Below are 62,739 nucleotides of genomic sequence, written 5' to 3'. Positions count from 1 at the left end.
CAGGAGAGGAGAGCGCAGAGCTATCGAGGAGGAGGAGGAGGAGGAGGAGGAGGACGCAGAGGAGCAAAGCGGGGATTTTTTTTTGTGTGTGTAACTCTCCCAGGGGTGGCAGACAGATCACAGAGCCACTGATCGACCAGACAGACAGACAGGTGGACAGACCGACAGACAGGTGTGGAGACAATCTGCATTGTCTCATTATAGCACCTTTGATAAATACATTGCATATGGATATTGATAAATTGAGGATGTGTACGTGACTTCTAGCCTAATCCCCTAAATTATTATCATTCCTATCCAAAATTTAAAAAAAAAACTTTTTCTTTCTTTTTTTCTTTTTTACCTCTTATTGTTAAAACCTTCACATGCCTAAAATCCAACATCTAAAAAAAACTTACCCTATATAACCCTTGTCCCCAAAATCCCTTAGCCTAAATATAAATAAATATATAAAGCACAGCAGACTGGAGGTAAAAATTACAGACTCACTCACACACACTCACACACTCAGTTTGTTTTCCTCGGCATCACTAAAAATAACTTGGCTCAGTCAGACACAATCATCTGGATGAGTAATAGCAGGAAAGTTGACTTGAACGTGGAAATACCCAGTCAAAACACTGGCGTGATAATATCTCGGCTGTTTGGATGTCTTATTTATAAGATTAGATATAAGATTAAACCAGCCTTCATATATATAGCCTATATATTTTTTATTATTATTTATATATATTTTTTGTAATATTATATATTTATTTTATTATAGGGACATAATTGAAAGCTTAAAGTAATGCGATTACATTTCGCAGAGTAACGGATTACATATTCGAGCCCACGCGCCGCTGCAGGCAGGTAGACAGGCAGCAGCGTCCCCAGCCGACCCGACTGTCTGAGCCCTGAGCCCCACCCACCCGTGAATCCACCCACTCACCCACTCTCTCTCTCTCTCTCACACACTCTCTCTCTCTCCACTCACCGCGGGTGTCTTCTTCTCCCTCGGGTGCTGCTGCTGCTGCTGTGGAAGCGACCGACCAGCGACTTGTTTCTATTCACTCCCCCTCCTCCCTCCCTTTCCCTCTCCCCTTTTCCTTTTTCTTTTTCTTCTTTTCCTTTTCCTGTCCGGCGACGCAGCTCGGACCTGTCCCCCGTTGAAAGCACGCACGCAAGCCGCCGGTTCGATCCCGCTGCGTGTGTCTCTATGTGTGTCTTTCTCTCTGTGTCTAGACTCCGGGCAGGTGAGCCCTCCGGGGCCTCCAGGCTGCGTACAGTGAATACTAAACAGGATGAGACTGCATTCAGGCTCACACGGCACTGCGCTCCCGCTCCCGCTCTCCTCTCCTCTCCTCTCCTCTCTCTCCCCTGTCATGCCAAATACTATTAACTCTATAATTCTCCTGTGTCAGATGTATAGCGCCACGCTCTCTGGGCGTTTATAGTCACAGCGCCCCCATCCAGATGTTGCAGCCCGGCAACGTGTGCAATAATCATACAGTCATGGAGACAGATTATTATTCTCCTAGTCCTGCCTGTGCCTGCACTCACTCTTCACACTCACCACTCATGTCTTATTATGTCTATGGATGGAAGTTATTGATAAATAACACAAAAACTGGTGTTAGATATTCTGATAGAAGTGTTGGAAAAACGTATTGATTTTTAATATTGTGCATTAAGGTGATATATGTGAGTGAACAAGTGTTTCACATCAATCAACCAACCAACCAAAGGCTATGTTTTTCTATTTGGATTTTTCATGTTTTATTTTTCAGATAACTTCAATTCATGCCTGTAAACAAACAGAGAAAGTTATTTTTGCTGTCGTCAGTTCTTGATGTGGGCTGACTGTGGAATAAATATGTATAAATCAACACATTTGCCTCTTAAATGTGCTGGAATATAGAGTTATAAAGTTATTTCAAGTTTATAAAACATGACTAAATCGGGACTTGGACCTCCAGTTGCACCATTATTTGTGCTATAGGATTTGGGGTAATGTATGTGAGACCATGTGTTGCATAGTGTTACTACAGAATAGCCTCTTTTTTATTTTATTTTACATATTATTTGGATTTTTTTGTGTTTTATTTTCCAGGTAACTTCAATTCAAGCCATTTTATTTTGCCCGTAAACAGAGAAATCAGTTTATAAAACTAATTTCCAAGTTATTTTGTTGTTCTTGATGTTAAGCAGGTAAAAGCTGACTGAATACCTCTTAAATTAGAGTTATAAAGTTATTTAAAGTGTAGGCCTATAAAACATGACTAAATCAGGACTTGGACCTCCTGTTGCACCGCTATTTGTGCTGATGTATTCATGAGACATGTTGCATATCAATGAAGCAACCATGTGACTTTTACTAGCCTGTTTTTCTGTGATTTGGATTTTCATGTTTTATTTTTCAAGTAACTTCAATTCAATTCAGATGTTTGCCCATAAACAGAGAAATCAGTTTATAAACTAACTTCTAAGTTTTTTTTGTTGTTGCTGTCAGCTCTTAGTGTTAAGCAGAAGTAGCCTACTACCAAAAGTAAAGTTTGACTGTGGATTAATCATCACATTTGCCTCTTAAATTGAGTTATGAAGTTATTTAAAGTGTATGAAACATGAGTAAACCAAGACTTGCACCACTGTGCCCACTATTTGTGCTATTATTTGCTATTAAATCAAGTATGAAACAGTAAACAAACATCTTAAAACAGGTCAGGGGCCTAAAGTTCAGGTGCAGCAGCTCTCTGCTTTTAAGCCCTATCATGTCATCTGATGATGCTTAATGGTGGATAATCCCTGGGAATAGTTATTTAACACACACACACACACACACACACACACACACACACACACACACACACACACACACACACACACACACACACACACACACACACACACACACACACACACAATAAGCCTGTAGCTCTCAGGGCTGTGCTTATAATAAATGATGTCTCCTTTTTTATTTTATTTTATTTTTATCTCAAAACTAATAATAGAAATAAACATGGAGGAGAAAAAACACTAAATATTGCAAATGTTGTGTTTATTTTGCAGAATTTGCATGAACAAAACAAAACAAAAGTGTGTCCTCTCTACTGAGAACTCCCTGCAAGATAAAGACGAAGATCACACACTTCATGCAGTCAATCTGTATTGTCCTTAAACAGCATCACATTCCTGCCATAACGACCTAAATTCACTTTACTGTACCACCGCGCTGCATTCATGACCTTATTTTATTTTCTAAAAGGCATTTCCCCAGCTCCTGACACATTATAGGGGTCAAGAGATATCCTGGTTTAATCCAAACAGCTATGTTTAGCCTCTTCATTATAATGCATTACTACTAAAAAACTCGGTGCACCACGGTGAGATTAAATTAGATTATTCATGAAAGCGGTAACTGATGTGTTTTCCAGCCTCAGCCTCGTCCTCACATGTTCGCTGCTGCTGCTGCTGCTGCGGGGGAAAGTAGGCCAGCGGGCGGCTGACTGATCGACCCTCTCTCCCTCTCTTGTCCTTACATTACACCGTTACCCTGACATCACACGGCCGCGGCGGAGGGAGGAGGAGGAACAGGACGCAACAGTTTACGCGTTTTCCGTATCCGTCTTTTCTGTGCCGCGCAGGCTTCCGTAGCGACGCTTTTTAAAACAATATGGCGGCCCCCATGTGCTAACGTGAGAAGAAGAAGTAGAAGCTACAACTGGGGAAAAACCGGGGAGCAACGAGCGGAACAGATAGAAAACATACACGTATCTGCGTCTGTAACACTTTATCGGGTATTTTTCTGATAAAGTCGAAGAGCAGCGACCGTTACGTACAAGTGTCACAGGTAAAAATCAATAATAATGCCGCGAAACGCTGCTAGTTTAGCCTAGCTGTAGCTACCTAGCTCACATGCTAACAACTGTGCTGATGTGGTTTGTGCAGCAGAGGGCAGATTTTAAGAGACTTTTACCTCAATTTAATTCATAAACACCAAATAATACTGCACTCTAATGGCTGCCTATTTAATTAATTTGAGAGATACAGAGCCAAAGGTGCAGGAGGTAATTAAAAGGTGTTAGCTCAGATTATCTGTAGCTATAATTCCCTGGGTTCATCTTTGCTTCTAAAAAGGCTAATCAATTAACTGATTAGTCTTTGAACTGAGGACTAGTTGCACAACATTTTTTGTGTCTGTATCTTTCAGTATTTGCAGTTATTTCCCCCTGTTGTTGAACTGGATAAGTTGGGTTTTTTTCCCATCTGTTCATCAGACCAAACAAGCAACTGAACACAACACTAATGTGATAAATAAGGAAGCTGCCAACTGTTTTCTGATGTTATACATACAAAATAAAATAAAATAATGGATCAAATCAGTAAGGAGCTTTTGAATCAAGAAGTTGTGAAAGAAAACAGCATTGTCATTGTGGTGTGTCTGTTTTGGAGCTCAGTGAAAGTGCAGATATTTAGATCTTCGATAGATTTAGATATTCTGTCCACTTTAAAAGCACTTTTTTTTTTGTCAATGATGGTTTCAATTTGATTGATCCCATTGTCCATATTACAAACACAGGACCAAGGTTGAGTGAGAAACATGAGTATAATAATCCTAATGCACCTCTATGTTTTCATATCCTGACAATCCCTCCTTCAAATATTAGTCAAATATTAGAAAATGTTATGGTATGATGCGAATCAGTTTAAATAACAAAATCTACATGATTGAGGACATGCCTTTTTTTGATATTGTAATACCTCAGTATGATCGAGTTTTATTATTTTATCTATATAAAGGTTTTTTCATATTTGTGAATGAATTGCTGTTATGACACCGTCTGTAATAAACAATATATACATGGTTGAACATCTTTTTTTTCTCCCCACTGTTGGTGAGATTCAGCTTCTTTGCTTTTTTTTTTGCATCAGTAATGTGTTTTTTATTTGTATTTTCCTTCCAGACTCATCTTCTTTATGCTGGTGCGACCAGCTCGCCTGTTCTCCCTCATCGCCTCCACTCACCTTCATCGTTCCCGCTCCTCTTCCTCTTCCTCTTCCTCTGCTGCTGCTGCTGTTGTTTCCAGCAGGGGGCTGAGATCTATGGAGCCCCTAAAAGCCTCTCAACACAACTCAGAGGTTCCCACCGCCACCGCCACCGCCACCGCCACCACCAACCCTGCACCGACGTCCACGACTCCCACAGACGCAGCAGCAGCAGGAGGTGATGAGGAGAAGAAGCCTGTCGGCCTCCTGCCCGGGGAGACGGTGGTGAAGGAGGGCAAGGCGGCCATCTTGTTTCCCAGCGCCAATGAAGTGTTTTACAACCCGGTGCAGGAGTTTAACAGAGATCTGACGTGAGTTTAAACCGGTTTTACACCAAAAACACACAGTTTACTCTGATTGATTCAATAGAAGAGAGCAGATTTGGGAAGATTCACTGTAGAGAGACAATAATAAAAGTCATGGTGCAGTCAGTCAGCGTGATGCTCTCTGAGGATCTGCTGTGTCACATCACACATCCCTGCAAAAGCACAACAGTGTTTTAAATGTGCAGCTTTAAATTAACACTTCTGCTCCACACTGATAAAACAGGGAGGACGGTGAAAGCTAAATATAGTGCGACAGAATCACAAGCAGAGACGACGGAGGTTGTGTAGTTGTTTGTGTACTTAAATGAGCACAGGTGTTGGTTATTCATGAACTTCACTTTTTAGATGCCACATTGTGTAATTTCAGTTTTTTGCTGCAATAATTTTATTTAAATTTAACATAATGAAATGCAGCTCTTACTAATTAAAGATATTGTATACTATTGACAACATTTAATTTATCCGTTCATCGGTCGGTTCATGATGTTTTTTGTTTGGCTTAACTAACAAACAAAGGACTACACACAATTCTTCAAATTTATTATTATATTTTATAGTGTTTTTCTCTGGATATAAAGAGACTGTTGTGTCACAGTGAATATTGACGTGTGGACAAGATAAACGGATATTTACCAGAGACGTTATTTGTCACGTCATGCGCCGCATAGTAACCAATTGTTCTAACATGTAACATGTTCTACAACAGCGTTTATGCGATAGATATTTTAATACCTGAACTTGCGTGGACGGGAATAAAAACTCAGTGTATATATATATTTTTTAAAACGTTTTCGTGTGAATAGGGCCTGAGTTTTTACTGTTAAATATTTCTGTCCACACAAGTTCGGGTATTAAAATATCTATGTCCACACACGAATACACATAAACGCTGTCGTAGCCCTGCTGACCAAAGCGAGAGTGGTGAGATGGCAAATTGGTTACTATAGTAACCTAATAAATAGCTGCGATGTGCGACGTGACAAATATAGAACGTCTCCGGTAAATATCCGTTTATCTTGTCCACACGTCAAAATAAATAAAGCGTTTTTTTTAAAATCTCTGTTTTAAGCCGTTTTCAATACGTTTTGCGTGTGTACGGATGAAAAAATTTGCGTTTATCAAAAAACCGTTATTGTGTGGATAGGGCCTGAGTTTATTAGTTTTTGAGATGTTCTGCTGAATAGGAAACACTTCACACCTCATTGTCGTATTTTTCTGCACACACACTCCTTCCTCCTGATATAAATTGCAGGATCATTGTCGTGCTCCACTCGGTTACAGTCTGTGTCACTCTATAACAAGAGTCATTACGACTCTGTAAAAAACATAATAATAACTAGAGGAATCACTAGTTGTGTTCAGAGGAGAATAAATATCTTTATGTTTTCCATCCTGCTCTGAAACCTTCAGTCCATGTTTATATGTATGAGCCATGCGTTTTCCTCCTTCCCTCTCCAGATGTGCAGTCATCACTGAGTATGCCAGAGAAGTGCTGGCTCAGCGGGGGGTGAAGGTGGTGGTGCCGGGGGAGAAGGAGCGGGTGGTGGTGTCTCTGGCGGAGGAGACGACGAACGATGCCGATGTGCAGATGGAGGAGAAGAACGGAGCGGAGGAGCCAGCTGTGACGGCAGTGGTGGGGGAGAAGTGTGAGGTACGTGTCGGACTCGTACATGGGATCAATTTTTTACAGTGTAACGGCCGTGGAGCAGATTTTATTGTCCTGTTTATCTGGGCCAGAAAAATCCCCATGAATTCAAGACGAAAATTTAAAAAATCAATTTAAAAATACAGTTGTACAGCTCATCCTATTTATATATGTGTAAAATTATACGTAGCTGTGTCAATTTTTTGTAATGAAAATGAAATATTGTTGTCAGCACTGTCAGAAAATAATGGAAAAGCACAATATAAATGATACTAGAACAACATTATGTTTCTATATTTATTGGTTTGCACATATAATACAAATAATACACATGCAAACAATAAGGGATGTGATAGAAGTCATTAAAATTGAAAAGAGAAAACAAAAAAAGGAAGGTGAAACAGGAAAAAAAGGGGACAAAAATAGAAACCAGCCTGAAAGCACATCAATGTATATACACAAGTGCACAAAGCATCCAGATAATTTCACACTCTGCTCGTCTCGAGTGTTAGAAAGAGGTCACTGGAGCATTTTATGGAGCTGTGGAGGATGCTGGGCTGAAATAATGTCATTAATGGTCAGTGAACGCACCAGAGAGAAAAGTTTCTGCTGGTGTCTGGGACTGGGATGGTTTAACCGTCAGATGATTACTGGTCAAACAGGAAAATGGCCAGTTTGTAACAACACTCTGCAGATTTAAAGGTCCCATATTATATAAAGTTACATCATCTTTGATTATTGATCAGCTCTAGGTTCTATATTAATACTGTGAAAGTATCAAAGCCTCAGTCCACAGAGGCACACAGCCTGTATTCAGAAACTGAGCCTTAAAACCAGTGGTCAGGACTTCCTGTCACTTTGCGATGTCACAACAGATCAGTTGCCCCGCCCCCCTCACCACCTGCTCCACCGTCCTTCCCAACAACTAACTTGCAGGATTTGGTTTCTCTGAGTGTTTTATTCTGAAATCTGCTCTATTTCTTTTATTGGATCACTCAGAAACAAAACAAGTCAGCCAATCAGAAGAGAGGCTCAGAGCTCCTCTCTTCTGATTGGCTGAAACCGAGCTGTTGATACTAATGCTCCAGAGAGAAGCTGAGAGACGGGTTTTGGTTCTTAAAACCATAAATTTATCTTCTTATGGATCAAACCTTCAAAATAAAAGCAGGAGAAGTGTAAAATAAACTACAATAATCAATATTTAACAATATATATTTCATAATGCTGCTCTGAAAATAACAAATTAGCTTTATCAGCTTTATTTTGTCCATGTGCGTTTCCTTTGTTCCAGCTCGGTCTCCGTGTCCTCGAGGGTTTGGCGGCATCCGGTTTGCGCTCGGTGCGTTTCGCCCTGGAGGTCCCGGGCCTGCGGAGCGTCACCGCCAACGACTTCTCGGCCAAGGCGGCGGCGCTGATCGCCAGGAACGCCGAGTACAACGGTGTGGGCCACCTGCTGCAGGCCAGCTGCAGGGACGCCAGGTACGCTGCCAGTAGGGTTGTTTGTGGCGATTTTAGTCTTGTCTTTGTGCCAAACTGTCATTTTTTAGTTTTTATTAGTTTTAGTCATGTTCATGCTCTTTTTTGTTTAGTCAAGTTTTAGTCAACGAAAACTGACGACATTTTAGTCAATGATTTTAATCTCTTTCTAGTAATGTAATTCTATTTAACCCAGTCAATATAGTATAATTACCTAGTATAGTCACTATAGACGAAACTAGGGCTGGGATGATATGCTTTCCTCCCGATTTGATCTACGATTTTTTTGGATGCGGATTCGATTTAAATTGTGATTCTACGATATTGCAGATTTTCTCGATTTTTAGTCTGCATTTTTAACACCTTTTCAAAACCTGGACTCTCTGTATGTAGAAAGGGCAAACAAATGCACATTGCACAATATAAAAAAAAAAAAATCCAAAAAAAATGATGGATTTTTGAAAATAAAAATTGTCAAAAAAAATATTGCGATACTTATGTGAATCAATTTTTTTCTCCCACCCCTAGACGAAACCAAATATTTCTTTTAGTCAAACCAATTTCACAATTCAAACATGGTTATCTTATTTTTATATTATTGTTACCTTATAGACTCAAGTATACATCCATTACAGACATGGAAGATGTTCTGCTAGTAAATTTCATTTCTATAGCACTTTTCACAGAAAGGGTTCACAAAGTGCTTCACAGTAAAATCAGCAGAATACATAGTATAAAACAAAGACACACAGTTGAAAACAGGTACATAAAAGGATAAAAAGAGATTAAAAAAACAGACATAAAAGCCCCTAAAAAAAGTTTTTATTTTAAAGAGTTTTTATTTTGTAAACCACATTTAGTCTCGTTTTTATTCGTCAACAATATTGCATTATATATTTTATTATAGTTATCGTCACATGGCCACTATTTACGTTGCGTCTCGTCTCGTTTTCGTCACGTGATAAAGGTTCTTAGACGATGATATTTCATCAGAATTTTCGTTGACGAAAGCAACACTAGCTGCGAGGAAAATGCTCATTCACTGCCGCTGACGTTTCATTTTCCGCTTGGCCGTATGTCCCCGTCTCGTAGTCGTCCACGGCTCCTCGTCTTCATTCATCTCCAGTCTTCACCTCTGACCTCCTGTTCTGTTCATTCTTCCGCTCTCTTCCGTCTCTTCGCCTCCTTTCGTTTATAAACTCTTGTGCTTTTTCTTTCACCCGTCTCTTTTTTTCTCCTGAGTTAATCCGCTCTTCTTCTTCGGTAACCGTCCTTGACCCATTGTCTCGTTTCGGCTCCTCCGTCTTGAGTTTCTTTTCACCTCTTTCTTCTTCTGTTTTCTGCAGCATGCTGATGTACGAGATGCGAGGGAAGAAGGAGCGCTACGACGTCATCGACCTGGATCCCTACGGGAGCCCCGCCTCCTTCCTGGACGCCGCCGTGCAGGCCGTCAGCGAAGGAGGTGAGTGGCTGGAGCCTCTGTGTCAATCACCTGTTTTCCTGTTACTAAGCAATTTTTTTTTTATTGTGTCAGTGCGGTTTTAGAAGTAGGTCACATATTATTCATGAAATGATTCTTGTTTGGTTTTTTTTTTGTCCTGTTTGAGTTCAGGACAGAACAAAGACTGAGCTTTAATTTGAAAACCCCTCCTCCTCCCGTTCAACCGAGCTGTGAAAAGACTTTTTTTCCCCCTTTTATTTATTTATTTATTTTTAAGTATTTCTTCTTGTCTTCTTTTGTCCTCTGTCTCCATGTTTCCCTCTTTCTCTCTTCTTCCTTTCTTTCTCTCTCTCTCAGGTCTGTTGTGTATAACATGTACAGACATGGCGGTGATGGCAGGAAACAGCGGAGAGACCTGCTACAGCAAATACGGCTCAGTCTCCATCAAAGCCAAATACTGTCACGAGATGGTGAGGACACACACACACACACACGCACGCACACACACACACACACACACACACACACACACACACACACACACACACACACACACACACACACACACGTAAAATTTCACATACACTACACGCACCGACATGTCCCTCTGTATGCACTGATAAGGTCTTAATCCTGTGTGCGTGTGTGTGTGTGTGTTTGATTCCGTTGTGTTGTCATGGAGTCTGGCCTGAGGCTACATGTTGGTGTGTGTGTGAGAGAGTGATGACATTTAGCTGCCTTTTCTTCATCTGTTCATTTCTGCATTAAAAAAAAAAAAAAAGATACTTCGTGTTTCCTGTGACTCCTTCACAGTAAAAGCCTCTTTGTTGTTTTGCCAGAGTTAAGACTTTTACTTTGAAGCAGCAGCAATTTTAATTTACAATAAAAACACAAAGTAAACAGAGACCGAAGTGTAAACATATTCAAGACATTATGATTGTAACTCCAGAAAAGGGTCAGAGGTCAGGAACATCTTTAAGATAAAATGTAATACATTTTCTGACTCCCGAGTGGTAGGAACAAAAAAAAGAAGAAAGAAACTGTAATCACATGGGCAGATTCAGTGTGATGCTCATTTGTATTTGTATTTTTCAGTTAAAAAATGTATTAAATTGATTTTGTTTTTGCTTTAAAAAAAAAAAAAAGCCGCTTGTACCAAATGAATGTGTCCCTTTAAGTTTAGAGAATATGATTTGTTGTCCAAGACGTCTCCGTAGCACTAACATAACACAAAATTGCAGCTCGTCGATGTCGTTGCACTTGACCATATTTGTGATTTCAATTAAATTGCAAGTAATTAATGTAGCTTTAGTTTGAGGGATAAACTTATAATTTACAGTTCACACTGTAAATCAATGCTGATATTGGTTATTGATTGAAAGTTTTTCCATTTTTAGTTGAGTTTTCTTTCACTCCTGTCTTTGTTGTTGTTAATTTTAAAAGGTTTAAATATTTCTGCTTTTATCCTCACTGACAACACACGGTCATATTAACTAGAGTGAAAATTAAAGTTCACCATGTTTTTCTTCTTCTTACATAATAGTCCAATGTTCGTGGAAACTCAAGATGTTAGTCGGTTATCATCAATCATATATATATATATATATATATTTAATTTCACTCACTTTCTCACAGAAATGTTGTAATATTCTTCAATTTGACAGATTAATTTAAGTTCAGAGGATGTGATTTAAGCTTCAGCAGCAGCAGAGAGAGGATTTCATGATTTCACGCTACAAAGACCGGAGCAGTTAAATAAACCTCCTTTTTATTTATTTAATTTTCTTTTTTTCTTTTTTTTTGACGTGCATGCTGAGCTTTCTTCAATTTTGCTTTTCTCACATGTAACATAGTTTCAGTTTATCGTCATTTAGCTTTGCAGATGGTGCAAGTAGGTGAAACTCTCTCTCTCTGTCTCTCCGGCTCGTTTCCCTTCAGGCTCTTCGTATCATCCTCCACAGTCTGGACCAGAGGGCGGGCGTTTACCAGAGATACATCCAGCCCCTGCTGTCCGTCAGCGTCGACTTCTACATTCGAGTCTTTGTGCGCGTCTTCACGGGACAGGCCAAAGTGAAAAACTCAGTCAGGTGCACACACACACACACACACATAAATAAATATATATACAAATAAATACAAAAGCATGTACTGTCTTCTGTCAAAGGCTGATATATGATGAAACATGAATGATGCTGAAACTGGGTCACCGCAGCAACAAATACTAAAAGTAAAAGCAGCGGCAGTGAGAAGGAAAAAAAAGAGAAATTAGGAAAAAATAGGATTTATATGAATGTTTATTATGTCAGTAAACACAAAGAGAGTTATAACAGCATGTGCTCGCCACACGCCTGCAGGTTAAACACACATGTTGTACTGTATGTGTCTGACATTGATTTCCTCTCCTGTGCTGCAGTAAACAGGCTCTGGTCTACAACTGTGTCGGCTGTGGCTCGTTCCACTTACAGAGAATGGGCCGGAGAACGACCAACGGGAAAAAGTAAGACTCAAGCTCGGTGTACAGTACAGCTTCACGTGTTGAGGGTTAAATGAAATAAGTTTGCTTTTAAAATGTCACTGGAAAACAACTGAACAAACAGATTTAGTGAGGAGGAAAGTGTTTGTGTGGTGAAGTTCAATATTGTGTCATTTCAGTATGAAATATTCTGCTGCTACTGGACCACCGGTCGGACCAGAGTGTGAACACTGTGGACAGAGACATCAGGTTAAACACACACACTGTAACTCACACTCACATTCTCATATGTTATATATTTATAGGTAAATGTAAATATTTTAAAGCTCCATACAGTATAAAGGTAGATGTCCATGTGTAGTGTGATTATGATGAGTGTTTTATACTTAAATCTGCTCTATTTTTATTGGATCACTCAGAATACAATCAGCCAATTACAGGGATGCAAACAGCGCGCCGAAAAGCGAAACTCGCTTTTTTCATGACCAATTAGGTGACTTGTGTGAATCATTCAGATCCGAAGAGTTTTTGTTTTGAGGGGGGGGGGGGTCTCAGCGTCTCAGCTGGGGTCAGTAAAATGTTTTTCTAACAGGCTGACAGTGACAATCACGTGAAACTGAGGCGTACTCATTCATGGTTTCTGATCATACTGATAACTGCCGACCTCCAATGTTGACGCGCGACGTGCACGCTCGTTACCCAAAGCTGTGCGTAGCCGCGTGCAGTCGGTACGTACATTATTGTGTCAGGCAGGTGTCTCCCACGGAGCTCTGCCCCGTTTCAGAGGTGAAGGAGAGACGTCGCCTCCGCGATGTAGAATGTGTTCAATTAAAGTGAAACTAACACATTATATAGGCTATGTCCATTACACACTTTTAGGCCTTAAAATGTCTTAAATTTGTTGAATTATTGTGTTCAAGTCTTTTAGACGGGTCTTAAATTTTCTTATGCCCACCATGGGCGAGCATTTCACTCGCATTTGCCCCTAAAAAAAAAGACATGTGTGAACCGGGAAAATCACAAAAAAGAAAGAGCACAACCTGCAATTGGTCCAAAACTACATATCCCACAATTCTCTGCTCTCAACAATAACAGTAGTTAGTGTAAGTAAGAGAGAGTGGAGCTGTAGGTGAAAAGAGGAAACAACGCACGTCTGGTCCTGTTCTATGTTGTTCGTTCACACCGTCACCGTTTATTCGTTACGTCCGCGGTGTAAAAGGCCGTGACGCAAAGACGCGATTAGGCGCGAGACGCGGTATACGCGACTTTTTTTTTTTTGCGACGCAATACACGCGATTCTTTTATGGCGACGGGACCCTCGCGTCTTCGTCTATTTCATCGTGTTTGGTGGGAAGACCCACAGGGGCTTCCCACACAAACACGAGGAACGCTTTTTTCTCGCGCGAGCTTTTACGCGCAACCAAACGCGAGATACGCGAGAAATGCGATTTATCGCTCGTTTTCACTCGTTTCAAAAAAAAATTCACGAGCCCGCCAACAACTTTTTTTTTTTTTTCAAAGGAGGTTCAACTGGACTTAGTTATTTGTCTAGGAAGACGTTTCACCTCTCATCCATGAGGCTTCATCAGTTCAGCATCTGACCAGGCTGGGACTGGACCAACTAACTGGTGTGGAGACTCAGTATAAGTCCAGTTGCTTTCGATTTAACCTCCTTTGAAATACTATGACCTGGACAAATGAGAATATGCACAGGCCTACAACAACATTTCTGCTCTCACCAACCATGGTTGAGGTCACAACGCTGCTGTAGCTGCTCTGGAAGTCCGAGACACTGAGGCCAAACGCCGCCGTCGCTTCTGATCCATGACGGCGAGTTCCGGGCTGATGAGCTACAGAGACTTTAGAGTCACAGAGGAGCAGCGCGTCGCTGTGTCGGACTGTTTGTTTGGATTTAATGAAGAAGCTGCACAGAGTCAGGTGAGCAGAAGCTGCCCCCCCCCCCTCTCACCGTGGAGCCGCTGCTGCCACCACCGACCCCTAGAATAAAACACCACCGACCCATAGAATGAAACACCACTGAGCCGTGGACGGTCGCTGCGTGGATAAAATGCTGACGACCAAAACAGCCGCCACCAGGTCACTGACTGGAGAGTTTTAAAGTCGGCACATGAACGCAGCTCAGACCGGCCGGTGCCTCAGCGCGGTGATCAGCAGGACGCTATACCCAGTACCGGCCAGCTCAGTACAGAGGGGGGGGACGATAACGTGACGCACAGTATACTGTTATGAGACACATTATGCATCCCAACTGTCTTTTTTTTAGAGGATTTTTTTTTTTACCAAGAATGCGCCCAAAAAAATCATGATCCAGGGGCCAAAATTCGAAACAAATATATATTTTTAAAATCATAATTCTCATTATTCTCCTGATGTCGGTTTAATGTAAACAGATTGCGCTGTTATGCGTCATGTGACAGCGGGGCAGAGCTGCAGCTGCTGTGCTGTGATGGACCTGATCAGACTGGTGGTGGTCCACAGTCAATCAGTCCCAGATCCTCCACCGTCACCAGATCCCCCGAAAGCCAAGTCACGGTGCGGCCGCTCTGCTGCTGCTCACCTCAGTGTGTGCGACAACTCATTCATGGTTGTCTCTGATTACACTGATAACAGCCTTCCTATTCACCTCCAATGTAGACGCGACGTGCGCGCTCGTTACCCAAAGCGGCGCGTATCCGCGTGCATTCGGTGCGACGGCGCCGCCGTTTTCCCCCCCGTGCATGTCCGTTGCTGTGTCAGGCAGGTGTCTCCCACGGAGCTCTGCCCCGTTTCAGAGGTGAAGGAGAGACGCGATGTAGAATGTGTTCAATTAAAGTGAAACTAACACATTATATAGGCCTATATGTCCATTACACACTGAATGGGATGTTAAATCCCATGTCTTTATTTCTTCTGTTTATTTTAATAGTATATGACTAACATTCAGTGAAGACCTAAAAATCAGTATCTCCAAAATTGAAATATTGCAATGGTTTTTATTTTTTTAAAGCATTTTTAATCTAGAAATGTTGGCCTTCTGAAAACTGTCCATCTATATGCACTCAATACTTGGTTGGGGTTGAACTACTGGAAATTGACTTTTCTGTGATATTGTTAATGGTGACGCCAGACAATTCCTCTCTTTTTTGGTCCTGACCTGTTTGCATCCCTGCAATTAGAAGAGAGAGTCAGAATTCTGATTGGCTGACACTGACTTGTTACTCCAGAGAGAAGCTGAGAGAGGAAATCTAGGTCCTTAAACCATAGATGTGTCTTCTTCTGGACCAACACCTCAAATAAAACACAGGAAACATAAAATATTGGACATTTTAAATTTCCTTAAATGGATCCTAACAACATAAAAAAATCCAGGTCTCTTAGGATGTCTTTTAAATCTTGTGTTATAGTAATATCGATCAAATATATGAACCCAACACCTGAACTGAACCGTGTGTCCGTCTCTTCTGTAGCTGGGTGGTCCCGCCTGGGCGGAGCGGATCCACGACGTGGAGTTTGTCCAGAGGGTTTTGTCTGCGGTGTCGGGGAACTCGTCTAGATTTGGAACAGCCAAACGCATCGAGGGCATGCTCAGCATGGTGACAGAGGTACTGACTCAGCTTTTTATACACACTCTCATGAAGGGACCTGATGTTATGTTTTGGCACCGTCATTACTTTACATTGTGTGGAAAATATTATTTGTCTGTTTTTTTAGTTTAAAGGAGCTATTTGTAAGTTTTGCTACTTAGCTAACATTAGCATTTACTGCTGTTTACTTACCAGTCATGCATTTTACTGCTCTTGTTGTTTTTTCCAGCAGTATAGATGCTTTCTAATAAAGCTGGGTTTTTAATTGCTGTTTCGATTGTCACGTAATCGCGCGCTTGCGTATTTATCAAACTTTTTTTTTACTGCTTCTACTCTCAAACGTCTTTTACTGACTTATTCTCCCTTTTTTCGGCCGTGAAGATGCTTTTTAAAAAAAAATAACGCTGGGTTTTAAAAATGCCGCTCATGTCGGGGCTTTCTCTTGGCGCCACATCCCACTCTGAGTTTGACCAATCAGCACAGAGTAAATCTCAAGCAAAAGTTCATGTAAATGGTCCTTCGAGGGGAAGTTCCTGTAAATGGTCCTTCGAGGGGAAGTTCCTGTAAATGGTCCTTCGAGGGGAAGTTCCTGCAGTGGAGACGCGCCTAGTGCTGGACGAAACTGCTAAGCTAGGCTAGGCTACAGCTGGTTAGCATGCTAACTTAAGTAGCAGAAGTGAAGAAAAACAAAGTTCATTTCCACCGCTGAACTAATTCCAGCATTTCATCAAGACTGATAAGAATTAGTTTGCATGTTAACTAGCTAAAGCCCAGCCTAGCGGGACTGTCATTTTCCGATACCGAGTCACTGCAGCGTCCCTGAAGAAACAGCCTCTCAAAATACATATAATAACCTCTTTGAAACTGCTTTATTAAAAAAAAATTAACAACCTGATAACGACCTTCGTCACCTGTGATCTCAGGAGCTGGAGGACGTTCCTCTTTATTACACCGTGGACAGTCTGAGCAGCACGATACACTGCAACACACCGCCGCTGCTGCAGTTCAGGTAAACGTATACACACACAATGCAAAAAACTGAGACGCACATGGACACAGGTCTGTTCTGTGTTTCTGTTTTGTGTTTGTTGGAATCACTGGTTAAATTAAACAGCAGCACAGATGAAGAAGAAAAAAAAAACTCAGTGTGAGAGAAATAAAGACATTTTTCCAATAAATAAACAACATGAGTGAGCGAACGCAGATGAAACAGCAACAGGGATGACGCAACGTGTTTAAAGCTGCACTCGTATCAACAGTGGATCAAATGTGTAAAGTTGTTGTTTGTGTTGATACGAGTTGTAATGTTAGTCGCACCTTTTACCCAGTCTTGGACACGAGGACTTGTTGTTGACGTCATTATTCGTGCAGCGTTTCACTACCTGCACATCTGTACACATGTTGTTTTTGTTGTTGCAATAGTAACTGAGTAACATCTGGAAATACTTTGACAAAAACCCACAGTGTAAAATGTGCAGCTTTAAACTCACATATCATAGAAATAATAGTCTCATGTTTCACCACCTGCTCTTAAAGCACCAGGAGGATTTAAGTTTCTTACTCATTTTAACAAGACACATTTATTTCTATCTTTGTATTTATGAGTGAGGCTGTTGATTGAGTTCATACAACGGATACAGCTGTGACGTTTGACATAACAACAATGCCTGTCAAAGTTGGCTGTTTATTTATATAACTGTGAATGTATAAGACAGTGATGTCCCTGGACACTGTCTGACTGGAGCCAAGCTGCTGGACACAAACCGCCTGTATTTCTTTTTTAAACTATAAAAAACATATTTAAATGTGATTCATGAGTAATTAAGTACCTGGTTATGAGGTAATGAGAGTAACTGAATATTTACTCAAAATGTCCATTCCTGGTCTGAAGGTTTTTTAAGTGTTACTTTACTGCATGTGTAAAGAAGAAGTTTTGTACTTCTTCATCTAAATAAGAAAAATTTAATCAAAGGTACCATCCCGGGCGGCTCATTTTGTGGCAAAAATATATAAATCTGAGTATATCGGTTAGGTATTACACAGTAATTGATGACATCAGTGATTTGACATATCAATGATGAAATTTGGTCATCTGTGTAAGGAGTAGGGGCTAAAATTTGGCCGACCAATCAAATTGGTCTCAGACAACTTTGGTAGGATGGCCCGTCTGTCAGTCAACATGCACGCTGTTCTGTTCATGCGCTCTAGTATGCAAGCACTTTGATTGTAGCTACACTTTTTGACAGCACATCACAGCCAGCCAGCCCGCAGTTAGAAAGCCAGGCATTCCTCATGGCACAGCCGAAGGACCAGTCGGTTTTCTGACCTCCAACTGCACCTCCTAGTCAACCACCACCCAAAAAACCTAAAACTTTTATTGAAAGTATGAAAGACCGTCAGAAGTTACTTTTCTCCCCCGGGATGACGACGGAGGTTGGCCCCGGCAGATCAGCTCAGTAGAGTGGCTGCTGCTGCTGTGTTGACTGCCGATTTTATTCTCGTTATGTTATGACTTTTTTTCTCGTAGGAAATGTACGACTTTATTCTCGTTAATTTACGACTTTATTCTCGAAGTCTGTGTGTTTTTTTGTTTGTTTTTTCTCTCAATGTGGCCCTAATACTCCGTCGTACATTCATGAGTGATCAAGTACCTGGTTATGAGGTAATGAGAGTAACTGAATATTGAATATTACTGAAAATGTCCATTCCTGGTCTGAAGGTTTTTTTTAAGTATTACTGCATGTGTAAAGAAGAAGTTTTGTACTTCTTCATCTAAATAAGAAACATTTAATGATGCTCCATACAGACTTTTTTTTTTAACTCGCCTGAATGCTTACATTTGTTTTGTTTTTTAATTTGTATAATTAGTTAATTTGCAGCTGTAGACTTTGGTCATTTTTTCCTAATAAGCTCTTGTTACCAGGATTAGGGTTTGTTTTCAGGTTTCTACCTTTGATTTCATTTATGAATTTATAAAAATGTTTTTATTCCCTAGAGAAGTTTTGTTTAACTTTGGGAGATATTTGTTTCTGGTTTTTAAATATTTTGGGGGAGCTTTTGCCTTTAATTGACAGGAAATGGGGAGACGGAGAGAGAGGGAATGACACGCAGCAAAGGGCCACTGGGGGGAATCGAACAGTGGCCGCTGCAGTGAGGACCCAGTGAGCTGTACGACGCCCCAAGATATGTGTTCTTTAATCTTCTTCGTCTTCTCCGTCTCCGTCCAGATCTGCTCTGCTCCACGCCGGACACAGAGTGTCTCTGTCTCACGCCTGTAAGAACGCCATCAAGACGGACGCTCCTCCTGCAGTATTATGGGACATCATGAGATGTTGGGTAAACGCCACCGTAATGAAAACGACACCAGAGCTTGTTTCGTAGTGACTCTTTTTAAACGTCGTCTTCACTCATGTGTTCTGATTGGTCGGCTGCTGCAGGAGAAGTCCAACCCCGTGAAGAAGGAGAAACTGTCCCAGACCAGCCCGGCCTTCAAGATCCTCTCCACCGAGCCCAGGTCAGACCCCATCCACACAGACCCGACTTTTTTTTTTTTTAGACTTTTATTTATTTGCACATAAAAAATAAAACAAAACATTTACTTATCTCTCTTACTAGTAAGAAAGATATGAAAAATAAATGTGCAGGTGAGGTCTGAAACCTGAAAGGCTTATAACATGACCTCACCTTGATCTAACACATAATTGAAGCACAGTCAAGAAATAATAATCGCATACCTTGTGCAAGGTAGAGATTGAAAATGAAATTAGAAAAGAAAGGAAGGAAAAAGATGAAAAAAAACAGGGAATATGTTGGGAGTAAAAATAAAAGTAGTAGTGATGATAACAGCACTAAATAAATAAATAAACAAAAAAAGAGATGAGAAAAGAAAGCGAGACAAAAGAAGAGAACAGATGAATTAAGTTCAAGTAAACACTAAAAAGGGAAAAGAAAAGAAAAACAAAAAACAAAAACATGGGGCACTAGGGAAGCAGAATTAAAAGTCAAGCCATGTTTTGATGTTCAGTTAATTTTAACAGTAGTTTCTTTTTAAATATTGCCAAGGAGGAGGAACTATCGGCTAATTGACTATGTTCATTTCATAACAGAATTCCTCTGTATTTGATGGTGTACTGCCCTCTGGTGGTATTACAACGGGGGCGGTGTAGGTGACCTGCTTGTCTTGTAGCGTGCGAGTGGAAACTTGAATTTGTGCGAAAGTATTGTTGAAATTGATTTGGTAATACGTGACTTTGGTGCGTTGCTTTGTAAATGAAGATACTGATTTGCAAGATATTAATATCAAATATGGTTGAGATTTTCAATTTGGCAAACAGTGGGGAGGATGGAGCTCTGAAATTTGAGTTTGTGGCGGTTCTAACGAAGCGTTTCTGAAGTAGATGGAGCTTATGGAGATTGGTAGGATAGGTGTTAGCCCAGACAAGATTGCAGTATGTTAGATATGGATATATTAAACTGTAGTATAATGTAAGTAAGGTGGATCTGTTGAGGAATGAACTGATTTTTCTAATGATTCCTACAGATTTTGATACTTTTTTTGCAACACAATCAATTTGTTCTTTCCAGTTACATTGTTCATCCACTGTGACACCTAGAAAGCGAGCAGAGGATACTCTATTGATTTCAATTCCCTCGATTAAGAGCTTTGCTTCTTTCGGATCACACTTTTTTCTACCTGAAAATAGGATAAAATTCGTTTTTTTAATATTTATGGATAGTTTATTCAATTTGAACCATTTGGAAAAGGCTAGGAGGCCAGTGTTGGCCTCATTTATTAGAGTTTTAAAGTGCTTGCTGGAAAGAACAAAGTTTGTATCATCCGCAAATAAGATGGGAAAAATGGTATTTGATACTGATGCTAGGTCATTGATATAAAGTAAAAATAGTAAAGGGCCAAGTACTGAGCCTTGGGCCACACCACATGTCAACGTAGCAATGTTGGACTTACAATTGTTTACATATACATATTGTTGTCTGTCAGTAATATAACTTTTTAACCATAGGAAGACATTACCCTGAAAACCATATCTGTGTAGCTTTGACAATAGTATGGCGTGGTTGACCGTATCAAAAGCTTTTGACAGGTCAAGGAAGATTCCTATAGCATATTCATTGTTATCCAATGCTGTAGAAATCTTATCAACAAGATCTAATAGAGCCATGTATGCAGAGTGATTTTTACGGAAGCCATATTGATGGTTGTATAGTATATTATTTGTATTTATATGGTGCAAAATCCTTTTGTAGACTAATTTTTCAAGGATTTTTGACAAACAGGGTAATATTGAAATTGGGCGATAGTTAGTGAATGTACTTGGGTCGTCTGACTTGAAAACAGGGATGACTTTTGCTACTTTGAGATCATTCGGTACTACACCTGTTTCTAAAGATAAGGATAATATAAATGTTAATGGATTTATAATAATGGTTTTGATCTCTTTCACAAGAGTTGTTCTAACTTCATCATGTCCTGCAGCAGTTGGTTTCATCTTGTCAATTAAATCTTGGATCTCGCTGCTCTTAGGACGATCAAAATGCTCAAAAGGGGGAAAACAACCATCAATATGGTCCAGGGGGCTACCACCTGGGTTTTTAATTTTTTAGCAAGAGAGGCACCTACATTTACAAAGAAATCATTGAACTTACAGGCAATCTCAAGTGGATCAGTAAATGTTTTCCCGCTGTCAGAGAAGTATGTTGGAAATTTTGCCATAGATTTCTTTTTGTGCAATAATTGATTTATGATTGACCAGGTTGCTTTGATGTTATTTGAGGACTCCTTAAATTTTTCAGCAAAGTATTTCTTTTTTGCTGATCTAAGTAGATGAGTAAATTTGTTTTTATAAGCTTTGTAATTCATTTGATTAAGGGGTGTAGGATTCTTTAGGAATTTTTTGTAGAGTTTATTTTTTTCCTTTGAGGACTTATGCAGCCCTGGGGTGAACCATGGCTTGTGAGAGTCCTGTCGTAAGGCCTTTTTAGCAGTGATTAGGGGAAAACATTTATTGAAGGCAGTGTTAAAGGACTCCATAAAAGTTTGGTAAGCACTATTGGAGTTGGTCTGAGCATACACATTGTCCCAGGAAAGATCACTAAGAGATTGTTTGAAACTGGCTATATTTCTTTCATTAAATTTACGGTAGGTTACTTTAGTATCAGGATGAGCGTCCTTATATTCATCAAACACTGTAAATTGAAAAATAGGAAAATGATCAGAGATGTCAGAATAGAATATTCCTGATTGCAAAACTTTGTTTAGAGAATTTGTTAATATATTGTCTATTAGTGTAGCAGATCTGTCAGTCACTCTAGTGGGTTTATGTATGATAGGGTAAAAATAATTAGAGTACAGATTATTTAGAAAGTCTTGAGTTGGAGAGTGGGTTTCGCTTTTGAATAGGTTGATATTATAATCGCCAAGGATATAGCACATTTTGCCCTCTTTCGTTATTCGATCTAGGGCACTTGCCATGTAGTTGTTAAAGTTGTTTATGTCAGAATCCGGAGGACGATATATACAACCAATGATAATCTTACGTCCATTTTTGGGCAGGGTTAATTCAATAAAAATAGACTCAGCGCCCTCAGAGTTTACTGACAGGTCTGCTCTCTGTACATAGTCATAGTCGTTACGGATATATAATACTACACCACCACCTGTTTTGTGTCTTCTTGTAGAGTGTAGCGAGTTATATAAAGGGAGCTCATAAAGGTTAATTGTGTCTTCTGAAAGCCAAGTTTCTGTTAGTGCAATAACTGAAAAGTTATAATTAATTGAGGATAGTAATTGGGATAGGTGGTCATAGTTTTTTGGGAGACTACGAATGTTGAGATGGAAGGCAGAGAATAGGTAGTGGTCAGATGGAAAACATTTAGTCAGGTGTTCAAATTGCTTCTCATTATAATATCTGCAGGGTTCCTTCATACCTTGGATACTGTTTGCATCAGGATCAACATCACTTAGATTGGTCTTAGTCACCACATCGAGATCAAATGGGTTGAATATCATATTCTCAAAAGTAATATCATTAGTAACATTGGGTATGTTGTTGTGTGAGAGACAACTACTGACATCCTCATAGTCAGAAAATGGAAATAGAGCTATACAATTTTCACAGGTCCATGATACCCAGAGTTTAGAGTTCAGCTTGGAGACCAGTGAGCATTTTGAGTGATAATTTAATTTGCATAAACCACAGGTAACGGGTTGAGATTTTACATTATTTTGGCATTTGGGACAAATTCTGTTTACACTTGTGCCAGTTGGCATGATTAAAAAGGAACATCAGAGGAGTTGAATTAGGTGGTCTTGCCACCTCTGTAGTCGTGGGCATCATCACTTAGGTGTGGAGGTAGCAGGGGTAGTGGCGGCTGCAGGACTGACAGGGCTGGTGGGGTTGTAGACAGGCTGGCCTTTCCTTCGCGGTGGGTGGGTCACCAGCTGGTCATATTTCAAGTAGGCAATGAGTCCCCTGTCCCGAGCAGCGTACATCTCCGGGAGAAGCGCTTTCCTCCGCTCGCGTACTTGGGCAGAAAAGTCCTCATTTATATGAATGTCAGTACCTTTTAATTTTTTCGCATTCTCCAGAACCGTGGCTCTGTCCTTGTAGTTGAGAAACTTGACTATAATGGGTCGATGCCCTTTGCCGTTGGTGTCGGGCTTTCCTGTCCGGTGCGCTCTTTCAATGGCCATGGCGTTGGCGTCCAGTTTGAGGCTGGTGGAGATGACGGAGCGCACCTTATTCTCCGAGCTGGCCCAGGTTTCCTTTGGGGATTCCTCGATACCAGAGAAGATCAGGTTGTTGCGTCTGGACTGGTTTTCTAGGTAGTCAGTTGATCTGTCAAGAATCTTAATACTGTCACAGACCACTCTCAGATTTTTTTCTAGACGCTCACTATCTTCTGTGAGTTTGGAAATGTTGTTTTTTGATATGTCTATTTCATGTTGAGAAAATTGGAGGCTGTTTTTGAGCTCATGCAAGTTATTATTTGCTGTGTCCAAACGCTCGTTGTTAGAGTCCATCAGAGCCCTCACTAACTTGGTGAATATATCTGCTTGCTTCTGCATTAAGTCTTCATAGTAGGCTTTCTGTTGAGCGAGTTGTTTTTCCAGAAGCTTATTTTGTTCAGCTTTGTGTTGAGCTATGCTCTGGTTGACAAGTTTGCGCACTGCTTCCAGAGTGACAGGCTCCGTCCCCGGCTCTTGTCCTTTACCAGCCATAGTAGTTCACCGGCTGATGCGTCAGATGACGATGACGAGGTCGACCAATCACGGCGCCGAGCAGCAAAAACAACACCAGAATCCGGAAGAAAACACACAATCCTGCGCGAGCAGGACCGATTTGTAGCATACGCTAGTAAAGCTTACTCGGTTAGACACACAGCACGCACACGCGGACGGACGAGCAGCGAAGCACCCGAGCCTCCCAGGGGTTAACCCGGCGTGCAGTTATGGGACACCGATCAGCAACGCCACAAGAGCAAGCCACAGCCAGCAGCCGTCAACCCGCTAGGACGACCACACGTGAGACACTTACCTCAGTGAAGTCGGTCGCGAGGAGAGGAGCGGCTAGCCGGCGAGTTAGCACGTACAGATCCCGGTGCCAGCAGTACAGAAGAAAGGGGAGACTTCCCTCTGAACCACCAACAAGGACAGTGCAACGACTCAAGCCAGGGCAGGATTAGTTCCGGAGAACATCGAGCCAGATCATTAGTGTTACCCAAGAACAAACACCCGGGGCTTCCCACACAGGTAGGCAACAGGTAGCAAACACAGCACAGTACCGAGCAGCGTGAACGAGCAGCGTGAACGAGCAGCGTGAACGAGCAGCCTCCATGCGTGTGTGCATGACCCGAACTGATTTATTAAAACACTTCATGGAGTCAAACCTGTGACCTCGTCTTCTTCTTCTTCCTCCTTCTGCAGCTGTGAGGCCTGTTTCACCATCAGGGAGGACGCCAACCCTCAGTCCCGTAAACGCCACCTGACCCGGTTCCAGGAAAACCCTCAGGCCTTCTGGGGACCCAAAGCTCGCGCCAGAGCCAGGTAACACAACACAACACACAACACAACACACACACACACACAGCAAGCAGCTTGTTCAGTTTGTGTAAAATTAGGACTTTGAGTCTGATCATTTGTTTTTTTTTGTTAGTTATTTATTATCAAACATAATCGATCAAATAGAGTCAAAATGTTTAGATGTGTTTAGAGGAAAATGTTTTTTAATTACTTCTATGCACCTAAATGGATGTAAAAGTAAAATTTAGACATTTCAAAAACTTATTTGGCACCTGAAAACACACTGAACATCTTTATCCACTTCCTTGTTTTTCCTACTGTTTCCTCCTCTACCAATCTCCCTCTCCTCCTCCATCCATCTATCTCTAAACCTTATGCTCTCTCCTCCTCCTCCCGTAGTGGTGGCGTTACTACCACCCTGCAGGACAAGAGGAAGAAGTGCCAGAACAAGAGGAAGAACCAGATCACAGACTCGTCTCAGCTGAAGAACTTCCCCTGCAAGAAGTTCAGACAGGTGAGTGAGTTCACTGTGGAGCAGACTGAGACCAAAACAACATGCAACCTCTTAAAGAGATAAGATATTTAAAAAAGCATCAGGATCCAAATTTATTCAACGAGAAGATGAAACCAGATCAGAGCTGGTTTATGGAGGGATTTTTAAAAAAACATGTGTTGTTTCCTGAGAGAAAAAGAAACAACTGAACTTGTTTCTTTAGAAAAGCAGTTTTCTTTCTCCTGGAAAACACCTTGTTTACAGACTCGTGGGTAAATGAGTCTGTAGCTTCACACCTGCAGTGATGAGAATAGAAACCCTGACGACGTCAGACTAGTTTCTGAATCACTCGACGTTTTCTAAGAACGTCTCTGGGTCAGTGAGGAGCTGCTGTCATGAACCTGCTGCATGAAAACACATGTGCAGTAGCGGCCATGTTTGTTTTTGTTCCACTAAAATAAAGAGGAACAATTTACAGAAGAAGTATTGTGTTTCATTGGTTTTAATTTTAAAATTAAAGCTAAGCTGGTTGTTTTTAAACGTCCTACCTGTGGATCTCAGGCTGGCCGACTGGTGAACAAATTTTAAAATCTCTTTTAAAAACTCACTTTTACAAAAAAGTATTTTAACCCCCGTGGCAACAAATGGGACACCCATTTTATATAATTTTATTTTGTTGGCTTTTATTTTGTAGTTTTCTCTTTCAGTTTTGAATACCATGATCCACATGATCTTACTCTTACTTTTGTTTCACCTTCATTGGATCAGATGTCATCACTGTTTTCTCTTTGTATAGGGGGTCGGTATCTTGTCACCTTTTTTACCCCTGATGAGTTTGCACCCCTGTGTATCTGAATTATTTGACCTTTACAGCACTTTGTTACCTTGTTAAAAAAGGTGCTATGTTTTTTTAAAATACATATATACAGTATTAACAATTTTGTTACGAGACAAGATTGTGATTGTTAATTCAGATGAGAAAAGCAGTGACTGCAGCATTTTTCATTTTTGTCAAATTGGCCCATTTCCATAATCCTTATAGTCATTGCCCTATTCGCACGGGATTAGTATTACCTGGGGACGTCTGGTAATTTGTAAATTACCCCCCCCACGTCTGTGTTTCTTGCGGTGCATTCGCACGGGATAAGTGATGTCTGTATTTTTACTCGAATTTACTGACATGAAGGCTCCGATATGACGACAAAGCTGTGCACGTCGTAACATCCGCTGCTGCATGGACCGCGGAACGCATCTGGACAAGGGGGGGGCATAACTTCAAGTCAAGCGGGAGGGGGGGGGGGGGGTGTCCTTGTACCGGGGGTTACTGTTACCAAGGATACGGAAATAAAAGTAGCGAAGCTCCGGACAGAGTTGCGGTGATTGTATCCAGTTTATGAAACATTATGAAAACACATGAGTCTATCACAACAACAGATTTTCCGGGATCGATCAAATCTATTGGATCATCATGCTGATTATCCATACCAGAGGTAGAATGCCGGTTCTCACAGCGGACTTCTGACAATAGTTTTTTTTTTTGTTTTTTTTTGGAGGGTGTGTGTGTGTGCGCCGAGCGGACCCGTCTATAGAGACACGCGTCTATATGGGACAGGCTTTTATTTAATTTAGAACAAACCTTTATATGCTCAGCAAAGATGGAAAATATAGGTTATAGCCTAATATAATAAAATGGTTCTGTTGTTTGGCCACTGTTTAAAAGAGTCAGAATATAAGGAAAGAATCGTATCCAGAGCAGCATCATTTACAAGTTTAATCAGCACCAATTAAACTTCTTCTAAATAAACGTAAACATTTAATAACTCGGGTCAGGTCGGACCGCAGGCTTCTTTTTTTTCTCTTCATCACAGGAGAAATAAGGCGTGCGCTGCGCTCACATTGCTACTCTCTGCGGTGCTCTGGTTGTGATTTGTCTGCTGCCTTGAATCCGCCTTTTATACGTGCGCCTTCACAGATTCACAGGCATGACGTATTGATAAACAATGCACTTGATAGACTCACGAATTCAAATCGAAATGCAGCAGTTATCGGCAGCAGTGAAGGTGTGTGTGGTGGTGACTTAGCTCTTAAAAACACAGATACAACAAAAAATTCCCCTCAATTACTGAGATGCAGATTCGCACGGGACTAGTTTTACCACGGGACGTCGGTCTTTGGTGAAATATAGTAGGTAATTTGCGGGGGAAATTTTACTTACTTTTTTACTGACATGGCGCATTCGCACGGGATTAAGATCACAGACGTCCTCCGCAATTATTACAAATTACCAGAGGTCCCCAGGTAAAACTAATCCCGTGCGAATAGGGCTACACAACTTGTCCACCAGAGCGTTGTGGAGTTGTTGGATTGTGTATTTGATGAGTTTGATGAGGGAAACCAAGAAATCCCATTAGCCTCCGTAGCGTAGCTCTGAGCAGCTCACGGCTCTGCTCCACCGTTCTAAAAATAGCTTGCACCGACAATTAAAGGTAACAAACCTACTGCTATGACTATAGGGATTATGGCAATGGGCCAATTTGCCAAAATGTTGAACTATCCCTTTAGAAGCAGAAATTTAAAATATACTGGAGATGGTGACGGTGAATTCAGGAGTTGAGCAGCGTGTCGTTGTTCATGAGAAGCTTCAGCTCCGTCAGAATCAGAGGGAGGTTGTAACTTAAACACTAATCACTCTGGTTCAGTCTCCATGTTCCTGGGTGGGAACACGAGGCCGAGCGGTTGCCACAGCGCCGCACGCAGCTGATTTCCTGCCAGGTGAAGAGGACGCAGCCAAAACCAGCTCTTTTCTGTTTTTTTAACGTTTTAAAACATCATCAGTTCACCGGCCTGTTGTTGTTATAGCTATAGTCTTATTATGGTCTGTTTTTATTTATTTCAGGGATCGTGCACACATGGAGAGAAATGCTGCTACTCCCACGACCCGGAGGAGAAGATGGATGGATGAACTCCGTTATTCTTCTAATTCAGTTCTTTTTTTTCTTTTCTTTTTTAAATAATTTTATTTCTGCAGTTTTAAGTGCAGCCTGGATAAAAGTGATGACGATCAAATGAGGACAACAACCGAAAAACTGTTAATACACAGAACAACAGCAACATATCCATGATTCAGTTTTATGTCTGAGGTTTTTTGACTTAAGGTTCATTTTTTTATTATTATAATTATCATTATTTGACTGTTGTCAACATGTTATCACATCAATAAAGTCCTCGGTGAGACTTTAGATGATTTGTCTTTTATCTTTAAGTTTGTTTAGATGTTTAACCCTCAGGGTCCTTTTGAACCAAAAATGTCAATTTTTTTTTTGCCTTTTCCTATTTTTTTTTTTTTTAATTGGTGATCATTTTGGCTGTTAGAGCTTATGCCATGAATTTCTGCAAAAACGTTTCTTTTGTTGACATTTTTTATAAAGAGTCTAATGTAATTTACTCTCACAGGTCTATTTTACACTACAGACAATCTTTGTATCCTTTGGGGAACCTTGAGCCAAAAATGTACATAACAAAAACCTGCTATAAAAGGGTTAAAAAAATCTGAAAATGGTTAAACTTTTAGTAGTTTTTGAGCAGGGCTGAAGTGGTCTAAGAGATTTATGCAGCAAAAAGCAGAAAAAAATATTGATGTATCATGATTTTACAGCAGTTTTTTTTTTGCAGTGTACATTTTTGGCTCGAGGGTCCCCAAAGGTATTTTACTGAGGAATCTACAAGGGTTAATATTTGACATACCTTATTGAGCAACGCATCAAATAAAACACAGCAGGAATGTGAAATAGCTTTGAAATAATTTTCATTATAGAAATAAATTCTGGTAATTTTAGATTTGAGGATGTGTCAAGAAACATCTGTAACATCTGGTCAGTAAAAATCCACCTGTCTATTTGAGTGATTGTGCACAGAGTTTGTAACACGACCAACACACAGGAAACAGAGTCAGTGACAGATTTAATGAGCTGCTTTTTGATCAGTACAAAAATCAGAATATATACACACACATTTTCAGAAGTAGAAAAGTAAACACCAGGCAGACGGTAGATCTGAGTCGTCATCGTATTGTCTGTTGTTGTTGTTGTTAAGGCAGCTGTAGAAAGTCCTGTCCATGTGTCTCCAACCACGTTTCTGGGCCGTGAACGCAGCTCAAACTTCTGCTTCATTTCTTGGTAAAAGTCAAACAAACATCCTCATGTCTGTGTCTCGATGGGCCACTGGAACTTGATTTCGATTTGATTTAATTTGTGACTTTCTTGCAAAAAAAAAAAAAAAAAAAATCTGCAGCAGCGTGTGATTGGCTATCTGAGGCTGACCCTGAGCAGGAAGGTCCGGATCTCCATGGGCCTCAGCGTCACCTCCCACGTGGACGGGTCCTGGTGCGACTTCAGCGGTGGCGGCTTCTCATCTGGAATAAAAAAACAAAACAAGTGCAGCTTAAAAAAAAATTAAAATAAATAATAAATACATTTTAAAAAACCAGCGAGCGACCGGAGAGAAGCAGATTATTTCTACAAACATCCAACAGCCTGCAGTTTACTAACAAAGCTGTGAAGCATAACAATGCATTTATGACTCATTATATTTCACTGCCTGGTTAATGAGTCCCTGCAGAGAGACGCTCTTTACTGCTCAGCTGACTGTAATGGTGCTCTGATTAAAAACCGCCGCCCGCCTAGAAATTAAACACCGTCGGTGGATTTCTGGGTTCTCCTCCATCTACGACGACCGGCAGCAGCTGCAGGACGAGTCCAGTCCTCTACAAAGAACAGCTCAGATTTTATTCTGGACTCTTTATCTCCTTCGTGTGAAGGAGGGTAGAAGAGATTTCTGATCTCAATGGGAACCTCCTGGTTAAAATTCAGCATTAAAAACCATAAACCTGTATAAATCATTAGTACAAAGGGTAAAACACTCTACTAACTTTTCCTTTAGTGCCAAAATGTCCTCTTTTATTCAATAAATCTATAAATCAACAGGTAGATTTTAAGAAATCTGAGTCTAGATGATGAACCGTCTCCTTGTAACACAATGGATGGAGCTCCTCTCTTGTGACTGTGCCACCTACAGGACAAATGGTTTAATAATCTAATTTATTTTCAGAGCTAGAGACATTGCAGCCACCTAAACCTTTGTTTCTTTTTTTCCATATCTGTCCATTTATTTTATAATTAAACGTTTAAAGTATTTATTTGGCTTTTTCTGGTGTTTAAAGGGGAACTATGTAAGTCCAAGTCCAGTCACGTTTCCTCTGTTTCACTAACCCTCCTCCCGGCCATGTGCATTTGTTTTCAACGAGAGCGGTGGATAACGTTATTTATCATTTACGTGTTACAATGTGTATATTTGTGTAGTCTTATCCGTCATAAAAGGTAATTATAAGGTTGGTTTTCAGTCAAGAGACGCTAGGTGGAAGGCAGAGAGCCTCCATTCTCCCTGGAACTAGTTACAAGTCATTGATTTAACCATCAACATTCATCTAAAGCTGTTAAATTATGGTAAAAATGTAGCATAGTTCCTCTTTAAAGTTGATTTAGCAGTGATTTAAAATTGAATTCTGGTCCTAATACTAACAGCTTTTCTGTCATTTAGTAACAACATCTGATGAATAAAAATAAAAATTTCACTATCTAGTATGATGACAATAAAGACTCGCAACTCAACTCTCAAATTATGAATGAACATGCAGAGCTGTGTGTTCAGACTCTGACACGAGGGGTTGCAGCTAGCTCATTAGCATGCTAGCTTCAAAAAAGGACATAATAGAGACGTGTTGACTTCCACCTCTGGAAACATCTGGTGGTGAGTGAATGAGTCCAGAACAGTTGCTCATGCTCACTGTTAGCAATGTAGCAAAACTTACAAATAGGAACCATCTGAGTGTGTGTGTGTGTGTGTGTGTGTGTGTGTGTGTGTGTCCTGTACCTGTCTGTGGCATCCAGTTAAAACGCTTCATCTCTTCTTTCCACTGATTGGCTGACAGGTTCAGCTCGGACACGCCCAGCACGTCCATAGTGGAAAACAGCTTCTACACACACACACACACACACACACACACAAAATTAGTCATAGTGTTAAAACATGTCCATGTCTGCTGTTTGCACAGTGACGCACACGTACTGAAAAATAACAAAAATGACTTTTACAACCAATAAAAAGCCTTTATAGTAGCGACAGACGTTAAAATGGTCTCACATGACCAATAAAAGCTGTTAAATAGTTGTTAAGGAACTTCCTTTGGAGGTTTTTCTTAAAGTTTAAGTGTCTATTTACATTTTATTATATTTTCTCTTCCTTTTTGCTTTATTTTACTGAACCTGTTATTAATCTAAAAAAAAAAACATTCACAGTACAAACACACTCATTTTATTGTTTTTAAACTAAAACACTCACACATTCCTGCTCATCTACTTTTCATCCATTAATAATCAATCATACATTAAAGGGATAGTTCAACATTTTGGCAAATTGGCCCATTGCCATAATACCTATAGTCATAGCAGTAGGTTTGTTACCTTTATTTGTCGGTGCAAGCTATTTTTAGAACGGCGGAGCAGAGCCGCGAGCTGCTCAGAGCTACGCTACGGAGGCTCATGGGATTTCTTGGTTTCCCTCATCAAACTCATCAAATACACAATCCAACAACTCCAAAACGTTCTGGTGGACAAGTTGTGACCTGCACATTCACCACGCTATGAGATAATAACAGAACGTTACCAGACAGAGTTGTTTTAGAGGTAAATTCATGCAAAACTGCTGATGGACGTTGCCTTCGGAAGCAATTTTTCATCAACTAGTCTCTGTATTTCCCTCTAAAACAACTCTGTCCGGTAACGTTGTGTTATTATCTCATAGCGTGGTGAATGTGCAGGTCACAACTTGTCCACCAGAGCGTTGTGGAGTTGTTGGATTGTGTATTTGATGAGTTTGATGAGGGAAACCAAGAAATCCCATGAGCCTCCGTAGCGTAGCTCTGAGCAGCTCACGGCTCTGCTCCGCCGTTCTAAAAATAGCTTGCACCGACAATTAAAGGTAACAAACCTACTGCTATGACTATAGGGATTATGGCAATGGGCCAATTTGCCAAAAATGTTGAACTATCCCTTGAATAATGTATACTAATCTCTGCCCCTGCCCAGGTGTGTGTGTGTGTGTGTGTGTGTGTGTGTGTGTGTGTGTGTGTGTGTGTGTGTGTGTGTGTGTGTGTGTGTGTGTGTGTGTGTGTGTGTGTGTGTGTGTGTGTCTGACCTGCAGGTTGACGGTGACGGGTTGGGAGTTGACTTTACTCTCCCAGCTCTGGAACTGATGCTCCAGTCTGAGCAGCACCGAGTCTCTGTCCCACTGGCTCAGCGTGAGGAGGTGAACAGCAGGGGGCAGCGCAGCCTGGAGCCCCGAGAACTACACACACACACACACACACACACACACACACAGACACACACAACTGACTTCAGTCTATTCACACAGGACAGATAAACAGTTGAAAACTCGCTCTGACGCAGCCTGTTTGTTTGACATTGACCTGCAGGTAAATCTCACTCTTTTTTTTTTACTTTAAATTGTCTTAGAGCAGAGCGTGTGTGTGTGTAATTGCAGAAAAACATCCGCACAATCGGAGCGAGTCAGACAACACTGAGTTCTCCTCCTGAGACGCCGTGAAATGAGAACAATGTCTGGAAATGGATAAAAAAAATACATAAACAAGAACAGAGAGACGAGTTGGACTGGAGCTGCAGCAGAAACTGATGATTCCTCGCCCCTGAACCTGAATAACTGCAGCTCAGGTTTTAAATGTGAAGACGTCTGGAGCTCAGGGTTCAGTTTACAGCTACAGACTGACTGAGATTTACATTATTGATTCATTTTAATTAATCATTTTATCAATAAAATGTCAGAGAAAAGTCACAAACAGACTTTTTGTTTCATTTCCAAGAACTTAAAATACATGACTCAACATTATATTAGAAAAAAAGCTCATTTTAGAGTCTAATATTTATTCTGGCTATGAATGTGATCTCCACTTGATTAATTGATTATTTTAGATCGAGGAGAGTTTATACTTTAAAGGGATAATTCAACATTTTGGCAAATTGGCACATTGCCATGATCCCTATAGTTTTAAGAGTAGGTTCGTTACCTTTAATTGTCGGTGCATGCAATTTTTAGAACGGCGGAGCAGAGCTGTGAGCTGCTCAGAGCTACGCTACGGAGGCTAATGGGATTTCTTAGTTTCCCTCATCAAACTCATCAAATACACAATCCAACAACTCGCATCAGCGGTTTTGCATGAATTTACCTCTAAAACAACTCTGTCTGGTAACGTTCTGTTATTATCTCATAGCGTGGTGAATGTGCAGGTCACAACTTGTCCACCAGAGCATTTTGGAGTTGCTGGATTGTGTATTTGATGAGTTTGATGAGGAAACCAAGAAATCCCATGAGCCTCCGTAGCGTAGCTCTGAGCAGCCCACGGCTCTGCTCCGCCGTTCTATAAACAGCTTGCACCGACAATTAAAGGTAACAAACCTACTGCTATGACTATAGGGATTATGGCAATGGACCAATTTGCCAAAATGTTGAACTATCCCTTTAATCTCCAGTTTTCAGTCCTCCTCCTCCTCCTCCTCTCTCACCTCCAGTCGTGTGTTGGGGCTCAGATCTCCGTCGGTGAAGGTCAGCAGCGGCTGCAGCACCACCTCCTCGGCGAGGGGCCGGTGAGCGTCGGCGGCGTGCGGCGGGGGGTCGAGGGACAGCAGCAGGCGGCCGCGGACCACCAGCCCCTCGGGGAAGACCTGGGAGGTCTCGTTGAGGGGCTCGGCCACGCCGCGCACGTCGTCGTACAGCAGGCGGCGGTGGAGCTGAGAAGGAAGAGGAGGAGGAGGAGGTGATGAAGCCGTCTGCATGTGGACGGAGTGAGTTAGTGCTGCAAAAACTCAAAATCTCACCAAGAATATTTGTCTTATTTCTAGTCAAAATGTAATTTCTAGTCAAAACAAATCTCATTATACCTAAAATAAGACTCATCACATAAAAAAGTAGCTTGTTTTTAGACACTTTTTACTTCTTTCAAGCATATTTTCACTTGAAATAAGTAGAAAAATCTGACAGTGGAGCAAGTTTTTCTTCCTTATTACAAGCACAAAAAAACTTGCTTTCACTGGCAGATTTTTCTACTTATTTCAAGTGAAAATTTGTTTGAAACAAATGAAAATGATCTAAGAACAAGTTCATTTTTTTAGGTGATGATTCTTATTTTAAGTGAAAAGAGTTTAGTTTTGACTAGAAATTAGACATTTTGACAAGAAATAAGACAAATATTCTTGGAAAGATTTTGAATTTTTTGCAGTGTGTGTGTGTGTTACCATGATCTCCAGAGAGCCGTTGTGGATGCTGCCTCCTCCCTGAGAGCGGTCCGTCACCACGGTGAGCTGGTCGTGGTCATCCTGAAGACAAACCACACATCAACACACACACAAAAAAATGACTTGTCTGAATTTGTTTGTGTCCAGAAATCTGAGGACATACACTCTCTCTCACACACACACACACACCTTGATGAAAGCTCTGGAGTTGATGGGGTAGTAGTTTCCGGCGATGGGCTCAGACTGCTTCAGCTTCCATGTCGGCCTGAAGTCCTTCCTGTGGGACACACACACACACACACACACACACACACACACACACACACACACACACACACACACACACACACACACACACACACACACACACACACACACACACACACACACACACACACACACACACACACACACACACACACACACACACACACACACACATAAATCAGAATATCATGGAAAAGTTTATTTATGTCAGTGTTTCCATTCAAAAAGTGAAACTAATACTAATCTAGATCAGTGGTTCTCAAACTTTTCTTACATCAAGGACCCCAAAATTGACACAAATTAGACCACGGACCCCCCATTGGACAAAAGCAAACACCAGAAATACACAAATATTTGTTCCGAGACTGAGTAAAGTTTTGTACATTCAAATTAGGGCCAATGGTGTGAATTTTTGGAAACATTATAGAGAAATTCTCTGGAAAAAAAGTGGTACAATTTCTCCAAAAACATTCAAACATTTCTAGGAAGAAGTGGTAAAATTCTCCTGAAAAAAAAGAAAGTAAAACATTTTCTTGAAAAAAAGTGGTAAAATTTCTCCAAAAATACAAAAAAGTTTTAAAAAATCTAAAAAGAAAAAAAAAAGCAGTAAAATTTCTCCCCCCAAAAAAAGTTTTTAATAAATCGGTAAAAAAAAGGTTAAAAATTATTTGTTCTAAATCGAAAAAAAAGTGGTAAAATTTCTTAAAAAAAAAAAAAAAATTCTCAATTTTTTTTTTTAACAATTCAAGAAAAAAGTGGGAAAATTTCAAGAAAAAGTTGGGGACCCCCTTGAACCCTCTCAAGGACCCACGTTGAGAACCACTGATCTAGATGCATTACACAGAGAATTAAACATTTCATGTCTTTATTTATTCTATTTCTTTTAACTGTAGTGATTATGGCTTCACATTTAATAAAGACCTAAAACTCAGTATCTCATAAAATTAGATTATTACAAAAGACCAATTAAAAAAAAGTCATTTTTAATTTGGAAATGTGGCCTTCTGAAAATATGTCCATCTATATGCATGGAAATTGACTTTTCCATGATATTCTAATTTATTGAGATGCACCTGTATAATAATTACTATTTTCTCCTCCTCCTCCTCGTCATCTAGGACTGAGGTGACAATGTGATTCATTCTTCTTAGATAATAAAGTGTAAATCTTCAGAGTTGTTCCAACTTTATGGCCAATAATGGGGTAGTTTAGAGGTGTCGGTGTCTCACCTCCTCTGCAGCACCTCTCTGCCGTTGGAGTCGGTGTAGAAGATCTCTGAGGTCTGAATGCTGGTGTCCAGACGGGTGATCACCTCCTTCCCCAGGCTGTCACTGAGGGACAGGACGAGACCAGACCTTACCCTCTTTCTGCTTCTTCTTTATATCATATTAAATCATTACATCTTGGATTCTTGGAAATTAAAATATGTCTGTTCATAACTAATGTCTGACATTTTATAGATGAAATTATAATTGATCAAAAATGCTTAGAATCTAACTCTTATAACACGTATATGTACAGTACGGAGCAGTCTGGAAATGTATCAACTCCACTTTAGACAACTAGAGAACAATTTGATTCTAGTTTCAGTATTTTTTTTTTTTTTTTTTTACACACTCAAATGTTTTTTTTCTGTGAATAAACAGCCAATCACCAGTGTTATTAGATACTGCTCCAGACATGCTGCATGCTGATTGGCTCACTGACACTGATGCCATTTATTCATTCACTCTTTTGTGATCATGTTGCGATTAGAAATTATAATAATATATTGTCATTTTAGTGTCACGTCAAATCATTTTTGCTTCATTTTCAATTAAAACCAAAAATATTATATTGATTTTTGTTGGTCTCGTACCAAACAAACTCTTTTACGTCTTGTGAATCTGATTCGTTGACCAGGCTGTCTCCGTAGCAACACATTGGATTACATTGTGATTAATTGTGCAGCTCTACTCTTCATGTTGCAGTGTTGATATAGTACACTGCAGAAACTCAAAATCTTTCCAAGAGTATTTGTCTAATTTCTTGTTAAACTGTCTAATTTCTAGTCAAAACGAATCTCTTTCCACTTAAAATAAGACTCATCACCTAAAAATTTACTTGTTTTTAGATCATTTTCACTTGTTTCAAACAAATTTTCACTTGAAATAAGTAGAAAAATCTGCCAGTGAAAGCAAGTTTTTGTGCTTGTAATAAGAAAGAATAACTTGCTCCACTATCAGATTGTTCTACTTATTTAAAGTGAAAATATGCTTGAAATTAGTAAAAAAAAGTGTCTAAAAACAAGCTACTTTTTATGTGATGAGTCTTATTTTAGGTATAATTAGATTTGTTCTGACTAGAAATGACATTTTGACTGGAACTAGGACAAATATTCTTGGTAAGATTTTGAGTTTTTGCAGTGTATATATACAAATCAGTGTCTATTCATTGTGTATCTATCTGCTGTGCTGTGGTGCGTTCACTGACTTGATGGGCACTGGTCCGACCGTCCACTCCAGCTCCAGGGCTCTGCTGTCGGCATGGAGACGGACCACCTGAGACACCCCGGGGGCGAACTGCTGCCGCACCTCCTGCACCACGGACGTCTGCAGCATCAACACACACAGCAGTCAGTACACACACACACACACACACACAACCTCATCATTACACACACATAAACACAGTCTATCCGGTGCATTTAAAGTGTCGGACAGATGTGGCACAGCTGGAGGATCTGGACCTGCAGCATCTGGGTCTCGGCCGTGCGGCTGATGGCGAACGGCGTGGACGAGTTGGGTCTGAAGATGTAGGCTCCCGACGGCTGGTTGCTCTCAGAGTTGTTGCCGTCGCTGGCGTTGTACCTGTAACACACACACACACACACGTTAAAGGGATAGTTACCAGACAGAGTTGTTTTAGAGGTAAATTCATGCAAAACCGCTGATGCACGTTGCCTTCAGGGACAGTTTTTCAGCAAGCAGTCTCTGCATTTCCCCCTAAAACAACTCTGTGTGGTTATTATTTCATAGCGTGGTGAATGTGCAGGTCACAACTTGTCCACCAGAGTGTTTTGGAGTTGTTGGATTGTGTATTTGATGAGTTTGATGAGGGAAACCAAGAAATCCCATAGCTTGCACGGACAATTAAAGGTAACGAACCTACTGCTAAAACTATAGGGATTATGGCAATGGGCCAATTCGCCAAAATGTTGAACTATCCCTTTAATAATGTATAAAAACCAAGAAATCCCATGAGCATCCGTAGCATAGCTCTGAGCAGCTCACGGCTCTGCTCCGCCGTTCTAAAAACAGCTTGCACTGACAATTAAAGGTAACGAACCTACTGCTATGACTATAGGGATTATGGCAATGGGCCAATTTGCCAAAAATGTTGAACTATCCCTTTTAACGACAGTGTCAGAGTGTTTGTGAGTTTGTTGTGTGTCGTTTCTCGGAGTTAAAAAAACAAAAAACGAACCAGTAGAAATTCTGCGTCAGCTTGATGCTCTGTTTGGTCTCCAGGTTACTGAGGCTGCTCAGCAGGCCGGTGTCTGGGTCAAAGGTCACCTGCAGGAACTGGAACACACACACACACACACACATTGTTTTATCCAAGGTGGGGGGATCGGACTACACCCACTCCAGACGTAACTCACGGGTGGCCATATTGCTTTCTCCGACTCTATTACTATTCATAACGCTATTACTTTAAAAGGTCCAGTGTGTAATAATTGTCAAAGTTTACTGGCAAAATCTGAATATACTTTCCATTAATATATTTTTAAGTTTAAGTGTATAATCACTATAAAATAAAATTGTTTTTTGTATTCTTTGATATACACACATAGCAAGGGTTACGGATTTACTCCCATTTTACACCCTGGACCTTTAACTATTTGCACAATGTTACTTTCATAGAAAAGTACATAAATAAAATTATTTGTGATTTTAAGTTTGCAGTATCATCTGTGCATTTCTGACATTCATATCAAACCAAACCGTTTTTTTAAAAAAATTGGTCAAAAACTGAGCAAGTTCTGTTATTTTAGTAGAACAGGCACCAGAGGCTTAATGCTCTGAGGGAGTGAGTCGACTGAGCCAAGATGGCGGCCATGTGGCGACGCCGTGTCATTGGGCAGCAGCGTCAGGTGAGTTATCTAGTCTTCTACAGTTTTATCTACTGAGCTCATCTCCCATCATGCAACATGACAGAAGCAGAGGATGCTGATGCTGCTGCTGCTGCTGATGCTGCTGATGCTGCTGCTGCAGTAGTGAGACCTTGTTCTGGAGGACCGTGGGGGCCCGGGGCCTCCTGGGGGGGGGCGGCCGAGGCCCCGTCCTCAGCAGGGACACGGAGTAGGTGCTGAAGCCCAGAGGAGGACCCTGGACCTGGAACACCAGCTCCCCGACGGCGAAGCCCCGGTTCCTCCTCACGGCGCGGGTGGCGGCGGACACAGGAAGCACCTGCAACACACAGTTACCATGAGATCTGGAACCTGTCTTTTAAAAGGTGCTGTATATAAACAAAGTGTTATTTTTTATAATAACAGTATTTCTATTTCATTTCTATTATGTATATTAAAAACAAGTGGCAGGGTCAGGGCCCAAAGATGACTGAATTATGAATTACTTATTATTTTAATGACTCTTAATGAAGATTTTAAGATTATTTTGACATCCTGTAGTGATTTATGAAAAGAGAAATTTGTCAGAAAATTGTCAGAGAAAATGACGTGTTTCAAATTAAATCGCAGACCTACAAACTCTGGAGTAGTGAAAAAGGTGACAACATACAAAACTAAAACCCTCTTCATTCACTTCTACTACCCTGGTTGACATAAAAAAAAAAGGTGACTGTAGCCAAAAGGTGACCAGTTTGCAGGTGTGAAATGTTTCAGTGTTTCTGGTCATGACATTTAACTGTGAAATATGCAGTTTATGGAAAGCTTAGGTTATAAGTATCAAAGATGGAAAAATCTACTCCAGCTCATCATCAAATAAAAAATCTGTGCAGATTAGAGGCTGATTAGCACCGACACACACACACATACACACTGACCTGAGAGTCCACAGCTTTGCCTTTAGCATCAGACACCGTGTACTCTGAGCCGTTGACAGGAAGCCTGACGGCCCAGGTGACGGGCCGAGCCAGAGGGTTGTACACATGGACTGAGAACTGAGAACAGAGACTCTTGTTAATGACATCACAGCTGGAAATGGGTTATTTTTTAAATAAAAGTGTGCATTTATTTACAATCTTGTTTTTTTATATGTTGATATCTGATTTTATACAACATACAAACCATTGCAATATTTCAATTTTGGAGATACTGATTTTTAGGTCTTCACTGAATGTTAGTCATAATTATTACTATTAAAATAAACAGAAGAAATAAAGACATGGGATTTAACATCCCATTCAGTGTGTAATGGACATATAGGCCTATATAATGTGTTAGTTTCACTTTAATTGAACACATTCTACATCGCGGAGGCGACGTCTCTCCTTCACCGTAGAAACGGGGCAGAGCTCCGTGGGAGACACCTGCCTGACACAGCAACGGACATGCACGGGGGGGGGAAACGGCGGCGCCGTCGCACCGAATGCACGCGGATACGCGCCGCTTTGGGTAACGAGCGCGCACGTCGCGTCTACATTGGAGGTGAATAGGAAGGATGTTACCAGTGTAATCAGAGACAACCATGAATGAGTTGTCGCACACACTGAGGTGAGCAGCAGAGCGGCCGCACCGTGACCACGGTCCGCTCCAGCTGCCTGGTGTCCCCATTACGCACCACGCGTCTTTTCAGTCACTTGTCCAAGTTCTCCTTTACTGTTTTTTTTCGAGACAACACTCATTCTCTCTCTCTCTTTTACCGGCGGTGTCAGCTGATGTGCACATCAAATGCAACAAATGCACATGTTACTGTTGACTGGCTCTATTCCAGCCACATGATTGGTTCGGCGCGGTGGAAATCTCATTATCATTGGTTATTTGTATCGTCTGCCAAAACATGGATGAATGAAACCTGTCGACCACGTCTCATATTTCTATCGAGGAAAAGTTATTTCACAATTTATAGACACAACACCGACAAGCACTGAGAGCCGCATGTTGCAGTGACGTTATATAGGCTATAAAAAAAATAATCCGCAAATAATAAACCGACGAAAAGGTGCAACTTGCCACTTAACTTCTTGTCGATGTATTATTTGCGGGGGCTTTCGGGGGATCTGGTGGCGGTGGAGGATCTGGGACTGATTCACTGTGGACCACCACCAGTCTGATCAGGTCCATCACAGCACAGCAGCTGCAGCTCTGCCCCGCTGTCACATGACGCTTATCAGCGCAATCTGTTTACATTAAACCGACATCAGGAGAATAATGAGAATTAGCCTATGATTTAAAAAATATATATTTGTTTCGATTTTGGCCCCTGGATCATGATTTTTTTGGGCGCATTCTTGGTAAAAAAAAAAATCCTCTAAAAAAAAAGACAGTTGGGATGCATAATGTGTCTCATAACAGTATACTGTGCGTCACGTTATCGCCCCCCCCCCCCCCCCCCCTCTGTACTGAGCTGGCCGGTACTGGGTATAGCGTCCTGCTGATCACCGCGCTGAGGCACCGGCCGGTCTGAGCTGCGTTCATGTGCCGACTTTAAAACTCTCCAGTCAGTGACCTGGTGGCGGCTGTTTTGGTCGTCAGCATTTTATCCACGCAGCGACCGTCCACGGCTTAGTGGTGTTTTATTCTATGGGTCGGTGGTGTGTTATTCTAGGGGTCGGTGGTGGCTGTGAGACAGCAGCGGCTCCACGGTGAGAGGGGGGGGGGGGGGGGGGGGGGGGCAGCTTCTGCTCACCTGACTCTGTGCAGCTTCTTCATTAAATCCAAACAAACAGTCCGACACAGCGACGCACTGCTCCTTTGACTCTAAAGTCTCTGTAGCTCATCAGCCCGGAACTCGCCGTCATGGATCAGAAGCGACGGCGGCGTTTGGCCTCAGTGTCTCGGACTTCCAGAGCAGCTACAGCAGCGTTGTGACCTCAACCATGGTTGGTGAGAGCAGAAATGTTGTTGTAGGCCTGTGCATATTCTCATTTGTCCAGGTCATAGTATTTCAAAGGAGGTTAAATCGAAAGCAACTGGACTTATACTGAGTCTCCACACCAGATAGTTGGTCCAGTCCCAGCCTGGTCAGATGCTACATGAACTGAAGCCTCATGGATGAGAGGTGAAACGTCTTCCTAGACAAATAACTAAGTCCAGTTGAACCTCCTTTGAAAAAAAAAAAAAAAGTTGTTGGCGGGCTCGTGAATTTTTTTTGAAACGAGTGAAAACGAGCGATAAATCGCATTTCTCGCGTATCTCGCGTTTGGTTGCGCGTAAAAGCTCGCGCGAAAAAAAAGCGTTCCTCGTGTGTGTGTCCAAACACGATGAAAAGGACGAAGACGCGAGGGTCCCGTCGCCATAAAAGAATCGCGTGTATTGCGTCGCAAAAAAAAAAAGTCGCGTATACCGCGTCTCGCGCCTAATCGCGTCTTTGCGTCACGGCCTTTTACACCGCGGACGTAACGAATAAACGGTGACGTGTGAACGAACAACATAGAACAGGACCAGACGTGCGTTGTTTCCTCTTTTCACCTACAGCTCCACTCTCTCTTACTTACACTAACTACTGTTATTGTTGAGAGCAGAGAATTGTGGGATTCGTAGTTTTGGACCAATCGCAGGTTGTGCTCTTTCTTTTTTGTGATTTTCCCGGTTCACACATGTCTTTTTTTTTTAGGGGCAAATGCGAGTGAAATGCTCGCCCATGGTGGGCATAAGAAAATTTAAGACCTATCTAAAATTATTTAAGACTTGAACACAATAATTCAACAAATTTAAGACATTTTAAGGCCTAAAAGTGTGTAATGGACATAGCCTATATAATGTGTTAGTTTCACTTTAATTGAACACATTCTACATCGCGGAGGCGACGTCTCTCCCTCACCTCTGAAACGGGGCAGAGCTCCGTGGGAGACACCTGCCTGACACAGTAATGTACGTACCGACTGCACGCGGATACGCACCGCTTTGGGTAACGAGCGCGCACGTCGCGCGTCAACATTGGAGGTCGGCAGTTATCAGTATGATCAGAAACCATGAATGAGTTAGCCTCAGTTTCACGTGATTGTCACTGTCAGCCTGTTAGAAAAACATTTTACTGACCCCAGCTGAGACGCTGAGACCCCCCCCCCCCTCAAAACAAAAACTCTTCGGATCTGAATGATTCACACAAGTCACCTAATTGGTCATGAAAAAAGCGAGTTTCGCTTTTCGGCGCGCTGTTTGCATCCCTGAATGTGGAGCTGAGGAATTAATTTTATTAATCTCAGTAGAATTAACAAAGTAGCTGGACGGGTTCGTTTCTACGTGGGTCAATGACGTGATGCAACCGGGATTTTTTCATAAAAATCTGACTTTATATAATTCATTTAATTCACTTTTTCAATGCAACACTATGTTTCTTAACTAATTTTAATAATAATGTTTTTTTTTTAATAATTTGTCACATTATTTTAAAAAAGCTTCTTGTTTTTAGGATATATCCTGTTCAGTGTTGCCACAATGCATTCAAACTGATATATAGAAACACAGAAAACAGAATAACCCTCTATTTCAATTTGATGTGTTCAGAAGAAATTTTATATTTTTATAAGTACACTGTAGGTGGATATTTAATATTTATTGTTATTTTGTGGTTACACCACTTTCAGGGCATTCAGTCTGACTTTTGTTCACAAAAATGGTTCAAATGACATAAAACCAACATGAACACAAAATATACATTTTAACAAATCTGATGCTTTTAAAGCAAATTTTTAAGATACTGTTTTTCTGATTTGCTCATCTTGCCAACCCTTTATTTGTCACTGACCCGTGTGTGTGTGTGTGTGTGTGTGTGTGTGTGTAGTTTGTCACCTTCTTGCTGGCCTCGGTGAGAGGACACACACTGATGTTGAGGTTGTCGCAGTAAACCCTCGGAGCAGACGAAGCGCTGAGAGCAGCCAGACTGTTACTGACCACAACCTGAGACACAGCAGCACGTTCAGAGTTCACACAACACACCCAGCCACGGGATTATAAAAAAGGGAAAAATGAAAAAACATGAGTAGATTCAGACAAATAAATGAGTTTGTCTCAATAAACTTCATCAAACATTTGTTATTATTGAAATATTCTTTACACTAAACATAGAAAACATGGAAATGGATCAAAATCTGCTGTTTTTCATGTGTGTGTGTCCCTGTTGTTCAGCTGCGTGACCTCTGACCTACCTGACAGCGCTGCCAGCCGTTGGCCAACCTCCTGGCGTAGTCGTTGGCGACGTGCTGCTTCTCGGTGCCCGACACGGCGTCGTGGTGCTGAGCCACCGCCATGGCCTTCTCTGTCAGACACACAGGACGCTGACAGTCAGACTCAGTCTTTATTATTATTTATATAGCTTTTTCTTATTTCTACTAATTACTTTGATTTATTTCTAACTTTATTTGATTGAAACAATTCCTAATAAGAGTTTATCACACAACTGGACTCGGGACTCTTTTCCACCTGATTTTATTTGGAGTGTACGCTCAGACAGGTTTTATTCTCACGTGCTGCTTCTTTTTGTCTTTTAGCACAATAACTTGTCTGTGTGGTTACGGGAAGTGTGTCGTGATTTAGTTTTTTGTTTGTACAGTATGTGGAGAAGACAAAGACAATAAAGTTAATCTGATCTAATCTAATCCTGGAACATCCCCCATCACTTAATTTACAGGTAATACTCAGAAAATTAGAATATCGTGAAAAAGTTCATTCACTTCCCCATGATTGCGAACTGTACTGAACCAGACAGAGAGCTTTTAAAGGCTCAGGAACCCTTTGCAGGTGTTTTGGATTAATTGGCTGACAATTTGAGCTACAACATTGAACTTTTTCACGATATTCAAATTTTTTGAGATTCTGATTTTGGGGTTTTCATAAGCTGTAAGCCATAATAATCAAAATTCTAACAAATAAAAGCTTGAAATATCTTGCAATGCCTGTTATGAGTCTAAATAATATATTCATTTCACCTTTTAAGTTGAATTACTTAAATGAATGAACGTTTTCACGATATTCTAATTTTCTGAGTATTACCTGTATATATTCCGTAACCAACATATTCCTTACGATTAATTCTTCTTTTATACATTTGGTTGTTATTGCACTTAGTTAACAATATTTAATTCTTATTCTGTGCACAAAACCACAAAGTCTAATTCCTTGTAACTTTAGAAAGAAAAGCTGCTCCGACTCCGACTCTGAATCTTCTCTAACTGGGATGCAGTTCATTCATATTTGTGACCACAGGGCGGAGACATAATCACTTCAATCTGCTGAAGATGTTGTGCAATTCAAGTCTTTGCTCAAGACCTACTTTTTCTCGCTGGCCTTCAGTGTGGGTTAATATGGGAAATTATGTTTACTATGTATACTGTGGAACTGTCTATTTGTGCTGAATGTGTTTGATATAATGTGTCTGATATGACTTGTACAGCACTTTGGTCAACAATGGTTGTTTTTAAACGTGCTATATAAATAAAATTGAACTGAACTGAACTGAACTGAACTTCTCTCCTCTGATCTGGATTCAGGATCAATAAAAAGTCACAGGGAACAAATCTCACTCAGGGTCTCGCTGTCTCCTTCACCGAAGGGTCCCTTCCTGGAGGCGAGGCCAGCGAGCACCTCCAGCTGGTTACACGTCTACAACACACAGAGGAAACAGATTGATTGATTTATTAAATTATTTGTTTTAAAGCCACGGCAGCAGGTCAGAGTTAAACGTGTGAACCCGCTGCGACCTGCAGGTTGCTGTTGCTGATCCTCTCGTAACGTTTCAGCGCCGGGCGGCTGGTGAAGTATCCGGTCCAGAAGTCGTGAGCGCTGTCCGCGTACGGGAAGAAGTCGTCCGTCTTCAAAGGCCTGGGAGCGGAGACAGAGAGAGAGAGGAAGATAACGTTACAGCAGAAGAAAAAGACACGAGATGCTGGTTCTCCTACAAATTCAAGCTGAGTTTAAAGGAATAGTTCAACATTTTAGCAAATTGGCCCATTGCCATAATCCCTAGCAGTACCTTTAATTGTTGGTGCAAGCTATTTTTAGAACGGTGGAGCAGAGCTGCTCAGAGCTACTCTACGGAGGCTCATGGGATTTTTTGGTTTCCCTCATCAAACTCATCAAATACACAATCCAACAACTCCAAAACGCTCTGGTGGACAAGTTGTGAACCTGCACATTCACCACGCTATGAGATAATAACAGAACGTTACCAGACAGAGTTGTTTTAGAGGGAAATTCAGAGACTGTTTGCCGAAAAAACGCTCCCGACAGGAACATGCATCAGCTGTCTTGCATGAATTTACCTCTAAATCAACTCTGTCTGGTAACTTTCTGTTATTATCTCATAGCGTGGTGAATGTGCAGGTCACAACTTGTCCACCAGAACCAAGAAATCCCATGAGCATCCATAGCGTAGCTCTTAGCAGCTCGCGGCTCTGCTCCGCCGTTCTAAAAATAGCTTGCACCGACAATTAAAGGTAACAAACCTACTGCTATGACTATAGGGATTATGGCAATGGGCCAATTTGCCAAAATGTTGAACTATCCCTTTAAAAAACAACAGCTGTGTGTACCAGGTGAGGTTGGCCCGGTGCAGCTCCTGCAGGTAGCAGGACGGGGTGGAGTAGAGCACGTTGACCTTGCTGCCGTTGGCCTGCAGCGCGTTGACGTAGAGGATCAGCTTGTCCAGGTTCTTGTACCACAGGTTGGCGTTCTCGTACTGGAAGTCTGAGCCCATGGTCATGATGATGTGGTTGGTTTTATACACGTTGGCCTGAGAGGAGGAGAAACCGTTAGGGTACGGTGGCCGGCAAGGACAAAACGCTGCAAAACCAAAAATACATACACAAACCCACGAAACAAAATGTGAAAGAAAAAATGCTGTAAATTCACACAAACAAGGGTTGTGACTGCATTTAACGTCATCTAACGTCATATAATGTCATCTAACGTCATCTAACGTCTATACAGTAACATGAGCTGATGTAAACCTGTTGCTCTTCTATTATATTATAAAAGATTACGGCCAAGTGTTTTTAAAAAAAAAATATATATATATAAAAGGAAGTTTTTATTCCTCTTCCTGATCTTGAATTTGCAGCATTTTCTTTTGCATCTGTTTGATCTGTTTTTGGTTCTGCATCATTTCTTTGTTTTGTGATGAATTTTTTATTGGATTTTTTCATTTTTTGTTAAAGAAAACTGCGATGTGGCAGGCAGTAAATGTGCAAAAAACAAAGAAAAAAAAACAACAAAAAGAAAATGAAAAAACATAGATTAAAGGGACAACGAGGAGGAACAAGTGTTTCCTCACTACATTTCCCATGAGCCTCTGCGCACAGGGTGAAATTCTTGGACCAGCGCAAGACGGACGAAAGCGAAAACATTTGCCAAGAATGTTTCCATTGATCAAGAATGAAAGTCGGAGGTTCGAAGACGATCAGATACCGTCGTAATTCCGACCATAAACAGCGATTTGGCAGCGTCCGGGAAACTGAAAACAGGAAATGCTGGGCGAGTCAACTACTAAATAATAATAACAAAATTACGATAAGACAAAAACGATATATTTATCGAAAATGGACCATTAGCAAGTGGGTAACGTAGATCCATCCACATTAATGTGAGACAACTCCTCGTTGTCCCTTTAATAGAAAGTCAAAAAGAAAAGAAGATGGCAACAATTGTTGAAATACTAATAGAAATATTGTTAACTAAAACAAAACTACTTCCATGTCCGTATGTAAACAAATAAAGGTACGACACCTAAACAGGTTTTAAAGTGTTTCACGTTCTGCATCATTTCAGTATTTGCACGTATTTGGCTGTTTGCGGTACGTCGGCCCTCGTAGGCCACCGTAGTTCAGAGTCTGAATAATATGAAAACAGATGTGTGAATGTAAAGTTGTGTGTGTGTGTGTGTGTTGTTGTGTTAGACACCTGTCCGTTGGCGATGGTGAGGAAACGCGTCACCACATCGTCCACATTGTAGTCCTCCAGGTCGGGGTCGTCTCTGATTGGTGGGTCGTCACAGGACTGGTCCCAGCAGAAGCCCTCGGGGGGGTTGTAGCCGTTGGGAAGGATCCCTGTGGGAGGGGGGGGGGGGGGGGGGGGGGTTAGAGCAAAGGTCAAAGGTCACCCTGCTCCTGCTCTGTTTGTGTGTTTGTGTTTGTGAGGGTTTTTGTTACCAGTGAAGAGGTCGGCCGTCGGCGCTGCCAGGCTGTCCGACGCTCGCCACAGCAGCTCCTGCTCCTTCTGCATCATCCTGTGCATCCGGTCCTGGTAGTCAAGGCGACCGAAGAAGAAGCCGTCGTATCCCATCTGGAGGAAAAAACATGCAGATGATGAAGAGAGAAGCATCACTGAGAAGAAACTTGTAACTGTGATGTGTTTTTTACCGCTGGAGGTTAGTTTTAGTTTACCTGATATGAATCTTTATGGACTTTATGTTTTTATTAAAGCGTCTTTGATTGCCTGAGGAAAGTGCTATATAAATATTAATTATGTTGTAATATATATTTTATGTTGAGCTGTTTTTTGTTTAAAAAAATAAATAATAATAATTCATAATTTTGTATGGGTTGGAACACACATAACATTGAAAACACATATTAAAATGATAATAATATTTCAGTGTTCAGTTCAGTGTGTAATAATTAAAGGTCAAGGTTTATTGGCAAAATCTGAATATACTACCTATGAATATAAGTGAATATATAAGTGTATAATCGCTATAAAATGAAATTTGTTTGGTTTTCATAGCCTTATAATTATTTTTACGAAAACCAATAGCAAGGGTCTTGCTTAGAGAGTGTCTCCATCTTGCGCCGCCATGTTTGTTCGGCAGCCCGAAAGGAAAATCCAGCCAACCAGAGAGCGCGGTTCAAGAGTTTCACAATCCACCAGTTTTATTTATCTGAAACTGTTATTACTCATTGCTTTTATTATAGGTTCATCATTACATCTGCAGGTTCAGTTTTTGACAGAAAATAAATATTTAAATAAAAAATAACCTTCTGATATCTTCAAATCTCACTTGTGTGTATGATGGAACATTTAGGCTTGACAAAAATAGTGACTTGAGTCATATCGTATTATATATTGATATCGACTGATATGAAAAAGATTATCGTGATAGGATTTTTTTCTCATATCGCCCAGCCCTACTAGAATCTGAACACTAGATGTCACGGTTTTCTCCCTCCATTTTACACACTGGATCTTTAATCTGTAAAACCTCGACATTCCTTGTTTTCCTCGTTTCACACTTTCAGCCTCGGTAGGATTCAGCTGTTCTGTGGCTCTGCTCTGATCTACTGTAGCTACCTGTGCGAACATGGAGGCGTGTTCGCGGGCGTGGCCGAAGGGGTCGATGTGCCAGGCCACCCGGGGGCGACCGCACGCCCCGAACGTCTCGTTGAGGAACCTGAGGCCCATGGTCATCTGGTCGATGACGGCGCTGTAGTGAGTCGTGGCCTCGTCGCTCATGCACCAGCCTCCGTTCACAAACTCCAGACGGCCTGGAGAAGGAGGAGGATAAAGGGATAGTTCAACATTTTGGCAAATTGGCCCATTGCCATAATCCCTATAGTCATAGCAGTAGGTTCGTTACCTTTAATTGTCGGTGCAAGCTATTTTTAGAACGGCGGAGCAGAGCCGTGAGCTGCTCAGAGCTACGCTACGGAGGCTCATGGGATTTCTTGGTGTCCCTCATCAAACTCATCAAATACACAATCCAACAACTCCAAAACGCTCTGGTGGACAAGTTGTGACCTGCACATTCACCACGCTATGAGATAATAATAGAACGTTACGAGACTGAGCCGTTTTCGAGATAAATTCAGAGTCTGCTTGCTGAAAAACTGTCCCTGAACGCAACGCGCATCAGCGGTTTTGCATGTATTTACCTCTAAAACAACTCTGTCTGGTAACGTTCTGTTATTATCTCATAGCGTGGTGAATGTGCAGGTCACAACTTGTCCACCAGAGCGTTTTGGAGTTGTTGGATTGTGTATTTGATGAGTTTGATGAGGGAAACCAAGAATTCCCATTAGCCTCTGTAAGAGACATACAGGCTGAAGATGAGCAGCATGGTGTGTTAGAGTGTGTGTGTGTGTTGCAGAGGGGGTGGTTCACCTGGGAGTGGGCGTGTGTGCGTGCGGAAGTGTGTGTGCGTAAAGGTGGGCACTCACCGGTGACACAGATGAGAGAGAGAGAGAGAGTCAGGGTTGGGAGTAGCCGTAATTTTTGTTGACCGCTACTCATTCATTCATTTATCACCCTTTTTTCCTGTTTGATCCGCCAGTCTCATATTTACGTTTATCCATCCTTGCTGCGCTGTGATAGCTCTGTGCTGTTTTGTTACAATAAATGCACCTAAGCATATTTGGATCTCAGCGTATCTTTATCATAATCTACTATAGCGCGTCACAAATCTACGTACCTGAGGACCCAACCTTATATACTCTCAGCGGCTAAAAGGTTTGTGTTTGGAAGCCGCAACATTTGTCAACAAAAAAGGCGTTTAATGAAAATCATCAAGCCGCATCAAAGAACCAAGTCGTCCCGCACCGACTAGCCCGAGAACAAAGGAGCCACAGCTAAGTGCCACACCACGCCATCCATTCACCTGGGAACAGGTAGGCCTGAACCTGTTAATGTTTGTGGATTAAGGAATCCGCTTCGATTGGAATGCATTGTGTCAAATGAGGACAATGTATTAAAAGGATGTTACGCTGGTTGCATTGGCGCATTGATGGTGGCGCATATTCTCCGTGCTTTATTGGACTGTGATGTCGGGACTTTGTGGCATGTGGCGGCTGATGTTGTCTAAAGACCTACTGCTTGTTGAAATGCTTGGATCGAATCTGCTCTGTCAATGAATTGAAATGCAATGTCTATGGATGGATTTGAATTCGCTCTTGAATGAAATGTGATTGTGTTGCTTCATACAAAAATACAATCTAACGAAAATGAGTCAAATAAACGCTGATGCTGAATGTTCAAACATGGAACGTGAAAAGAGGGAAATCAAACTGACGGCCAAAGCTATGGAAAATAAAATCGAACGGTTGCAGCATGAGCGCAAAAGTGCCGTTAATAAAATCAAAGAGTTTATTCCGCAAATGAAAGCGCACATGAAATCAAAAGAAAATGTAACTGAAATCCCCTCACAACTGAATAACTTGAATGCACTGTGTAAAAAGGCCACTGACCTGCACAACGAAGTATTGCAACTTCTTCCTGATGATGAGCATAAAAAACAAAAAGAGTGGTTTTCTAGCATTATGGATTACAGTGATGCATTCAAGGAACAAGTGGAAAATCCGCATGAAAACTCAAATGAATTACCACTACAGACAAATACTTCTGAGCAACCAACAAAGGAAATAAATTATGCAGAACAAATTCCTGTCGAAAAAAGTAAGGATTTGTCTGTTGCTGACCCTCCAGTACCTGTTTCCACTGGACAAGATCCTCAGGATGAACTACAGCCCTGTGACAGCATCTCAAATGCAACCAAGAAATCACGCTCACATCATTCCTCATCCTTGGCTTCACGCTCATCTGCTCGCTTAAAAACGGAAACAAATCTTGCAATTTTGGCAACAAAACAAAAGGCATTAAAGGAAAAACATGCATTGGATGAAGAGGAGTTAAAGCTACGCAAAAGAAGAGAACAGCTTTTACTGGAGAATGAAATTGCTGAGGAAATGGCAAAACTAAGTGTTATAAGATCACAAAGCAGTGTTGGCAGTAAATCAAAGTCAAAGGTTTCAGATGGGATGAACTCATACTATGAAAAGACATGCTCAAAACAACAACTTAACATCAATGCTATGGAATTTGTCCCATCACTGCCAGTTAAACCAAAATCCAACGCAATTGAAACCACACAGACAGTTGTGAAGCCTAAAGTCACTCACTTACCTGACATAAAACATCTCCCAGGTCCTTCTTACATGCTCCAACGTTATCTAACCACTCCTGAAGATCCTGTGACCAATGTTACACAAACTGATGCATCACAAAATGACAGTGTGCTGGACATAATGAGAAAACAAAATGAAATTTCAACACTCTTGATGCAACAACAATGCCTCTCAGCACTCCCAAAAAGGGAAATTCCCATTTTCGATGGTAACCCACTCAAACACCATTCGTTTATCAAAGCATTTGAAAATGGAGTTGAGCGAAACACCAGTAACAACTGTGACAGACTCTACTTCCTTGAACAATACACCAAAGGGCATGCAAAGGGACTAGTGAGGAGCTGTCAGCACATTGAGTCGAGCAGAGGATATGTGAAAGCGAAGGCTCTATTGAAAGAGCACTATGGCAATGAGCAAAAGGTGGCAGCAGCATACATGGAGAGAGCTTTGTCATGGCCCACTATTAAAAAAGAAGATGTGAAAGCCCTCCAGGAGTACGGCCTCTTTCTGCGTGGATGCTGCAACGCTTTGGAGGATGTGCAGTATTTAAGTGATCTGGACACACCCACAAACATGGTGGAAATCATTAAAAAACTGCCGTACAAACTCAGAGACCGCTGGAGGTGCGACGCATGTGACCTGCAGGAAAGGTACAACAGGAGAGCAAGGTTTGTGGACATTGCCAACTTTGTTGAAAAACAGGTAAAAATCTTGACAGACCCTGTGTTTGGAAACATTCAGGACACTGTTATAACAACTAAACAAATGAAACACAAACCTCCCCCTCGCTCCAGCATCCGAGGAACCAGCTTCGCTACCACAGTGAATCGTGTGGAGAGAACAGCTCAACCTGTGAATAAAGCTACATACATAAAATCACCAGCCAAGAAGATCTGTCCCTGCTGCACTGGAGGACACACATTGGATGTGTGTGCGCGGTTGGAAAAAATGGCACACAAAGAGAAAATTGACTTCCTGAAGGAAAATGGTGCTTGTTTTCGCTGCCTGTGTATAGGACACATAAGCAAAAATTGCCAAAGGAAGATTTCCTGCTCGAAGTGTGGCCTAAGACATCCAACTGTGCTCCATAAGGATAGTGTGGCAACGGCAGAACCGGCTGAGAGAAGCATCCAGGTTACAGTGGACGACACCTTGGTTTCCAGTGGGCTTACAGGGGCTGGTGAGATGGATTGCAAGCTTCCTATCGTGCCGATCCAAGTGAAGGCGAAGAAGGGCAATAAAATCATTCTCACATACGCCTTTTTGGACCAGGGAAGTACTGCGGTGTTCTGTACTGAGAGTCTGAAGCAGAAGCTCAATTTGTCTGGGAAGAGAGCCAACATTCTTCTCAGGACCATGGGGCAGGAGAAGGTGGTCAGTAGCTACATTGTGCCAGAGCTGGAGGTGGCAGCACTTGAAGATGACAGCTTCATTGAGTTGCCAAAAGCGTACACTCAGTTGTCAATGCCAGTCCACAAAGCAAACATACCCACAAATAAGGATCTGACAAGGTGGCCATATTTAAAACACATCTCCTTACCACAGATTGAGGCAGGAATTGAGTTGCTGATTGGAACGAATGTTCCACGAGCCATGGAACCGCTGGAAGTCATCCGCAGTGAGCACAATGGACCCTACGCTATAAGGACGGTGCTGGGCTGGACGGTAAATGGACCACTGACAGGAAACGGTGGAGAGGCCAATTACTGTGAGCAGCCAGTAACTGTGAACCGTGTGTCCATTGTAAATTTGGATGAACTGTGGCAACAGCAATTTAAGATGGACTTTCCAGAATCTGCTGTGGAGGAACAAATGGGTCTGTCCAGGGAAGACCTGAGGTTCATGGACATGGTCACAAAGTCAGCCAAACATGTCAATGGTCACTACCAGGTTGCCCTGCCTTTGAAAAATCCAAACATCAGCATGCCAAATAACAGGAAAGTGGTGGAACAGCGTCAAAACCATCTGAAGAGGAGGCTGCAGAGGGATCCAGTGTTTTACAGGGAGTATAACACCTTTATTAACAATCTGCTTGGTAAAGGCTATGCTGAAAGAGTTCCTGATGCAGAGCTGGAAAGAAGTGATGGCAGGGTCTGGTACATTCCGCACCATGGTGTCTACCACCCGACAAAGGGAAAACTCCGAGTTGTTTTTGATTGTGGTGCCAGTTACAAAGGACAATCTCTGAATGAAGAGCTGTTGCAAGGGCCCGATCTAACCAGCTCACTGATTGGAGTTGTGACCAGGTTCAGGAGGGAACCTGTGGTCATCATGGCTGACATAGAAGCTATGTTTCACCAGGTGCAAGTGCCCCCAGATGACGCTGATCTGCTGCGATTCCTCTGGTGGTCACAAGGAGACTTGAACCAAGCACCATGTGAATACAGGATGAAGGTACATCTTTTCGGAGCTACATCCTCCCCTAGCTGCGCCAACTTTGCCCTCAGGAAATGTGCAGAGGATTTTGGACATGAGCATAAGGAAGAGACAGTGGACAAGCTGCAGCACTGCTTTTATGTGGATGATTGTTTGGTGGCAGTTGCAACAGCGGAGGAGGCACTGATCCTCTGTCATGAGCTCATGTCTCTGTGCGCTAAAGGGGGATTCTGTTTGACCAAGTGGCACAGTAACAGATCTGAAGTGCTCAAGACCATCCCAGAGCCCCGCAGAGCTAAAGGCATGGAGCAGTTGGACCTGGACCGGGAGTTTGTGCCCATTGAAAGAGTGCTGGGTGTACAGTGGTGTATCAAGTCAGACACCTTTAAATTCAAAATTGTATGGAAGGACAGACCACTCAACCGCAGAGGCATCCTTTCTACTGTAAGCTCCATTTATGACCCTCTGGGCATGTTAAGTCCCCTTGTTCTGACAGCAAAAAGGATCTTGAGGGATTTGTGCAGAAGAGGAGTTGGTTGGGATGATCCCATACCAGAGACTGTCTCCAAAGAGTGGCTTAAGTGGGTGCAAGGGCTCCACCTACTGGACAACTTTGAGCTGCCCAGATGTCTAAAACCTCTGGAGTTTGGAGATGTTATTACTGCGCAACTACACCATTTCTGCGATGCTTCTGAGGAAGGCTATGGTACAGTCACTTACCTGCTGTTACAGAATGAGCACCTCCAAATGCACAGTGCTTTCATTATGGGAAAGGCTCGTGTTGCCCCACTGAAGACAGTTACAATTCCAAGAATGGAACTGATTGCTGCAACAATGGCCAGTCGCATGGATGTCCTGTGGAGGAAAGAGCTACACATGAGTCTTCAGGAATCTGTGTTTTGGACTGATAGTGCTTCTGTGCTGAAATACATTAACAACGAAAGCTCCAGATTTAAGGTGTTTGTTGCCAATCGTGTTTCGGAGATCCTGAAATCAACTCACCCTGCTCAGTGGAGGTACGTGGATACAGCTTCAAATCCAGCAGATGCAGCATCCAGAGGGCTCAAAGTGGAGGCATTTCTGAAGGACAGACTCTGGTTAGCAGGACCGCCGTTTCTTTGCCAACCTGAAACAGAATGGCCTGTGAACCCTGAGCCTGTGAGCCATCTCCCCCAGGACGATCCAGAGGTGAAGAAAACGGCTGTTGTCAATGCTGTACAAGCTGAAGACGATCCCACTACTCACCTGATCCATCATTATTCCTCGTGGATCCGATTGAAGAAAGCTGTGGCGTGGTGGCTGAAATACAAGGAATGGTTGTGGTCCTGTATCAGGAAGAGAAAAAGGCTCATAGCCAATCAGAGTGAAGAGAGCATGCAGCAACAGAGAATGTTGGAGCAGGAAAGGTGCACATTTAAAGGTGCAGCTGTCCTTGGTGCTCCTACAGTGGAGGACATTGACAAGGCTGAACTGGCCATAATTCAGTTTTGCCAGAAGAGAAAGTTTTTTGTGGAGCTCTCATGTCTGGAAAAGGGACAAAATGCCAAGAAAAATAGTCACTTGTGTAGGGGTTGATTATTTTGGACCCATCGAAGTGAGGAGCAGGAGGAGTACAGTGAAGAGGTATGGTGTCCTATTTACCTGTCTTGTATTGAGAGCTATTCACATCGAGGTGGCACCTTCTCTGGACACTGACTCCTTCATAAATGCACTAAGGCGTTTTATAGCCAGAAGAGGACAGGTCCGCGAGCTGCGCTCTGATAATGGGACAAATTTTGTGGGTGCAGAACGTGAACTAAAAGCAACGATTGCGCAGTGGAACCAGGCACAGGTGCATGATGTGTTGCTCCAAAAGGGCATTAAGTGGACGTTCAACCCCCCTGCTGGATCACATCATGGAGGAGTGTGGGAAAGGCTTATTAGATCGGTGAGGAAAGTCCTGAATTCCACTCTCAAAGTACAACGCTTGGATGAGGAGGGACTCCACACAGTTCTTTGCGAAGTGGAAGCCATTATTAACAGCAGGCCCATCACCAAGGCCTCCACAGATCCTAACGACCTGGAAGCACTGACGCCGAACCATCTGTTACTGCTTAAAAACCAGCCCTCATTACCACCTGGAGAGTTCCAAGCAGCAGACCTGTACGCACAAAGAAGATGGAGACAAGTCCAGTACATATCTGATTTGTTCTGGAAGCGCTGGACAAAGGAGTACCTGCCTCTGTTACAGGAACGACAGAGATGGACTGGAGTCCAGAGAAACCTTGTCGCAGGAGATCTAGTTTTGCTTATGGACAGTACTGCACCTCGTAATTCTTGGATTATGGGACGTGTCTTGCAAACTTTTCCGGATCGCAAAGGATTTGTGCGTCAAATTCGGATTAAGACAAGAACCAGTTGCTTGGACAGACCCATATCTAAGGTGTGTTTGTTGCTGGAGAAGGAGGAGGCAGCATGAGGACGTTGCTGACCTCTATATGGACTTTGTGTTTTCGGACGTCAGATGGACTTTGCACTAATCGGTCATGACGACCAGAAGAAGGAATATTCGTTGTAATGACTTTTTTCATGGACTTGAGCAATTTATTAGACATTTTTGCATTATCGTTGAAATTGATATGATGATTTATTATGTCTCCTATTGTGTTTGAAATGTGAATTATTATGTGAGACCTAATAATTAGGGGCTGGTGTGTAAGAGACATACAGGCTGAAGATGAGCAGCACGGTGTGTTAGAGTGTGTGTGTGTTGCAGAGGGGGTGGTTCACCTGGGAGTGGGCGTGTGTGCGTGCGGAAGTGTGTGTGCGTAAAGGTGGGCACTCACCGGTGACACAGATGAGAGAGAGAGAGAGAGTCAGGGTTGGGAGTAGCCGTAATTTTTGTTGACCGCTACTCATTCATTCATTTATCACCCTTTTTTCCTGTTTGATCCGCCAGTCTCATATTTACGTTTATCCATCCTTGCTGCGCTGTGATAGCTCTGTGCTGTTTTGTTACAATAAATGCACCTAAGCATATTTGGATCTCAGCGTATCTTTATCATAATCTACTATAGCGCGTCACAAATCTACGTACCTGAGGACCCAACCTTATATACTCTCAGCGGCTAAAAGGTTTGTGTTTGGAAGCCGCAACAGCCTCCGTAGCGTAGCTCTGAGCAGCTCACGGCTCTGCTCCGCCGTTCTAAAATTAACTTGCACCGACAATTAAAGGTGACAAATTTACTGCTATGACTATAGGGATTATGGCAATGGGCCAATTTGCCAAAATGTTGAACTATCCCTTTAACTGACATCACACTGTGCAGCGTTGGTCCTCGTGTGGTTTACCTTCATCCACCAGCTGTCGGACCGTCTGCTGCATGCTGGAGCTCTGCCGCTTCCACCAGCGGTAGAAGAACGCCGTCTCCACGTAGATGAACCTCCGGTCCGGGTTCTTCAGCAGCTGGTCCACCACCGAGTCCAGGATGTACTGTACCCCCGCATGCTGGATGTCGTTACGGTCTGCACACACACACACACACATCAAATATGGTCACCGATGCACACAAATAAGTAACTTTAGCTTTATTAAACAATTCTTAAAGGGATAGTTCAACATTTTGGCAAATGGGCCCATTGCCATAATCCCTATAGTCATAGCAGTAGGGTCGTTACCTTTAATGGTCAGTGCAAGCTATTTTTAGAACGGCGGAGCAGAGCCGTGAGCTGCTCAGAGCTACGCTACGGAGGCTAATGGGAATTCTTGGTTTCCCTCATCAAACTCATCAAATACACAATCCAACAACTCCACAACGCTCTGGTGGACAAGTTGTGACCTGCACATTCACCACGCTATGAGATAATAACAGAACGTTACGAGACTGAGCCGTTTTCGAGATAAATTCAGAGTCTGCTTGCTGAAAAACTGTCCCTGAACGCAACGCGCATCAGCGGTTTTGCATGTATTTACCTGTAAAACAACTCTGTCTGGTAACGTTCTGTTATTATCTCATAGCGTGGTGAATGCTATAAAAAGCATATACAACGAAATTTCGTTCGGCAGTCTCCTATAGCAGCAAAGAGCTAAATTATAATTTGATGAGTTTGATGAGGGAAACTAAGAAATCCCATGAGCCTCCGTAGCGTAGCTCTGAGCAGCTCGTGGCTCTGCTCCGTCGTTCTAAAAATAGCTTGCACCGATAATTAAAGGTAACGAACCTACTGCTATGACTGTAGGGATTATGGCAATGGGCAAATTTGCCAACATGTTGAACTATCCCTTTAAAATATAAAATATTGTCTGTTTATAAATCATAACATCAAAGCTATGTTAAAAACATACAATTGCAGCGAAAATGAATTTAAAATGCTAAATGAAAAAGTAAAACTACGGTAAAACTTGCCTCATGTGTTCATCTGCATGCAAATAGAATCAAATTGTGTTTTTTCTTTAACTTTAAGTAAAAACACCAGATTAAAGATGCTTTACAACATTTAAATAAACATGTTTTTAAACCACAAACCTCATACTGTTCACATCCAAAGTCACATGTGTTTTCTCTTCCTCAAACTAACATGGGACTGGTATCTAACTTCTGCTTACACAACCACACATAAAACAACACACACACAGGGGTCAGAAACTGAGGCAGCTCTCTGAGTAAACAGACTCCTCCTGACGCTGAAACATGCAAACTCATCAGTGAGATTATTAAACTATTACTACACCGTTTACAGGTGACAGAGATCACATGACAGGACTGCTTCAGTCAAAACTGTCAAAAGTTTCACATAATAGCCTGAACGAGACGTTTAAGTGCATGCATGCATGGTAAGAGTGCAGTTATATATTAACCACTAGACATTTACAATAGTTTTCCTTTTAAAAGAGGTTATTTTTCTGGCCTGAGTGTTTTATAGTCAGGGTTGTATCGAACGCCTCGATCTAATAATGAGAGTAGTCACATTATTGATTATTTAAAAGGGTTAAATTCAGCTCTGCTGGTTCATTATGGCCTGGACTTCCTGTTATGTGCAACATATTCAAGATAGCATTATGAGATACACATGTTTATCAGTGTGAGGATGAGAGGAAGGAAGTGTGTGGGTGTGTGGGTGCATGCAAATATGTGTGATTAAAAATGTGTGTGTGTGTGTGTTAGAGAGGGACTGACCTCCATAGTAGTACTGGTCCACGGTCTTCAACCAGCCAACATCATCGTGTGTGTGAGGGACCAGGTGGACATTCAGCATGTTGGGTTTGGTGGCATGACATGACTGCACATACACATAGAAAGACATAAAGACAGTAAGGCAAGGCAAGGCAATTTTATTTATATAGCCCGTTTTTACAAACAGTTCGTCTCAAAGGGCTTTACATGACATCATAACAACATCCTCTGCCCTTAGACCCTCACATCCACTGAGGAAAAACTCCATGAAAAACCCTTTTAACAGGGAAAAATAGTACAGTGAACACATCACAGGAAAGCTGCAGCATTCCTATGGTTCAGACTGATGCGTTCAAAGTCAATACGGAAACAAAGCTGTGAAGAGTTTTGGTTCCTCGTTGTGTGAACTTATGACTGAAACTGAAAGCAGCTGCAGCTGGAGACAGAAACTCAACAGTTTTCACTCATTTCTAACTAATAAAAAACTGAATTATAACAGATAAACAACAGAAATAAACGCGACAAACCTCGTATCCACACGTCGCTGTCGTGTGTTTAGTCTCCGGTCCCACGGGGAAAGAGAAACCTCCAGTGAGCAGCGACAGGAGCAGCAGAGCCGCAGCCAGCTGCAGCGCCTCGGCCGCCATGTTTGGAAATAAAACCACAAAATCATATGACATGATGTGTTTATGTTGGGGAGGGGTCACGTGACAGCGCTGTACGGGATAGTTTCAGCCCTCGGCGGAGACTGTCAGGCAGCGGTGCAGAAACACAACACAACAAAACACAACACACAGCTGCACAAGCTAATAAAGCACCTATGTAGGGCCTCCTTGACCACTAGGGGGCCCCAAAGAGCAATTATGAAAGGTGCTCTTGGACATTTGGCCCCCAGGATCTCATGGGGTTCACAGAGCTAATGTCTGTAACCAAAATTGTATTTATACATATTTAGATTTAAAAATCCCAATTGGATAATCAAAATATAAACAAAGAGAATAGGGGCACAAACTTACAACTGCTGTTTATTTTTGTAAATAAAAATTTAGGAAGTTTGTCGAGGGCTTCAAGGAAAAATGGTTGGGAATCACTGTGTTTGGAGGCTAAGGTCATATAACACAAAAAATAGTGGTGAATATTCCTGCAAATCCTGCAATGGAGTCAAATGACACATGAAATGTAGCTACCCACATTTTGATTAGCTCGCTAGGTTTGTTTGCTTTTTAATAATTAGTTCTCAAGACTTTTTAATACAATCTCACACTCTTCGTCTGCACCTCCTCGCTGTACTGAGCATCCAGTATTGATTCAGTAAGGGACAGTGCATTTTATTTTACAATACAGGATGATCCAGTATTATTAACAGTTTATTCATCATGTTAACTCGTGCTTTACGCAATTTCTGTGTGATTCTTGTGTTATGTCTGTGTATTAACAATGTGTGTGGGCCAGGCCCTAGGCCACGCAGTGCCCACCACTCTCTGGGGAATGGGGTCGGTTTGAGGTTTCTGAATTGCAAATACAGGATATAGGATATTTGGTTTTAGCTATCGATCACTGTATTAAGTTTTTTTGTCCAATTGACATGATTGCTATAATATTCATTAATCAACATGTATAAAAATATCTATCAGATGTTTTTTTGTTATTGCTGTTCAAAGATTAGCCTATAGAAGGAAATATCAACTTCCAACCACTACATGTGCATAATCATAACTTCAGTTTATTGCAAGCCACGGTTGAACTTGACTTGAAAAAAGCAACACTCAGACAAATACAACATATCATATGGTCACATTAAAAAGACAGCGCAATAGCGTAAACAGGAAGTGAAAATGCTACATGAGATAAAAGTTTTTTTTTTTCATGGTACAGCTTCTGGAATAATGCACTTCATGGCAAAAAAAAAAAAGTTCCTTAACTTTGGATCGTCCTGCCACAAAATAAAAAATAAAAATCTAGTTGGCAAATCTAGGAGTCTAATTCTCTAGACCTGTTTGTGTGGATCTGTAACTCCCATGATGGTGTTAAGCATGGCTGTAATACATTTTGATGTTTTTTCTGTAATAATGTGTAATACATTAGGTTTTCCGTTTTGAATTGTTTTGATGAAGCTCGTAGATAAAGTTTTTTTGAACGTGCCGTGAAGAATATGTATAAAATCAGTTACCGGTAGATTATTAAATGTACTTGTGCAATCCTGTTGTGTCTTTGGATTCATATAATCCATGGCCTCACACAGTGCTCGGTCACATTATCACACTCCTCCTCTGGAATAGCACCATTCAAAAAAGAGAGCTTCGATGAAAACATAATGCTACGATCAGAGAAAGGCTGTGGCTGGACTATGGCGTACGTACATTCAGACAGAAGACAAGGTCACTCAGTTAAATTCATCCTCGTCCCATGTTATGCTACAATTAAACTGCTTCCACGGGGAAACAGGAGTCAGTGGAAACTGTGGCAGTCTAAAAAAAAAAAACGTTCAAATCCTTGCTCTTATATGTTTTTCCTCACATGTAACACCCACATGATAAGACTGAACACACATGAGGAAAACAACAAGCTTTGACTTGACAAGATACAATGGAGTAAGATTCGGAAGCATGCAAAATACATACGTATATGATGTGTTCCCCATTCAAACATAATAAACCAGTGTTTTATATTGACAGTAAGTATGTTATAAATCATTCACCATTGGTTTTTTACTTATTGCCAATTTGTAGTGGCTTCCCTGAACCAGTGTTAGCAAAGTGCAAGGACATTTTTGGTGTGTATTTTTAAACATAACTTATAATGTATGTAATGTAATGTATGCATATATTGTTAGTACAATTAGATATTGAGAATGAGCTGATATGACAGTGGTAACAATCTATATATCTTTCACTTTCCAAACATCTAACTATTCCATTAACAGACCAGACCTGCAATGTGCTGTACACATAATACACACAGCAAAGAAATCACCTTAAATGGCCTCACAAAAAAAAAAATACATGACACACAATTACCCAAAG

At 41.5% G+C, this 62,739-nt stretch overlaps 2 protein-coding genes across 2 annotated transcripts; one reads left to right on the top strand and one right to left on the bottom strand.

Annotated features, from left to right (window-relative positions):
- The first annotated feature begins 3,654 nt into the window (after window positions 1-3,654).
- On the top strand, window positions 3,655-28,839 carry trmt1 (tRNA methyltransferase 1). Its single transcript, XM_083984065.1, has 16 exons — window positions 3,655-3,829; window positions 4,944-5,336; window positions 6,810-7,002; window positions 8,288-8,475; window positions 9,819-9,934; window positions 10,271-10,383; window positions 11,852-12,000; window positions 12,327-12,410; window positions 12,566-12,635; window positions 15,854-15,988; window positions 16,894-16,979; window positions 19,198-19,306; window positions 19,408-19,484; window positions 24,915-25,034; window positions 25,410-25,524; window positions 28,400-28,839. Exons 2-16 carry the CDS (start codon window positions 4,957-4,959, stop codon window positions 28,463-28,465), a joined length of 2,001 nt encoding a protein of 666 aa, XP_083840191.1. The 5' UTR covers window positions 3,655-3,829; window positions 4,944-4,956; the 3' UTR covers window positions 28,466-28,839.
- A 618-nt stretch (window positions 28,840-29,457) lies between these two features.
- On the bottom strand, window positions 29,458-60,355 carry man2b1 (mannosidase, alpha, class 2B, member 1). Its single transcript, XM_083970019.1, has 23 exons — window positions 60,244-60,355; window positions 59,720-59,822; window positions 57,894-58,067; window positions 49,582-49,775; window positions 48,444-48,576; window positions 48,196-48,341; window positions 46,830-47,029; window positions 45,999-46,119; window positions 45,822-45,900; window positions 44,448-44,557; window positions 44,092-44,199; window positions 40,182-40,298; window positions 39,401-39,586; window positions 38,601-38,698; window positions 37,864-37,984; window positions 37,608-37,726; window positions 36,365-36,466; window positions 35,058-35,145; window positions 34,869-34,949; window positions 34,140-34,364; window positions 32,755-32,904; window positions 31,432-31,534; window positions 29,458-29,914 (listed from the first exon to the last, which is right to left on the bottom strand). The coding sequence occupies exons 2-23, from the start codon at window positions 59,796-59,798 to the stop codon at window positions 29,808-29,810; spliced, it is 2,841 nt and encodes a 946-aa protein (XP_083826145.1). The 5' UTR covers window positions 59,799-59,822; window positions 60,244-60,355; the 3' UTR covers window positions 29,458-29,807.
- Between the last annotated feature and the right edge of the window lie 2,384 nt (window positions 60,356-62,739).

This window comes from Trachurus trachurus, assembly GCF_905171665.1.
Source record: "Trachurus trachurus genome assembly, chromosome: 1".
NCBI lineage: Eukaryota > Metazoa > Chordata > Actinopteri > Carangiformes > Carangidae > Trachurus > Trachurus trachurus.
The sequence above is the reverse complement of the archived record's forward strand: the minus strand, read 5'-3'. Positions and strand labels throughout refer to the sequence as shown.

Coding starts and splice junctions, on each gene's coding strand:
- trmt1 (XM_083984065.1), top strand. CDS start 4,957: ATGCTGGTGCGACCAGCTCGCCTGTTCTCCCTCATCGCCTCCACTCAC. Junction 5,337..6,809: donor GAGTTTAACAGAGATCTGAC/GTGAGTTTAAAC, acceptor TTCCCTCTCCAG/ATGTGCAGTCATCACTGAGT. Junction 25,525..28,399: donor CCTGCAAGAAGTTCAGACAG/GTGAGTGAGTTC, acceptor TATTTATTTCAG/GGATCGTGCACACATGGAGA.
- man2b1 (XM_083970019.1), bottom strand. CDS start 59,798: ATGCTGAATGTCCACCTGGTCCCTCACACACACGATGATGTTGGCTGG. Junction 47,030..48,195: donor TCACCATCGCCAACGGACAG/GTGTCTAACACA, acceptor TCCTCCTCTCAG/GCCAACGTGTATAAAACCAA. Junction 32,905..34,139: donor GCCCCAACACACGACTGGAG/GTGAGAGAGGAG, acceptor GTGTGTGTGTAG/TTCTCGGGGCTCCAGGCTGC.